A 72,089-nucleotide genomic window follows, 5' to 3' on the forward strand; every position below is an offset into this window, starting at 1 on the left:
CACACACACACACTAGGACACTCTCCCTCTCTCACACACACAGATACACACACACACACACACACAGCCACTCTCTCTCCCTCTCTCACACACACACACACACACAGCCACTCTCTCTCCCTCTCTCACACACACACACACACACACACACAGCCACTCTCTCTCCCTCTCTCACACACACACACACACTAGGACTCTCTCCCTCTCTCACACACACAGATACACACACACACACACACACACACACAGCCACTCTCTCTCCCTCTCTCACACACACACACACACACACACAGCCACTCTCTCTCCCTCTCTCACACACACACACACACACACACACACACACACAGCCACTCTCTCTCCCTCTCTCACACACACACACACACACACACACACACACACTAGGACTCTCTCCCTCTCTCACACACACAGATACACACACACACACACACACACTAGGACTCTCTCCCTCTCTCACACACACAGATACACACACACACACACACACACACACACACACACACACATATACACACACTCATACACACACACACTAGGACTCTCTCCCTCTCTCACACACACAGATACACACATAGACACACACTCATATACACACACACACACACTAGGACTCTCTCTCTCACACACACTCATACACACACACATACACGCACACACACACACACACAAGCACACTGAGGCAAGCATAGACACACACTGAGTGTGCACACACAAACACACTGAGACACATACAGTGACACTGATTCCCGCACAGGCACAGCCACACACAAACACACTGGGGTAAGCACAGGGATAGGGATTCACACACTTACATATACACTGAGACACACACACAGGTACATCTGAGACACATACGTCAATATACACATATGTTTACAAAAGTCGGTGCCTCCAGAAGGTGGCAACTGAAAAACAGAACCCTCACCATCCGGGGTATGCCCTCTTCTCATCACTCCCATCGGGGAGGAGGTACTGGGGTCTAAAGATACTCACTCAATGTTTTAGGAACAACTCCTTCCCTTCACCATCAGATTTCTGAATGGTCCATGAGCACTACCTCACCATTTTGTTCTTTTTTTCTTTGCTTATTTAGTTATTTTTATATTTCTTAATGCAACTCAGAGCATTTTTTTAATGTATTGCACTGTACTGCTGCCACAAACAACACATTTCACAACACATCAGTGATAATAAACCCGATTCTGAAGGCTCTCAAGCCAAAATGTGGACTGTTTATTCCTCTCCATGGGTACTGACTGACCTACTGAGCTCCTCCAGCATTCTGAGTGACTTGCTCAAGATTTCCAGCATCTTGTGTACAGTCATACACAAACCCAGAAAGACCCACAGGCATGCAAGTGTGGGTAGACACATACTTAAAGGATACACACATGTAAACACATAGATGCAAGCAAAACACTCAAGAGTCAACTTACATTTAAATCAGTAGTTTAATGATTCATCAGTAAGTTTGCAGAAAGTGGACGTTCGACCAGGAAAGGAGAGACTATGAATCATAGACACAAGCGATTCTTCAGATGCTGGAAATTCTGAGCAACACACTCAGAATGCTGGAGAACCTCAGCAAGTCAGGCAGTGTCTATGGAGGGGAAGAGACAAGTAATGTTTCAGGCTAAGACCCTTCATCAGGACTGAAAAGGAAGGGAGCAGAATCTAGAATAATAAGGTAGGGGGAGGGAAAGGAGTACAAGCTGGCAGGTGATAGGTGAAACCAGGTGAGGCAGAAGGTGGGTGGGTGATAGGTAGAAGAAGTGAAGGGCTAAAGTAGAAGAAATCTAATAGGAGAGGACAGTGGACCACGGAAAAACAGGAAGGCAGAGAGAAACCAGAGGGAGGTGTCAGGCAGGGGAGGAGGAGGGGTGAAAGGGTAACCAGAGTAAGGAATGGAAAAGCGAGAGGTGGGGGGGGGGGGGGGGAAGAAATTAAAGAAATTGATACTCATGCCATCGGAATGGAGGCTACCCAGACAGAATATGAGGTGTTGCTCCTCCAACTTGAGTTTGACTCATTACAGCAGTAGGGGAGGCCATGGGCAGAGATCTCAGAATGGGAACGGGAAGTCAGATTGTAGAGGGTGGCCAGCAGGAGATCCTGCCTTTTGCAGCAGAACCTTCAACTGTTTACTCCTCTCCATAGAAGCTGCCTAACTTGCTGAGTAACTCCAGCATTTCGTGTTGCAAATGCAGTGTAAAGCTACAGAGGAAGTGCGGTGAGGTAGACAATAAGGTGCAAGATGACAATGAGGGAGATTATCAGATCAAGAGTCCATTGTATCCTACTATAGGAAAGCAATGAAAAACAAGAGTACAAGGCAAGGAAGTTATGTTAAACCTTTACAGATCACTGGTTAGTGTCAAGATGGGGTACAGTGCGTGGTAGTTAGGTTAATGAACTAGCATGAAGGGGGCTGGTTGATTCAGAGATGTAAGTCGTACTAAGACAGCAGGGAAGCTTATGCAATGTATTCATCTGGAATTTTTTAAAGAAGCTCGTGTCAGTTGTGGTGACCATGAGGTCCTACTGAGTTCATTAATGAACAGCGGGGAGGGAATTCTGCCGTCTTTTACCTTGTCTGGATTATGTGCAAGTCCAGACCCATCATCTGGCAAGTTAAGGGTGGACAATAAATGCTGATTTTGCCAGTGAAGCTTGTATGAGTTTGAAAAAGACACACTGGGTCCCACACTTTTGGAAGCATGTCAGGGCCTTGGAGAGGACGTAGAGAAACTCCAGCTATCTGAAGAACATGAGTTTGCTCTTAAACAGTAGGGGTTAAGGCAAGATGGATAGTGTTCGTGATAAATAATGAAGTGTTCAAATAGATAATAAGGGAAGACTCTATACACTTGCACAAGAGTTCAATATCACTGGTAGAATAGATAGGGGAGAACCAGCAGATGTACTGTATTTAGATATGTGGGCCCCTGCAGCATCTGGTGACCCTGTGATCTCTGTCTTGGAGACCTACGTCAGAACATCTCTCAAGGGCGTGAACGCTCACAAGGTGCCTGGTAGGGCTCCGAAAGCCTGTGCCAACCAACTGGTGGGAGTGTTCAAGGACATCTTTAATCCCTCACTGCTGCTGTCGGAGATTCCCAGCTGCTTCAAAAGGGCAACAATTACACCAGTGCCTGAGAAGTGCAGGGTGAGCCCCCACAACAACTATCACCCAGTGGCACTCACATCTGCTGTGAAGTGCTTTGAGGGGTTGGTCAAGGCTAGAATCAATTCCTGCCTAAGCAAGGACCCGGACCCACTCCAATTTGCCTATTGCTGCAATCCACTGGCTTTCTACTCAGCCTTGAATCACCTGGACAAGAGTAAAATTTACATCAGGCTGCTGTTTATTGACGACAGCTTCGCGATCAACACCATCACGCCCTCAGTTCTAATCAACAAGCTACAAAACCTGGGCCTCTGTGCCTCCCTCTGCAAATGGATCCTTGACTTCCTCACTGGGAGACCACAGTCTGTGCAGATGGGAAATAACATCTCCTCCTGGCTGATAATCAACACTGGCACACGCCAAGGATGTGTGCTTAGCCCACTGCTCTACACCCATGACTGTGTGGCTAGACACAGTTCAAATACCATTTATAAATTTGCTGATGACACAACTATTGTTGGCAGAGTTTCAGCTGGTGACGAGGAGGCGTACATGAGTGAGATCAATCAGCTGGTTGAGTGGTGTTGCAATAGCAATCTTGCACTCAACCAGGAACTGATTGCGGACTTCAGAAAAGCAAAGTTAAGGACACACAGACCAGTCTTCATCAAAGGATCAGCAGTGGATAGGATGAGCAGTTTCAAGTTCCTGGGTGTCAACATCTCTGAGGATCTGTCCTGAGCCCAAAATATTAATGCAATTGCAAAGAAGGCATGACAGCAGCTATATTTCATTAGGATTTTGAGGAGAATTGGTATGTCACCAAAGACACTGGCAATTTTCTACAAATGTGCCATGGAGCGCATTCGAACTGATTGCATCAGCATTTGGTATGGAGGGACCACTGCACAGGACTGAAAAAAGCTGCAGAAAGTTGTAAACTCAGCCAGTTTCTTCATGGGCATTAGCCTCCCGAGAATCCAGGACACCTTCAAAAGTCAAGGTCTCAACAGCTTCTTCCCCTCCACCAGGAGATTTCTGAATGGACTGTGAACCTGTAAACACCACCTCAGGATTTTCCCCTCTCGTTCTGCATTATTTATTTATTTACTCAACACTTATTGTGATTTATAGTTTTTATTTAGTTTTTATGATTGTTTATTGCAACGTACTGATGCTGCAAAGCAACAAATTTCATGATGTATACCGTTGATATTAAACCTGATTCTGATTTTGATTTTCAGAAGTCTTTTGATTAAGTCCTGCTCCCAGGTCTAATGTTCTTATAGTGAGAGGGTGATCAGCAGAACAGGAGAAAAGCCAACAGAATGTTTAGTCAGTGTAAGCCCAATGTTCTCAGGTTATTGACACTGTCCAGAGGTAACAATGATTGTGTCTGTCCTTGGATTCAAATGGGCTTTGTCCACCTCCTGTCCTACAACCCTCCCAATCACTGCAATTCCCTGGGCTCTCATACGCCACCTACTCGTTCATCCTACCATCAACAGCCATGCCTTCAGCCTGAGGCTCTGTTATTCCCTCGTTAAAACCTCTGACTTCTACATCTGCCTTTCCTTCTTCAGAAATTCTTCATGAAGCTTATCCTGTTTGTGGTAGTCTAAAGAGAATTTGTCTTGTTGCACTGCAATGAAGAGCCTTCGGACGATTTAAAGGTGTTATATAAAAGCAAGTTGTTTACATAATTCATAGCTGATTTCCAAAGTTAAGTGACTTATTTATCGCCCCTGCTGGGCACAGGCTGCCAGTAACAGCTCGCTGGAGTCTTCTGACCGGCTAATCAGCCCCGTGACTCTGGTTCCCCCACACAGCTTCACAGTTCTTCTAGTCAAAGACCCTTGGGATGAGATCTTTGGAGCTTCTGTTGGCGTTTCCGTAGCTCTGAGTTTTTATGGGATGGGGTTGCTAGCCTCATGCCCAACAGCCGGGCTGGGGACCGTCCATGGGGTATTTATGGTTGAATGAACTATGGTGTTTATGGCAGATCTCTGAGTTTACCTCGTGAGAACCCCAGAGTCGAGAAGGAGTGGGTTTTAATCTCTCTGCCATCTCAAACCGGAGGTGGTAGAAGCACTTAACTCAGGCCCGGTGTGCCAGCTTTGGGCTCCTTCCCTCGATGTGTTTTGTGGGGTAACGTCTGCGCAAGAAGGGCTATGCAGAGCAGAAACAAATTCCGAACGAAATGTAAGCATGGCAGGACCACAGTGCAGAATACACTGCTGGGTGATTGAAGAGCAAAGGGACTGCAGAACGTCAGAGGAGATTAAGGTGTTGAAAATTGTCAAGAGTTCAATGCAGAAAGGGTTACTGCTTGAACTAGCAAGAGGGCTGGTAAAAAGAGGGTGCAGATTCAGATCACTGGCAAAAGAAGCAGAGTGGAGCTGGGAATGTTTTTCATGCAGTAAGTTGTTATGATCTGGAATGCTCCAGCTAAAAGAGCAAAAATAGATTCAGCTGTAACTTTCAAAAGGGAATTGGGTAAATAGTTGAAATTGAAACACAGGGCTGTGCTGTAAGTGCAGGGAAGAGGACATCGTTCTCAAAGTTCTGGCATGGAAATTCCATGTTTCTATAGGATCAAATGGACATGGGCTATTTACCCCTCAGATCCGCCCCACCATTCAGTTACCCAGTGGCCTCATGTATCCCGGGACACTGAATCTGGCCTCACAGACCCTGTAACAATAACTAATGAACTGAAATTGGCAAATGAACTCCAGTCTCAATGCGGGGAGCTGCAGGTGAGCACTCTGGGCGAAGATATTGTTCCTGATATCGTCCCCAAGCAGGCAGAGCCCCTAGGCTCATGTCCCGTTACAGGGCCCCGCTATTCACAATGAAGTCTGATGCAAGAACAATTCTTACTGTCATTTGCAAGTTACATGAAAAAAAGGAAACCAGTAGCAGAGACAAAAATGTATATACTGAGGTAAAAGTGGGAGAGAATTAAAGTCAATGGTCTATTTCCAAAATATAATAAGTGATAATTACCAACAGGATCTGGCTTCTAACGTTCAGGGCTTTGGTGAGTCGAGACAATTGTTCTCCCACATAATATTGGCGTGACACCTGTACTTTCAGGTCTATAGGTTGCTTAATGAGTAGTGCACCTGGTTGCCGGAGCTTCCATGGCTCATTTGTTTGTTCTCATGGCTGACTCCTCCTGGAGGATTGAGTTGCCGATGCTGATTGGGTTTATCCTGGGAGGGGTTCGTCGCAGGGAATGTGCAGATATACTGAAACTTGGAACGGTGAGAAAGGTAGCGCTAGACTTCAAAAGGAGTTAGACAGGCTGGCGGGATGAGTATACACATGGGAGATGAAATTCAGCACAAAAGCATTAGACAATGCATATCAGTGGGCACACTGTACAATATAAACCACACTGTGCAATTTCAAAGATGGTTAAATACTGAAGAAACCCTGTGCAGAAATGTCTGGTAACACAGGTTAACAAAACAGTTAATAGAGCGTTTTGGAGCCAGGACTTTCCAAGTCGAGGTAAAGATCATAAAACACGGAAATTTATGCTAAAACACAGCTGGACTTTGTGTCTATTCCTGGGCAGTGCGTTGCAGGAAGATCACAGGAGTGGTTCCAGGAAGCAGATCTGACAGCTATGTAGACTTGAGAAGCTAAGATAGTTCCCCTTAGAGCAGTGATGGGGTTGGCGGAGTTTTGAAAATCATGAAAGGATTAAATCATGATTATGGATGGCTGGAGAGTCAATACCAGAGATCACAGATTTAAGGAGATGGGCAAAAGAGGAGGCAGAGGCAGAATGAGGTATATTATCACTGATATATGTAGTGAAATTTGTTGTTTTGTGGCAGTAGTACCATATAATACATAAAATATCCAATAAATTATAATAAGAAATAATTTTTTAAAATAATTAAGTAGCGAAAAAGAGAGCAAAATTTAGTGAGGTTCTTTGTCCAATCAGAAATCTGATATTGAAGGGGAAGAAGCTGTTCCTGTGTGTCTTCAGGCTCTCGTACCTCCTCTCTCCGCTGGTAGAAATGAGAAGAGGGCACGTCCTGGATGGTGAGGGTCCTTAATGATGGATGCCACCTTTCTGAGGCATCACAGTTTGAAGATGTCCTGGATGGTGGGGAGGCTCGTGCTCGTGATGGAGCTGACTGAAATTACAACCGTCTGCACATTTCTTTGATACTGTGCAGTGGCCCCTTGATACCAGTTTGAATATTTTCAACAATACGTCTGTAGAAATTTGCTAGAGCCATTGGTGATTTACCAAACCTCCTCCAACTCCTACATACATATGCTGGTGTGTCCTTCTGTAATTGCATCAGCATGTTGGGCCCAGCATTCAGAGATGCAGGAACTTGAAACTGCCGACCCCTCAATAAGGACGGGTGTGTGTTGTCTCGGCATCCCCTTCCTGAAGTATCTTACGCATAATTTTATACAACTTAGATTAGAATTGGGAACTTTTCTGCCTGATAGGGTGGTGGATACAATACTAGTATTCAAAAGAGAATTTAAATATTTAAGGAAGAATGCAGGGATTTGGGGAAAGAAGGGAAGACTGTGACAATAGAGAACTGTTTTCAAAAGGATTAAGTGGCATTGATGTCCCAAATGGCCTCCGCACCCTACAATCCAGTACACTTCTCTTCCCTCACCCTCACTACAATTCCTACTGTCGTCTGTTCTGGCATAGTACTAGGTAGGTTGGAAAACACAGAAGCATGGGGAACACAAAGCCATCAAATTTAGCTGCAGGACCTCATTCAGATTAGTTTGGCTTGAGTCCTGGGTGGCAGATGGCTGGCTTCAAAGCTGCAGAACAACGAATGCAAGCAAAGCTCTGGCACCATTGAAGAGGATGAGGGATTGCCGGACGTACAGTCATGAGGAGGTGAGCAAGGGGAAGGTCACTGGTGGCGACAGGGAAAGGGGGAGGCACCCCAGAGAAACACCCAGGAACCTAGAGGAACTCTGCAGGTCAGGTAGCGCCTATGGAGGGGAATGAACAGTTGGTGTTCTGGGCCGAGATACTTCGCCGGGTCTGGAAAGGAAGGGGGAAGAAGCCAGGATAAGTCTGGGGGGAGGGGAAGGAGCACAAGCTGGCAGATGACAGAGAGGTCAGGTAAGGCGGGGAGAGGTGGATGAAGCGAGAAGCTGGGAGGTGATAGGTGGAAAAGATAAAGGGCTGGAGAAGGAGGAAGGGGAGGGGAGTGGACCATGGGAGAAAGGGATGGAAGAGGAACTACAGAGAGGGGTGATAGGCAGGTGAGCCACAGAGGAGGGGAGCCAGAATGGGGAATGGAAAAAGAGAGGGGGGGGTGAGAAAGTATCAGGTTATAAAAATCAATGTTCATCCTGTCAGTTCGGGGCTTCCCAGGTGGAATACGAGGCGCGACTCCTCCAGCCTGAGAGTAGGCTCGTCGTGGCAGTAGAGGAGGCCAAGGACTGACATGTCAGATCGGGAATGGGATAATGAAAGGAAAAACTATCCGCGTTTATGCAGCACTTTGCCTGACCTCAGGTGATGGTAGAGAGATAGTAATGGGGGGACAAAGAAATGGCAGATGAACTCATTCAATATCTTACGTCAGTCTTCACTGTGGACGACACTAGCAGAATGCCGGAAATTAGAGAGTGTCAGGGGGCAGAAGTGAGCGCTGCCGCTACGAAGGAGAAGGTGCTTGGGAAACTGAAAGGCCCGAAGGTAGATAAGTCACCTGGACCAGATGATCTACACCCCATGGTTCTGAAAGAGGTGGCTGAAGAGATTGTGGAGACATTAGTAATGATCCTTCAAGAATCATTAGATTTGGGAATGGTTCCGGAGGACTGGAAAATTGCAAATGTCACTCCACTCTTTAAGAAGGGAGAGAGGCAGAAGAAAGGAGATTATAGACCAGTCAGCCTGACTTTGGTGGTTCTTGAGGTTTTATTTATTTGTCTATCTATCTATCCCTCTATCTCTCTATTTGTTTGTATGTTTATTTATCTATTTATTTATTTGTTTGCTTAGCGCCACCCTGGCAACTCCCAAACTTGATTAACCATAATCTGATCACTGGACAATAACAAATTAACTACCCGGTACGTCCTTGGACTGTGGGAGGAAATCGGAAGACCTGGAGGAAACCCACACTTTCCACAGGGAGGACATACCGCTACACCTTACGGAACGGGACAGGAAATGAGCTCCGAACTCCGGATGCCCTGAGGTGTAATAGCGTCAGCTAACCACTATGCTACCGTGGCGCTGTGGTAGGATCTTTGAGTCCATTATTAAGACTGAGTTCTAGGATGCAGTTGATAAAATAGGCCAAAGTCAGCACGTTTTCTTTAGGGAGAAATTCTTGCCTGACAAATCTGTTGGAATTCTTTGAGGAAATAACAAGTAGGATAGATAAAGGAGAGTCAGTGGATGCTGTTTACTTTGACTTTCAGAATGCCTTTGACAAGGTGCCACACATGAGACTGCTTAACAAAATAAGAGCCCATGTTATTACAGGAAAGACAGGAGCATGGATAGAAGATGACTGGCAGAAGGTGAGGAGTGGGAATAAAGGGAGCCTTCACTGGTTGGCTGCTTGTGACTTAGTGGTGTTCCATAGGTTTTGGGACTACTTCTTTTCACATTATATGTCAATGATTTGGATGACGGAATTGATGGCTTTGTTGCTAACTTTGCAGATGATACAAAGATAGGTGGAGGGGCATATAGTGTTGAGGAAGCAGGGAGTCTGCAGAAGGGCTCAGACAGATTTGGAGAATGGGTAAAGAAATGGCAGATGGAATATAGTGTAGAGAAGTATATGGTCATGCACTTTGGTAGAAGGAAGAAAGGCAGAGACTATTTTCTAAACAGGGAGAAAATTCAAAAATCAGAGGTGCAAAGGGACTTGGGAGTCCTTTGTAGGATTCCCTAAAGGTTAACTTGCAGGTTGCATTAATGGTAAGGAAGGTAGATAAAATGTTTGGATTCACTTCAAGAGGACTAGAATATAAAAGCAATGATTTAATGCTAAGGCTTCAAAAGGCATTTGTTAGACTGCACTTGGAGTATTGTGAGCAGTTTTGACCCCCTTATCTAAGAAAGAATGTGCTGGCATTGGAGAGGGTCCAGAGGAGGTTCACGAGAATGGTTCTGGGAATGAAAGGGTTAACATATGAGGAGCTTTTTATGGCTCTGGGCCTGAATTCACTGGACTTTAGAAGAATGAGGGGGGATCTCAATGAAACCTATCAAATATTGAAAGGCCTAGATAGAATGTATGTGGAAAGGATGTTTCTTATAGTGTGGGAGTCTGGGACCAGATGGCACAGGCTCAGACAGAGGGACATCATCTGGAACGGAGATGAGGAGGAACTTTTTTTTTGCCAGAGGGTAGTGAATCTGTGGAATTCTTTGCCACAAATGGCTGTGGAGGCCAAGCAGAGGTTTATAGGTTAATCATGGCACCAAAGGTTACGGGGAGAAGACAGGACAATAGGGTTGAGAGGAATGATGAATCCGACATGATGGAATAGTGGAGGAGACTCAACGGGCTGAAAGGCCTAATTCTGCTCCTACGTCTTATGGTCTTATGCTCTTAATAGCTAACCCTTTGGGAGACTCGAGTATTCACAATCACTGGCCTCTCTCTCTGTGATCTCTTTCTCTGCACCATCCCTTTTGTGATCTCTTCTCATGATCTCTATCCTATGGGGAGAGATTGAATAGGACTAGCCTGCCCTTACTGAAGTTCAGAAGAATGAGAGGTGATCTTGTTAAAATATTCCAGATTGTGAGAGGATTACACTAGGCTGCCTCCTCTGATCGGAGATGTAGAACTGGGAGGTAAGGGTGGAGGATGGGATGGTGGAAGAGGGGATTCATAGTGTCAGGATCGAGAGCTGGATGTTTAGGAAAGAACTGAGGAATATGATTGCTCAGAGGGATCTAACTTGATGGAATTATCTACTCAAGGGCTATAGGTACTCATGTGTTCAGTAATGTCAAGGTTGAAATAAAGAGGTTTTTGGACTCCACTGACATTAAGAGATATGGAGTTTGGGTAAGAAAGCCTATTTGGGTAAGAAAGTCAAGATTTTACTGAATTTCATTCAGGCCCCAGAGGCCATTTAGCTGCCTCCTAATTTCATTTCTTCTGATTAGACCAAATGTGTTGCATTTTTAGACACTCAGCACATTCCCCAGAAACACCCAAAATAGGACATAGGAGGAGAGAGAAGCTGGATTCTGTGCCACAAGCGATTCACTGACTTTAGTCAAGGTGAGTGAATACAGTAGATGCCATATTCCACCAGTTCAGAATCAGAATCAGGTTTATTTTCACTGATACACATGTACGTTGTGGAATTTGCCGTTTTGCAGCAGCAGGACAGTGCCTAAAAATGACCATAAATTGCAATAACAGTAAATAATAAATCAATAATGCAGAAAAAGAGAAAAATAATGAGGTCAGGCTTGCGGACTGTTCAGAAATCTGACGATGGAGGGGAAGAAGCTGAAGCTAAAACATTGAGTGTGCATCTTTGGACCCACGTACCTCCTCCTTGATGGTAGTAGTGAGAAGAGGGCTTGCCCTGGATGTTGAGTTTCCTTCATGACGGGTTTGGCCTTCTTGAGGTATCGTCATTTGAAGTTGTCCGTGATGTGGGGGAGACTGGTGCCCGTGATGAAGCTGACTGAGTTTTAAGCCTGAGCAACCTTTTTTCCCAATTTTGTACATTGGCACTTCCATGCCATACAGTAATGCAACTAGTCCAAATGCTCCCTATGGTACGTCTGTGGAAATTTGCTAGAATCTTTGGCGACAAACCAAATCTCCTCAAATTCCTAATGAAATATAACTGCCTGTCATGCCTTCTTTATACGAACGCAAATCCTCCTCCCTCAGGAGGGCAGCACTTGTCGTCTCACCACTGCCATCTCAGCACACAAAGTGGAGGAACATCCAAAAAGGAAATATTTGGTTAGCAGCACAGCCGAGGAACCAAATGAGTGAAGTACAAAGTTCTCCACTGAAGAAGAAGATGCTTTCAACGCCTCTGCAAATGAAAATGTAATTGCCTTTTGGGGTGGGCTAAAATTCGATAAAGGGGAGGTTCCAGAAAGGCTAATTGCACTTAAAAGTGGAAAAAAAAATCAGCCGGGTCCAGATGGAGGCATTGATGTAGCTGAAGGAGAAGGGAGGAAATTGCAAAGGCCCTGGCTGTAACCTTTCAAGCATCTATAGATTCAGCGTCAGTGCTTCGGGACTGGAAAATTACCGATGTTACATCCTTGTTCAAAACGGAGTGTAGAGATAAACCCAGTAACTGCACACTGGTCACTTTAACCTGAGTGATGGTATAAGAATTATTATTGACATGAGTACCCGAGATACAGTGAAAAGCTTTTGTTTGCATGACCATCCAGGCAGATCCGTCCATGCATAAATTACACCAAGGTAGTAAAAAGAGGAATAACACCAGAATGCCGAATACAATGTTGGTGCTGTCGAAAAAGTGCAGTGCAGGTAAACAGAGAGAGTGCAAGGGCCACGACAGAGTAGGGTGCGAGATCAGGGGTTCACCTTTAGTGTGGGGATGGTTGCTGAAAGAACAATTGCAAGTACTTAACAGTTATTTTGGACCAATGTGGATTGATCAGTGAAAGTCAACAGTCTTTTGTGAAAGGCCAATTACGTATAACTAACTTGCCTTTCTCTTTCTCCCCTTCTTCCCATTCTCCCATGATCCACTGCCCTGCCCTACCAGATTCCTTCATCTTCAGCCCTTTACCACTTCCACCTATCAACTCAGCTTCTTACTTCGTCCTTCCTCCCTTTCTCACCCGGCCCCTTTCACCTGGTTTCATCTGTCACTTGCCAGCTTGCCCTCCTTCCCCTCCTTCCCCTCCCCTCCCTCCCTCCCTTCCCTATTCTGGCTTCTTCCCCTTTCCTTTCCAGTCCTGATGAAGGGTCTCAGCCCGAAACGTCAGATGTTTATTCCCCTTCATAGACGCGGCCACTGGGCCGTGTACGGAAAGTAGAGGCACGGTCGTGCTTTCTTGTAATGGCACTTGCACACTGGGCCACTGGGCCAGGGACAGATCCTCTGAAATGAATTTAAAACTGCTGACTCTCTCCACGTCTGATCCTCTGATGAGGACTGGCTCATGGATCTTCGGTTTCCTCCCGCTGAGGTCAATAATCAGCTCCTTGGTCTTGCTGACATTGAGCGAGCGGCTGTTGTTGTGGCCCCACTCTGCCAGATTTTCAACCTCCCTCCCAAGTGCTGACTCGCCAGCACCCTTGACTCAGCCAACGACAGTGGTGCCGTCAGCCAGTTTAAATATGGCGTTGGAGCTGTGCTAAGGATTCAGGGCCTGAATGCAGTTCCGAGGATGGTTGCATTGAAGAAGCAGAAACCTTTCCCGTTGTGGTTTACCTGCAAGCTGACACGTGGCACCTGCAGTGTGGCCCGAGTGAAGTTAATGGCATCTTGCACCGTACCGAAACCTGATCCCTGAGAGTCCGTATGCTGACTCCACCTGCTGGTCACTGATAAGGCAGAATGATGAGTTTTCTGCCCTTTTGGAACACAGTGTATTTGTGATTTACCAATGTACAGACTATGAAATGTTGTAATGTCTCCAGCTCCAGTCTGGTTTGAACCCAATAAATAGAAGTCAATACTTAGGCCACCTACTTAGCAATTAAGAAATTGATTAGGAACCTGCACAGCAATTGGCTCAAAGATGCGGCATATCTCAGTGATGACGTCCTTATTAAAGACTCCTTTCAGTAGGGTCCTTCTTATCAGACCTTCTACTCACAAACCAAAAACCTCATGACTGCACATTCCAATCTAGGTGACTGTACTGGGGTTGAGATGAATATTCAAATACTTATAGAACAATGCATTTGTCAATACAGCCGGAAAGAGACACAGTAAATGTTATTCAGGGCCATCCTGACCAAGTTCAGGACACAAGATTAGACACTTTATGGGCTGTTCCCAGGGGCATGTACGAAGGCAAACATCAAAAATGAAATCAAGATATGATTTCATCAAATGATCACCAAGATATCAAATCTGTGTGGGAAGAGTGAAGAAACTGCAAAATGAGAAGGCTCCAATGGGGGTTACATACAGTTTCCAAATAGTATCTAGGTTGTGGGTACAAACTACAACAAGATATATAAAAAAAAAGCATGTAAAAAATAATATTACAGTGGTTATAGGAGACTTAAGTACAGAGGTAGACTGGGAAAATCAGGTCAATGCTGGATCCCAAGAGAAGGAACTTGTAGAGTGCCTTTTAACTTTTAAGACAACTTTCAAGAGCAGCTTGAGATCAAGCCAACCAGGGACAAACAAGGTCATTCTGCATTTAGTGTTGTGCAATAAATCAGATTTGATTAGGGAGCTTAAGGTAAAGGACCCCTTAGGAGACAGTGATCATAATGTGATAGAATTCAGCCTGCAGTTTGAGAGGGAGAAGCTACAATCGGATGTATCGGTATTACAATTGAGTAAAGGTAACTACAGAGACATGACTGAGGAGTTAGCCAAAATTGATTGGAAGGGGACCCTAGCAGGGATAATGGTAGAGCAGCTATGGTGGGAGTTTCTGGGAGTGATTCAGAAGACAAAGGATCATCAGAATCCGAATCCTTTATTATCGCCAAGTATGTGGACACATACAGGGAATTTGATGCCGATTTCCCTGAGCTCTCGCTGTACAGAATCAAAAAGCAAACAAAACAATAGTGCAAATAATCGTGAACTATATACAATGAGGTATACCTGTGCATGTACAGGTGGACTTGGTTTATAATAGACTAAAATTCAAGTGTTCATAAGACTGATGGCATACAGAAAGAAACTGTTCTTGTACCTATTTGTCCTGGCTTACTGTGATCTAAAGCACCTACCAGAAGGAAGGAATTGGAACGGGTGACGTCCAGGGTGTGTTGGGTCTACAATGATGCTGCTTGCTCGCTTCCTGACTCTCGATGCATATAAGTCCTGGATCGAGGGCAGCTTCACACCAATAATCCTTTCCGCAGCCCTGACAGTTCTTTGGAGTCTATTCTTGTCTTGTTTGGTAGCTGATCCAAACCAGACAGTGATGGACAAACAGAGAACAGACTGGATTATTCCTGAATAGAATTGAATCAGCAGCTCCTGAGGCAGGTTGTACTTCCTGAGTTAACGCAGGAAATACAACCTCTGCTGAGCCTTTTTGATAAGAGTGTCCGCCTTGGGTGTCCACTTCAGGTCCTGGGAGATTGTGACACCCAGAAACCTGAAGGTCTCCACAGCAGACACAATACTGTTGAGTATAGTGAGTAGGGGGAGTACTGGGGGGCTCCTCCTAAAGTCCACTGTCATCTCCACAGTCTTGAGCATATTTAGCTCCAGATTGTTCTGACCACACCAGAGGGCCAGCCGTTCCACCACCCGTCTGTATGCAGACTCATCGCCATCTCGGATAAGGCCAATGACAGTTGTGTCGTCTGCAAACTCGAGAAGTTTAACAGATGGATCCTGTGAGGTGCAGTCATTAGTGTAAAGGGAGAAGAGCAGTGGGGAGAGCACACATCCCTGGGGGGCACCGGTACTGATTGTCCGGGTGCTAGAAATCATTTCATCCCAAAGAAGAAGAAACATTCTGAAGGAAGGATGGAGCAACCTTGGCAAACAAGGGGAACCGAAGGCAGCATGAAAGCAAAAGGGAGGGCATGCAAAACACAAAAACTAGTGGGAAGCTTGAGGATTGGGAAACTTTGAAAAACCAACCAGAGGCAACTAAAGAAGGATGAAATATGAAGCTGGACTAGTTAATAATATAATGAGGATACCAAAAGCTGATTCTCAGATTAATAAAGAGTAAAAGACAGGCATAAGTGGACATTAGGCCACTGGAAAATAATGCTGGAGAGGCAGCAATGCCTCCTCCAGAGAAGTACTCAGGTGAGCCCAGTACCTGCTGCTCTTTTCTTTCCCAGTGTACCCTCATTTTTGAATTACAACCAATAACATTTCCAACTGATTGAGCCAAGGTAGCCTACGTCATCACCCAACTGTCCAGTCGGGCGAGAGAATGGGGAACAGCCGTCTGGGAGACAGGCTCCCCTTCCTGCAGTAGTTTTCAGTTATTTTCTGAGGAGATGAGAAAAGTGTTTGATTGCTCCAAACATGGGAGAGAGGCTGCCCATGAAATGCTGCACATGCACCAGGGGTGCAGATCTGTCAAATTATGCCATAGAGTTCCGGGCCCTAGCCACCTCCAGCGGCTGGAACTCGGAGGCACAATACAACATCTTCCTGAATGGCCTCTCCGAAGACATCAAGGATGAGCTGGTCACCCAGGACCTTCCTGCCACCTTTGAAGCCCTGGTGGATTCGGCCATCCGTATTGATGTTCGCCTTCAGCAGCGCCGCAGAGGGAGGGGTTCCAGAGGGTCCCTGGGGGTCACGGGGTGAGTTCCAAGCTCCTCGTCAGTCTACATTGCCCTGCCATTTTCCTCCATCTACAATTCCCGTTCCAGAGCGCGAGGCTATGCATGTTGACCGTACGTGCCTGACGCCGACTGAAAGACAAAGAAGAATCAGCACCCACTCCTGTCAGTACTGTGGCCAACCAGGCCACTTCATCTCCACCTGCCCAGTAAAAGCCAAGCGCTCACCAGTAGCATGAGGAGTACTGGTGAGCGTGACCCCTGTCCGGCCTTCCTCAATGCCACTCACTCTCACAACTGCTTCTCTGGAGTGGGGCGTCCAACGCTGAGTAGTCTCCATCTTGGTCGATTCTGGTGCGGAAGGCTGTTTTATCAAATCTGGCTTGGCTGCCCAGTGGGGATTACCCACATCTGCTCTCCAGTCACCATTGGTGGCCAATGCCTTGAACGGTCAGGGACTGGCTAATATCACCCATGTCACGGCCCCAGTGAGTCTCAGTTTATCTGGCAACCGTCATGAACAGTTAACCCTTTATGTTATTGACTCTCCTCAAGCTCCCATCGTCCTGGGCCATCCCTGGTTAGTTAAACAAAACCCCCACACTGACTGGCTCAGTCGCAAGATTGTAGGCTGGAGCCCATTCTGTCACTCCCACTGCCTCCGCCATGCTCAGATCCCCTTGTCTCCAAACCCAGATCCCCCCGGAAGAATTTCTGGACCTTAGTGCCATCCCTCCTGAATACATGCACCTCAAGGCTGTGTTCAGCAAGTCCCGGGCCACTTCCCTGCCGCCTCATCGTTCATATGATTGTGCCATTGACCTCTTGCCTGGCACAGCTCCCCAAGGGACAGCCTGTATTCTCTGTCCGTATCTGAAACAGAAGCCATGTGTAAGTATATTCAAGAGTCTCTGGCTGCGGGCATCATCCGGCCATCTTCCTCCCCTGCTGGTGCTAGTTTTTCCTTTGTTGAAAAGAAGGACGGCTCCTTACGTCCATGCATTCATTACTGGGGCCTGCTTGAAGTCACTGTTAAGAACCGTTACCCTCTCCTGCTCATGACCTTGGCATTTGAACTACTGCAAGGAGCATCAGTTTTCACCAAGCTTGATCTCTGTAACACCTACCACCCTGTCCGCATCCACAAAGGGGACGAGTGGAAGACGGCCTTCAACACCACCTTAGGCCGTTATGAGTATCTGGTCATGCCATTCGGTCTCACCAATGCCCTGGGGTCTTCCAAACCCTGGTAAATGACATTCTCAAGGACGTGCTGAACCAATTTGTTTTTGTGTATGTCGACATCACTTTGATTTTTTTTCTAAGGCCCTTGCTGAACACACAGATCACATCCACAGAGTTCTCCAGCACCTTCTGGAGAACCAGCTCTTTGTGAAGGCTGAGAAATGTGAGTTTCATCGCAATACTGTTTCCTTCCTGGGGTATGTAATTTCAGCCAGTTCCATTCAGAATGACCAACAGAAGGTCAAGGCAGTGGTCGAATGGCCCGAATCCTCGACTCGTCGGGAGTTGCAACGCTTCTTGGGCTTTGCTAACTTCTATATCACCGCTTCATCAGAAATTACAGTACACTGGCTGTACCCCTCACTGCTCTTCCCTCATCGGCTGTCAGATTCTCCTGCCCCGCTGCTGCTGAAAAAGCATTCTCTGACCTGAAGGAACTTTTCACCTCTGCCCCCATCCTGATACAACCTGACCCCAACTGGCAGTTCATTGTGGAGGTGGATGTGTCTGACATTGGTGTAGGAGCTGTTCTCTCTCAGCGCCCGGCCAAGGATGAAAAGGTACCCCCCTGCGCCGCCTTCTCTCACTGCCTCACTCTCACAGAGCAGAATTACGATGTCAGAAACCGGGAGCTGCTGGCTGTGAAGCTAGCTCTGGAGGAGTGGAGGCATTGGCTGGAGGAAGCAAAGGTGCCATTCTTAGTCTGGACTGATCACAAGAATCTGGAATATATCTGTACTGCAAGCGTTTCAACTCCTGTCAAGCCTCGTTAGTCCCTGTATTTTTCAAGATTCAATTTTACTCTGTCCTTCCGCCCCAGTTCCAAGAATGGAAAGCCTGATGCCCTCTCCCGAAGATTTCCCTCCCCTGAGACCCCTGAGGTACCCGATGTCATCCTCCCTCATGCTGCACCCACGAGGCTCACAGTCTCATGGGTTCAGAGCAATGGGACATTGAATCCACCGTGCAAGCTGCTCAACAGAGTGAGGCAGCCCCCAGTCAATGCCTCGCTAAACATATTTATGTTCCCAGCTCTGTCCGCTCACCAGGTATTGCAGTGGGGTCATTCTTCCTGGTTATCCTGTCACCCTGGAACCAAGCGTACTCAGGCCTTCATCGTGCGGGGGTTCTGGTGGCCCTCCATGGGCGATGACATCCGCAACTTTGTCTCACCCTGCTCAGTCTGTGCTCAAGGCAAGAACTCTAATCGGTCACCTGCTGGTCTGTTACAACCCCTGTCTCTCCCCAAGATACCCTGGTCCCACATTGCCCTGGATTTTGTCACCAGTCTTCCCCCATCAGATGGTAACACCACCATTCTCACAGTAGTTGATCGTTTCTCCAAGACTGTACACTTCATTCCTTTACCTAAACTCCCCTCTGCCAAAGAAACAGCCAAATTACTAGTACTGCATATTTTTAAATTACATGGATTACCTGTAGATGTTGTGTCAGACAGGGGCTCTCAATTCACCACCAACTTCTGGAGGGCAGTCCGAAATCTCCTGGGTGCCCTGGTGATTCTGTCTTTAGGATTCCACCCACAGACCGATGGCCAGACCGAGCGGGCCAACCAACAGCTAGAGACAGTATCGTGGTGTCTGGTCTCCCAGAACCCCTCGGTGTGGAGTCAGCAGCTACCCTGGGCTGAGTACACTATAAACTCTCATCCGTCCTCATCCACCGGTCTGTCCCCCTTCGAGTGCTGCCTTGGCTACCAACCTCCACTGTTTCCTGAGGTTGGCGTTGCATCTGCCGTTGTCAGCGGACGTGGAGGCACACTCACTCTGCCCTTCTCTGTGCCTCTGCTAGGATCAAACATCAAGCTGACCGCTATCGCTCCAAGGCCCCACGTTACCACCAGGGACAACGTGTGTGGTTTTCAACCTGAGTCCTGCCCCTCAAGGTGGATTCCTGCAAGCTCGCCCCTCACTTCATCGGCCCCTTTCCCATTGCTAAAGTCATCAGCCCTGCTGCCGTCCGTCTCAAGCTCCCTCCACTCTCTGCTGCACTCATCCCACCTTCCATGTGTCCTGCATCAAGCCTTTCATGAGCCACCCGCTGTGTCCTGTCCCCAAACCCTCCCCTCCCCTCCCCCACAGATCATTGAAGGGTCAGAGGCCTTCACAGTATGTTGACTGCTGGACATTCATCGCTGGGGCCGTGGCCTCCAGTACCTTGTGAACTGGGAGGGCTACGGTCCTGAGGAGAGGTGCTGGGTCCCTGCCCGTAACATCCTGGACCACTCTCTCATCACGGACTTTCATCACCAGCACCAGCTTTGCCCGCCGTGATGCCAGGAGGCATCCATAGAGGGAGGGTATTGTCAGTACCTCCAGTTGAGCTGTCTTTTTGTGTATTTTCCCCCTAGCTGTCAGTCTGTGGTTTTGTATTGTCATGTGCTCATTTGTTTTCATGCCCCATGTGCTCCTGTCCCCACTCCCACTCTACTCCAGCCCCTGTATTACTGAGTACTCTGCCTCTCACCTGATTCTCATTATTACCTGTTTTGCTGCCAGTTGTGTCTCATTGTGCTCCACCTATCATCTGCCCCTCTGTTTATTGCTCAGTGTATTTCAGTCCTGTGTTTTCACCTGTTTGTTGCCAGATTGTGCCAGTGAGTTTTCCTGAGCCTTTCCAGTATTTGTATATGAACTCTGTTGGTATGTGTATCGACTCTACCTCTTTCTGATTCTGGTTTTTGGATTTCTCTGGAATTTTTGATCTCTGCCTGAACTTTGATGCTGACTTTGTTGTCCCTATGGATTTGCTACTCAGTGCGCACAGTACCTGGTCTGCAATTGGGTCCCTGCTTCAGTGTCCTGACACAGGTGTATGCTAGAAATTTCAGAGTGCTAGTTGGGTTGGGTGAGGGCAGAAGAGAGTGTAGTCACTACCATTAAGGAGAAGGTGTTTGGGAAGTTGAAAAGTCTGATGGTAGTTAAATGACCAGGACTGGACCAGACTATATCCCAGGGTTCTGAAAGAGGAAGGTGAAGAGATTGTGGAGGCATTAGTAGTGATCTTTCAAGAATCACTAGAGTCAGTAATGGTCCTAGAGGACTAGAAAATCATAAATATCATTCTGCTCTTTAAGAAGGAAGGAAGGCAAATGACAAGAAATCATAGGTTGGCAAAGTTTTAGAGTTCATTATTTCAGAAGAAGTTTCAGGGTGCAAAAAAGTGCCTGATGAAATAGATCAAAGTCAGCAGGGAGATTCTTGCCTGATAAATCCGTCAAATTCTTTGGAATCTATTGGAAGTAACAGTCAGGATAGACAAAGGAGAGTGAGCAGATGTGGTCGATTTGGATTTTCAGAAGACTGCACATGAGGCTGCTAAGCAAGACTGGAGACCATGGTATTACAGAAAAGATAGAAGATTGGCTGACTGGCAGAAGGCAAAGTGTGGAATTAAAAGGGGCCTTTTTTTTTTTGGATGGCTGCTGGTGACTAGTGGTGTTCTCAAGCGTTTAGTGTTGGATCCGCTAGGGTTTAGAAGGATTGGGGGGAGGGGTGGCGAATCTTATTGAAACCTACTGAATGTTGAAAGGCATGGATAGAGTGGATGTGAAGAAGTTGTTTCCAGTGGTTGGAGAGTGTAGAACCAGAGGGTACAGCGGTAGAATAAAAGGATGTCCTATAGAGCTGAGATGAGTTGCAATTTCTTTTGCCGGGGGTGGTGAATCTGTGGAATTCATTGCCACAGACTTCTGTGGGAGCCAAGTCACTGGGCATACGGTGGACTCTAGTTAATTGGGAAACATCAAGACCAGTACATCCTGGCCCAACTAAGTGGTTGCCCCAATTAGCTGAAGTTTCATGGAAATAATTTAAAAGGTATAATAAAGACAAACTACTGTTTAACTGAGTAACAAATTATGTACTTAATTGAAATACAGAACAAATTAGAACACTACCAGTACTACTACAGTACTATAAAATTGTGTATTAGTTCCTAATAGTTATCGATGGAGGAATTAATCCAGTGTATGCTGCTGTGATCTCTTGTTTGACTGTAAATGAACAAAATCAGTGCACCTAATGCAGATAATGAACTGCCTTCATACAATGGTATCAATGATTGCATCCTCCAAATCTTTACTTTCATTGTAACATTCAAAATGATTATTGATGCCTTCAAATTCTTCATAGTTCCTAACTTGTTGAAGTTGTGAAATCGTTTCATTTTCATTCCCGGCTGTTTCTGGCATCTCCAAGCCTGAATGCTTGAAACTGCAGTGAGCAAAACGGTCCTGAATTGTCCTATTGCTTATTTCTCGCCAATTATTAGTCCTTTTTACCAACCCTGGGAATTCTCTGGGGTCATTTTGGTAGCAGTATACATTCCACCTCAGGCCAATGTCAATCAGGCTTTAAATGATCTGAGTAATGGGATCAACATGCATGAAACAGTGCATCCTAACACCTTCACCATCATTTTGGGAGACTTTAACCAGGCCAGTCTGAAAAAAGTCACTAAGCAATCACCATCGACAGATCACTTGCAATACCAGAGGAAGCAACACACTGAATCATTACTACAGCACCATCAAGAATGCCTACCATGCTATTCCACACCCTCACTTCTGGAAGTCTGATCACCTGGCTGTACTTCTCCCTGAGTATAGGCAGAGACTGAAGACTGCAGCATGAGTAGTGAGGAACAAGAAGATATGAGCACAGGAGCACTTACAGGACTGCTTTGAATCGGTGGACTGGATTGTATTCAGGAATTTATCTTCGAATCTGGATGAGCATGCTGCAGTTGTTACTGACTTCATTAAAACCCCTGTGAATGAGTGTGTGCCTACAAAGACTTTCTGTACATTTCAAAACCAAAAGCCGTGGATGAACCAGGAGGTCTGTTGTCTGCTGAAGGCTAAATCTGTGGCATTCAAGTCTGGTGACCCAGGCCTGTACCAAAAAACCAGGTATGATTTGCGGAGGCTATTTCAAGGGTGAAGAGACAATTTTGAATGAGGTTGGAGGTGACATCTCCGACAGAGTTTGCAAGACATTACTTCCTACAAAGTGAAACCCAATAGCATGAATGGCAGCGATGTTCCACTACCAGATGAACTCAATGCCTTCTTTGCCCACTTTGAAAGGGAGAACACAACTACAGCTGTGAAGATCCCTGCTGCACCTGATGACCCTGTGATCTCTGTCTCAGAGGCCTATGTTAGACGGTCTTTAAAGAGGGTGAACCCTCTCAAGGTGGAAGGTCCTGCTGGAGTACCTGGTAAGGCTCTGAAAACCTGTGCCAACCAACTGGTGGGAGTATTCAAGGACATTTTCAACCTCTCACAGCTACGGGTGGAAGTTCCCACTTGCTTCAAAAGGGCAACAATTATACCAGTGCCTAAGAAGAATAATGTGGGCTGCCTTAATGACTATCACCCAGTAGCACTCACATTGACAGTGATGAAATGCTTTGAGAGGTTGGTCATGACTAGACTGATCTTCTGCCCCAGCAAGGACCTGAACCCATTGCAATTTGCCTATCACCACAATAGGTCAATGGCAGATGCAATCTCAATAGCTCTTCACACATCTTTAGACCACCTGGACAACACAAACATCTACGTCAGAATGCTGTTCATTGACAATAGCTCAGCATTTAACAGCATCATTCCCACAATCCTGATTGAGAAGTTACAGAACCTGGACCTCTGTATCTCCCTCTGCAATTGGATCCTTGACTTCCTAACCGGAAGACCAGAATCTGTGTGGATTGGTGATAACATACTGTATCCACCTCACTGATGATCAACACTGGCGCACCTCAGGGGTGTGTGCTTAGCCCATTGCTCTATTCTCTATATACACAATACTGTGTGGCTAGGCATAGCTCAAATACCATCTATAAATTTACTGACAATACAACCATTGTTGTTAGAATCTCAGGTGGTAACGAGAGGGTGTACAGGAGTGAGATATGCCAACTAGTGGAATGGTGCCACAGCAACAACCTGGCACTCAATGTCAGTAAGACGAAAGAGCTGATTGTGCACTTCAGGAAGGGTAAGACGAAGGAACACATATTAATCCGCATAGAGGGATCAGAAGTGGAGAGAGTGAGCAGTTTCAAGTTCCTGGATGTCAAGATCTCTGAGGATCTAACATGGTCCCAACATATCAATGTAGTTATAAAGAAGGCAAGACAGTGGGATTTAACACCATCATTCATCATTTCATTGGGAGTTTGAAGAGATTTGGCATGTCAACAAATACACTCAAAAACTTCTATAGTTGTACCGTGGAGAGCATTCTGACAGGCTGCATCACTGTCTGGTGTGGGGGGTGGGGGGCTAATGCACAGGACCGAAAGAAGCTGCAGAGGGTTGTAAATTTAATCAGCTCCATCCTGGGCACTAGCCTACAAAGTATCCAGGATATCCTCAGGGAGCGGTGTCTCAGAAAGGCAGCATCCATTATTAAGGACCTCCAGCACCCAGGGCATGCCCTTTTCTCACTGTTACCATCAGGAAGGAGATACAGAAGCCTGAAGTCACACACTCAGCGATTCAGGGACAGCTTCTTCCCCTCTGCCATCCGATTCCTGAATGGACATTGAACCCTTGGACACTACCCCATTTTTTTATACTATGTAGTATTTCTGTTTTTTGCATGTTCTTTTTAATCTATTCAATATATGTATACTGTAACTGATTTACTTATTTATTTATTATCATTCATTTTATTTTTTTTCTCTCTCTTCTAGATTATGTATTGCATTGAACTGCTGCTGCTCCGTTAACAAATTTCACGTCACATGCCGGCGAAAATAAACCTGATTCTGATTATTAGTGACTAAAATCACTGCTTTTTGAACATAAACACACACAACTGATACTATTTAAAAATTGTTCACTCCAAGAACAGTGTAGTGTCTAACAGCCACACAAGTGCACAGGACCGCTACTAGCTCCAAACTGTTCGGCAAGTCTCCCGTCCCAAATAAGCAGCATAGCGTCCCAAATAAATGAAGAGAATATGGGCTATTTTCTTGATTAGTTTTTGTTCTTTAAGAATTATAGCGGCTGCCCTGATTAACCTATAGCCCAAGTAACCAGAATCCACAGTGTTTAAAGCAGAGGTTGGTAAGTTCTTAACTGGTAAAGGGTCAAAGGTTACAGGAAAAAGCAGTAGAAAGGGGCTGATCAGCCATGGTTGAACAGTGCAGGGGACACAATAGCCCAAATGGCTTAATTCGGCTCCTCTGTCTTACGGTCATCTGCCAAAGGATCAGTTCCAGTTGATCAGTGCTCTGTCCGGACTTACTGCTGTCCTCAGCGCAAGGAGCTTTCCATATCAGATGATTCATGAGCCAAGTGTCAGAGCAGGTATGACAGAATACAGATGGAGTGACAGATGAGGAGTGATTGATAAATTCGTGGCCTACAGTAGAAGGGGTCAATTTTAGAAAACCTAGCACATTTATTTTTCAACATAGTCCCCTCCTACATATACACACTTAGTCCAGTGGTCATGGAACATATGGATCCCTTCTTTGTAGAAGTGGTCCACAGCAGGGGCGATTGATAAGTTCGTGACCTAAGGTAGAAGGAGATGAGTTATTAACTTCAAACATTCTGCATTATCACTCAAACAATTGAACTGCACGTGCATGTAACGACAGCGTCTTGGACCTCCAGGTGGTCCATAGCAGGGGTGATTGATAAGTTTGTGGCCTATGGTAGAAGGAGATGAGTTATACCGCTCTCGTTACATGCACATGCAGTTCAACTCTTTGAGTGAAAATGCAGGAAGTTTTAAGTTAATAACCCATCTCCTTCTACTGTAGGCCACGAACTTATCAATCACCCCTGCTGTGGACCACTTCTGGAGGGCCAAGATGCCAACTTCTACAAAGAAGGGATCCGTATGCTACAAGACTGCTGGACTAAGTGTGTAAATGTAGGAAAAATAAATGTGCTAGGTTTTCTAAAACTGACTCCTTCTACCTTAGGCCATGAACCTATCAATCACTCCTCGTAGTTTGTACTGAAAACGGAGGAATACCAATGTACCAAATTATGTATTTTGTAAATCTTATGAATTAATAGATTTGAAATTAAAATATCAGTCTTTTTGCCCAGTTTTACTTATCAAGGTGCACACAACAGACATTCTCCTTGAAGACAAACAAGAGAAAAGTCTGCAGATGCTGGAAATCAAAGCAACACACACAAAATGTTGGAGGAACTCAGCAGGTCAGGCAGCGTCTGTGGAAAAGAGTAAACAGTTGATGTCTGGGGCCGAGACCCTTCGTCAGAGACGAGTTGCAGGAACACAAAGACACACACTCAACTTTTTCCAAACGGCCCCTAGAAGACGCTTAGTAGAAAGTCAAGATCTCTGCTCCTCTTCCTCCTTTTACCAGCAGGTCGCTCTGTTATAGTAACTCTTTGCACTTCAGGAAGAATGGCAGTTAAAAGTATTATTTCTGGCCACAAAAGTCCAGGCAAAGTCAACTCTTGGCACACCAATCCACATCTCTTGCATCAGATGACGTGCACTTGCTGAATTGAACCGTTGCTCAGTAGAAATGGACCAGCCACTATTTGCCAGGTATGTGAAGGAGGCTCTAAAGAGTGCAGGTGGGGATGTGAAAAGGTCCTTGCCTCAGATAGATGCCAGCTCTTCCAAACTTGTTGAGCATGTAACTTTGCAACATCGCTGAGTTCTAGTTTCACTGCTCTGGTATTGCGGGCTGATGTCACTCATAACCTGCTTGCTTAGTGTGTTCCTCCATCCAAGACAGGCCCTCTTCTCATTGCTGCCATCAGAGATGAGGTGCAGGAGCCGGGACACACTCACTCAATGTTTTAGAAACAGCTTCTTCGCCGCCGCCATCTGATTTCAATGTTTTAAAGTTCAAAGTACATTTATTATCAAAGTATGTATACATTATACAACCCTGAGATTCGCCTTCTTACAGGCAGCCACGAAACAAAGAAACTCAAAAGAACCCATAAAAATTAAAGACTGACAAACACCCAATGTGCAGAGAGAGAGAGAGAAAAGAAACAAATAGTGCAAGTTATAAAAGTAAGCAAGTAACATTTGGAATGAAAGACACGAAGCCTGGTGCAGATAGAGCAGGCCACAGCCCCTGCTTCAGTTCAGCACAGAGCCGAGTAAACGTCATGGAGCCCGTCTGTTTCTGGACAGACAATGAACACTGCCTCACTATTTTTGCTCTCTTTTTGCAAGTTATTTTAATTTGTTATGTATGTACTATATATACAATAGGTTTCCTGTTATAACTTAATTTTTAATGCTTTGCACTGTGCTGCTGCCGTAACACAACAAATTTCACGACATATGTCAGTAATAATAAATCTGATTCATGTGACTGATGGTGTCATACAAGCCAGCATCTTCCCAATACAGGGCTTGGGGTGAATTGTGCCTCGAGTGTGAACCCACACAGACACAAATTGACGCCCATATGCATCAAAGTGATAACCCCATCCTCCAGCAGCCTGACTGTGAGTTTACACATCCCAATGACTCCAATACATTTCCTCTTACAGCAGCTTCTTCCTGGAAAATGATCTGCAGTTCCTGGAGATCTTGGAACAGTCTTGGCGCCTAACCATCCCACTGTAGGAGGAGCAACATTGTACTCTCTGCCCTCAATCTGATTATGACTCAGGAGAGGCACTCTCATCGCTGAGTCAACAGATCACGGGCTTCAGCTCCTGTTCTGGAGACGTGAGCTCGCTGCTCCTGGTGGAGGAAGGGTGTTGGGGAATACCAAGCTGCCTAAGGGTTGGGTGTGAAGGACCGCAGGGGTTGCTGAATTTTGGATGAGCGGGTTATATCGACGCCTCTCAGCATCACTATAGATAATCTCATTGCTGTTTATGGGAGCTTTATGTGCAAAACTTTAATGCAGCATTACTAAAGTGAGTTCAGCAGTCATGACTGTCCTTGGGAGGTTCTTAAAGCATGAAGAACTGCAAAGCCTTTTTTATGACGCTCTTTCCACTTCGGCAGCCACGGCGCAAATGTAATGATTTTTGCAATTTCCACTTTGTCGCTCATGTGACACTAACAAGGACCACAATCAAAAGGATGCAGATCAAGATGAAAAGCAGAAGAGGCAATGAGAAGAAGAAGCCTTTATTACTCAACAGATTGTTGTGATCTGGAATGCGCTGTATGAAAATTTTGGAGAAGAAGATTCAATTTCATCTTTCTAAATAAAATTGAATATAATTGAATAGGAAACATTTCCAAGGCTACAGATAATTGGGACGATTTAGATAACACTCACAAAGAGATAGGGCAAGCATAATTGTTCAAATGGCCTCTTTCTGCAATGAATGATTGTATCATTCAGTGTGAAATTCAATGCAAATATTAATTTAACCTGAATACATTCACAGTTATTAAATCTACTAAGGAGCGTCTTCAGAGAAAACAGATCCTCAGAATGAATCAGGATTCATTTGGTCCTCAGCATGTTGAAGGCACAGTGTCTTCAATATGAAAATGGGGCTTTAGTAATCTTAATAGAGTCAGAATCAGGTTAATATCACCAGCATGTCATGGAATCTGTTAACTTAGCGGCAGCAGTCCAATGCAATACATAATAATATAGAAAAAACTGAATTACAGTAAGTTTATGTATATTAAATAGTTACAGAAAATTTAAAATAGTAGTGCAAAAACAGAAGTAATTTTTAAAGAGTGAGGTAATGTTCATGGGTTCACTGTCCATTTAGAAATCGGATGGCAGAGGGAAGAAGCTGTTCCTGAATCACTGAGTGTGCGCCTTCAGGCTTCTGTACCTCCTACCTGACAGTAACAATGAGAAGAGGCCATGCCCTGGGCGATGGGGGTCCTTAATAATGGACACCACCTTCTGAGGCACCACTCCTTGAAGATTTTCCCTTGTATCTCACATCTTAGCATACATATCTGTAACTAATTTTTTCAACTTATTGTTTGCAAAGTTCTGAAGATTCGTAGTTTGCAATGGGAGTAACCTTACTGGCACTAATTTTTCATGTTTATTCTTTAACTCCCAACCTACATTGTCTACTCCCATTATAGCTTCATTCATGAAGTTAACCAGTTGGATTTATCAATAAAGGCTGATATATAAGTTGGAGAAGTGGAGATGATGAGCATTAATAATACAGGGATTATTGTTCCTCTTTTACCAGGATTGTGGTCTAAAAATAAGGGAAAAACCATGTAGTAGTGAAATGAGGAAACACTTATTCACACAGGGGATGGTGAAATTCTGGGACTCTCTTATCTTCACAGTAAAGTTCACCAGAGCCATCATCCATTTCTTCTGGAGGTCCATGGGGAGGTGATGTACAAGCCTCCAGAGAAGTGGTGGAAAAATATACCCAATAGTGCCATTTTCCTGATGACCTTCTTGATGTGTGGCTGCAAGAAGCTGTGTGCTGATTCTAATAACATGCTGAGGTTTCACCTCTGCTCAAAGTTGCCAAAGATGGTCTTGGACGTGTTAAAAGGAGATGAGTTATTAACTTCAAACTTTCTGCATTATCACTCAAAGAGTTGAACTGCGCGTGCATGTAACGAGAGCGTCATGGACCTCGAGGTGGTCCACAGCAGGGGTGATTGATAAGTTCGTGGCCTGAGGTAGAAGCTGCCAAGGATGGTCTTGGACGTGTTGTTGTAGTGTTCCATTCAGCTGCACCATAAAACATAGAACAGTACGACACAGTACACAATGTAATGCAGACCTTTTAACCTACTCCAAGATCAATTGAGCCCTTCCCTCCTACATAGCCCTCCAGTTTTTCTTTTATCCACAAGCTGCATCACCTGTGACTTGTAGAAAAGTTAGTGCAGAAAAGGTCACCAGTCCATCAGGCACTGGTGCACAGGGTGTTCTCTCAGGAGAAAAAGACAGATCCGGCCTTTTGATTATTCGCGCGGACTGCTGAAGTCATTTGGCAGCATGTCTAACCATCAGATCTTTCAACAAGGCAGTGGGATCTTGTTTGGCTGGAGAGGAGATAGTCCCTCTCCATAAGAGTCTTTATGCATAGCTGGAATCTCAATGCCACTGTGTTACCTCCAAGGTACCTATGCTGCAGGTGAGACTATCCTTCACCTACTTCTGGAACATTTGCCAAGAAGCCCTGGAAAGGGATGGAACAGTGCACAATCCAAATTTATCATCTGCAGCTGCCTCACTCAGCCCTCTACACTCCACAGGGCTCAGTACATCCACAATCTCAATTAGCACAAGAGCACTACAGGGACGTGTACTTAGCCCCTGGTCTACTCACTTTACACCTACGGCTGTGTAGCTAAGTTTCAGCTCCAACACCAGATACAAGTTTGCTGATGACACCGCTGTTGGGGGCTGTATCAATGGTGGTGATGAATCAGTATACAGGAGGGAGATTCAAAACTCGGCTGAGTGGTGTAAAAACAACAACCTCTCACTCAATGTCAATAAGACCAAGCAACTGATTATAGACCTCTATAGATGTGTGGTGGAAAATGTGCTGACTGGCTGCATTACAGCCTGGCGTGGGAACACCAATGCCTTTGAATGTAAAGTCCTACAGAAGGTAGTGGATTTGACCCAGTACATCACAGGTAAAACCCTCCCAACCATTGAGCACATCTACATGAAACACTGTTGTAGGAAGGCAGCATCCATCATCAGAGATCCTCACCACCCCGGCCATGCTCTTTTCTCACTACTGCCATCAGGTAGACAGTACAGGTGCCTCAGGACTCACACCACCAGGCTCAAAAACAGTTACTACCCCTCAGCCATCAGGCTCCTGAATGAAAGGGGATAACTACACTCATTTAAGAACTATTTTATCTTTTTTCATGCTTGTTACTTATTGCTATTTATTTATATCTGCATTTGCACAGTCTGTTGTCCACTGATCCTGTTTACAGTTACTGTTCCATAGATTTGCTAAGTGTTCTTGCAGAGAAAGAATCTCAGGGTTGTATGTGCTGACATATACTGAATGTACTCTGATAATAAATTTTACTTTGACTTTGTATCCACAGAGACTAACATCAACTGCTCATGCACTCAGTCCCTTTGGCCTGCCCCAAATCTGCTGATCTTCCAGTGTGAGCTGTTGTCCACAAATGAGTGTTGCACACTGTCCCATTCTGACACACCGACGGAAGCAGAGAAGCTCGGTTCAGCTACTGCAAAGGCCAAACAGTATAGGATCACGGACTCATGGAGTCATGGAGCACCACAGTACAGAAACAGGCCATTTGGCCCATCCTGCCTGTGCTGGACCATTATTCTGCCTATTCCCAGGTCCTCCCAATGCTGCACACCAGAGGGGTTTTGCCCTCTGTAATAATGTAGAACGTCTGGGTCTGGAAAACTGGTGTAATATTGTTGTAGAGTAGCCATTGCAAGCCCAGGTACTGATATCCTTGAAACAGTGAATGAAGGGAAAGCAATGTCGTAATAAGGTTACGGCATAGTTGATGAATAAGATGTAACTCTGTCAAAGAAAATGAAGGTTAGTTTGAGTCAAGGAATGGATCCGGAAGAATCTGACTGAAAGACAGAACAAATGTGAAGGTTAAATGAGAATCCCGATCAGTAGCCCCAGAACCTTGACATCATTGTCCCAACGTACAGGCATGTTTCATCTTGCTACTCTGCTGTATTCAGATTCAGGGAAAGTCCCTGGGGAGAAAACTGAGTGATGTTTTGATGATCTATGTAATAACTTTCTCAGGTTGAGAGGGCATGTTATGTTGGCTGAGCTCAAGAGCAAGTAATCTTTATTCAGAATGTGACCTACTCTCAGCATCCTGCAAACCTAATGTGATTGACTCTCACTCCCAATGTCCTCACTCCCAAAGCACCTCACTCCCCATGTCCCTCACTCCCAATGCCCCTCACTCTTGAAGCTTCTTCTCTTCGGTTGTCCATCAAAATCCGATGACGACGTCCACTCCTTTAATGGTGAGATCTTTGACGACTGTACAGTCCTATCCCGGACCCACAAGCTCTGTTGCAGGTGGGACATGTATATGTAGTAGTGGTGGCATTAGTGGCAACCATGGCTGCATTTCTCCTGGCTCTCTTCTGGTCGTTCTTTCCATCTCCAGAATACGAACCCTGACCCTACACAGCTGTCACCAAGTGGTACGCTCAGCAGCAACCTCCTCCAAGTCCTCGGGTCTGATCTTGTACTTCCTTAAAGCATTCTTCATCTGATCCTTAAAGCGCTTCTTCGGCCCTCCAGCTGAGGTTGACCATGATGTAGCTGGCTGTATAACAGTCTGCAGGGTAGCCGACATGGGGGCATCCTTATCATGTGCCCCAGCCACTGCAGCTGACGCTGGGTGATCATGGCCTCAATACTCCTGCAGTCGGTCTTTGCAAGTATTTCAGTGTGAGGCACCCGCTCACGCCAGGTAATTCCCAGGATGCGCTGGAGACAGTTTATGTGGAAGCTTATTCCCAAAGCACCTCACTCCCAATGTCCCTCACTCCCAAAGCACCTCACTCCCCATGTCCCTCATGCCCCATATCCCTCACTCCCAATGTCCCTCACTCCCAAAGCACCTCATTCCCAATGTCCCTCAATCCCAATGCCCCTCACTCCCAATGTCCCTCACTCCCCATGTCCCTCACTCCCAAAGCACCTCAATCCCAATGTCCCTCACTCCCCATGTCCCTCACTCCCAAAGCACCTCACTCCCAATGTCCCTCACACCCCATGTCCCTCACTCCCAATGTCCCTCAATCCCAATGTCCTCAATCCCAATGTCCCTCATTCCCCATGTCCCTCACTCCCAAAGCACCTCACTCCCCATGTCCCTCACTCCCAATGTCCTCAATCCCAATGTCCCTCACTCCCCATGTCCCAAAGCACCTCACTCCCCATGTCCCTCACTCCCAATGTCCTCAATCCCAATGTCCCTCACTCCCCATGTCCCTCACTCCCAATGTCCTCAATCCCAATGTCCCTCACTCCCCATGTCCCAAAGCACCTCACTCCCCATGTCCCTCACTCACAATGTCCCTCAGTTTTTTGTGTAATTGTTTTTCAGGAGTCTGTAACTCTGTGGGACTCATTCCTCAGTATGTGGTACTGTGAGGTTAAGCTCAACTCCAAAACCATATTTATGTTTGCTGACGACACCATTGTCATTGGCCGAATCAAAGGTGTGAGGAATCAACATATAGGAGGAAGACTGGAAATCTGGCCGAGTGTTGCCACAACAACAGCCTCTCACTCAATGTACCAAGGAGCTGATTATTGACTTCAGGAGGAGGAAACTGGAGTTTGATCAGCCAATTGTCATCAGGAGATCAGAGATGGAGAGGGTCAGCAAATTAAAATTCCTTAGTGTTATAATTTCAGAGAATCTGTTCTGGGTCCAGCACAGAAGTGCAATTATGAAGAAGGCACAGCAGCACCTCGATTTCCTTAGAGGTTTGTGAAGATTTGGCATGACGCCTAAAACTTTGACAAACTTCTATAGATGTGTGGTGGAGAATATGTCGACTGGCTGCATCACAGCCTGGTATGGGAACACCAATGTCCTTGAATGGAATATCCAACAAAAAGTAGTGGATACATTCCAGTCCATCACTGGTAAAGCCCTCCCCACCATGAAGCATATCGACACAGAGTGCTGTTGCAGTAAAGTGACATCCATCATCAGGGACCCCCACCACCCAGGGCATGCTGTCTTCTCGCTGCTGCCATTGGGAAGAAGGTACAGGAGCCTCAGGACTCACACCACGAGGTTCAGGAACACTTTTTACCCCTCAACCTTCAGGCTCTTGAACCAGAGGCAATAACTTCACTCAACTTCTCTGGCCTCACCACCGAATTGTTCCCACAACCTATGGACTCACTTTCAAAGACTCTTCATCTCATGTTCTCGATACTTATTGCTTATTTATTTATTGTCATTACTTCATTTTTTTTCTCTTTTGTAATTTCAGTTTTCTGTCATTTGCCCATTGGTTGTTTGTCTGTCCGGTTGGGTGCGGTCTTTCACTGACTCTATTGTGATTCTCGTATTACTGAATATGCCTGCAAGAAAACAAATCTCAGGGTTGTTTCTGGTGACATACATGTGCCTTGATAATATATTTACTTTGAACTTTAGGTCACTATATTCTTATACAATGAGAAAGCCACTGAGCCATTGAAACTATTGAATTCCCATCCATCCCACTCTCCTTCCCATTGAGTCTATAGCATTCCCGTCGGTCCCACTCTTCTTCCCATTGAGTCTATAGCATTCCCATCCATCCCACTCTCCTTCCCATTGAGTCTATAGCATTCCCGTCGGTCCCACTCTTCTTCCCATTGAGTCTATAGCATTCCCATCCATCCCACTCTCCTTCCCATTGAGTCTATAGCATTCCCATCTGTCCCACTCTCCTTCCCATTGAGTCTATAGCATTCCCATCGGTCCCACTCTCCTTCCTATTAAGTCTATAGCATTCCCATCTGTCCCACTCTCCTTCCCATTGAGTCTATAGCATTCCCAACCGTCCCTCTCTCCTTCCCATTGAGTCTATTGCATTCCATCGGTCCCACTCTCCTTCCCATTGAATCTATAGCATTCCCATCCATCCCACTCTCCTTCCCATTGAGTCTATGGCATTCCCATCCATCCCACTCTCCTTCCCATTCAATCTATAGCATTCCATCCCTCCCACTCTCCTTCCCATTGAGTCTATAGCATTCCCATCAGTCCCACTCTCCTTCCCATTGATTCTATAGCATTCCCATCCATCCCACTCTCCTTCCCATTGAGTCTATGGCATTCCCATTGGTCCCACTCTCCTTCCCATTTCCCAGTAACCCATTCACTCTCACATACCCACCAGCTCCTCCTGATGTCCCTGGATGGCTGGGAGTAGTTCACAGTGGCCAGATAACCTACCAGCACAGTTCTGGAGCGTGTGAGGAAACCAAGCAACCTGTAGGAAGGAAGATCACAGGGAGAATCAAAATGAGGTTTAATATCACCAGCATATGTGATGAAATGTGTTAACTTTGTCGCGGTAGTACAACGCAATACATAATATAGAAAAGAACTATGAATTATGGTCAATATATACATTAAACAGTTAAATAAGCAGTGCAAAGGCAGAAATAAAAAGTAATGAGGCATTCGGAAGTCAGATGGCAGAGGGGAAGAAGCTGTTCCTGAATCACCTTCAGACTTCTGTATCTCCATCCTGATGGTAACAATGAGAAGAGGGCACGTTCTGGGTGATGGGGGTCCTTAATGATGGACGCTGCCTTTTGGAGACACCACTCCTTGAAGATGTCTTGGATACTACAGAGACCAGTACCCATGATGGAGCTGACTAATTTTACAACTCTCTGCCGCTTACCTCGATCCCGAGCAGAAGCCCACCCCCTCCATACCAGCCAGTTAGAATGCTGTCCGCGGTACATCAGTACAACGTGCAAACTCCACAGAGGCAGCAACTGAAGTGGAGATCAGCCCAGGTTGCCCGAGTTGTGTCAGAGCAGCACAAACGTCGGATGATGCAGTACACCAGTTTTAACCCAAAACAAGTCTGTTCTGGAATGGAAGCTCAGATGTTTTGAGTTATCACACGTTCAGCATCACAATGGCATTGCTGGAGTTAAAGAGTGGTTACCTGACTCACTGATGGAGGTGTCAGGAAAAACGAGAATATCAAGAGGTTGGGCAAACGGGGAGCGTGGGGTCTGCACAGGCTTCATCTGACCTCAATCAATTATTCGAGAGGACGCCACCAATTTCCATGGCATCTGGTCAAAGCTTGCCTGCCCGTCATTTGAATGAGAATGTGCAAAAATTCGATTAAGGGCAAGAAAAGAGCCGCATATCATTCTGCCCGGTGCAAAATAAAGGCGTGCATTTATAAACCTCCATTCACTGCCAACCGGGCACCCCAAGTATTGCACAGCCAACGAGGACCATCTAAAGCACAATGTAATGTGGCGGAATGCAGCGCCCAATTATGCACAGGCAAAATGCAGTTGGATAAAAGACTAATGATATTTCTTCCCTGATCCCCTAAGGCAATCAAACATATCCCAGGAGTAAGCAGTAACTGGTAATGCATCAGCACACACAAACAGCTACCCTCTCTCCCAGTACCATCCTCCCTCAGCAAGTTTTAAAGGGCAATGATGTATGTGTACTTCAAATGCAGAGGCAGGCACAGAAACACAACCACTCTTTTTTTCAGCCTTTACCACGTCCGCCCTTCGTTCCCATTTAACTCCTCATATTTTTAACACTGCAGCCGCTCTCGCTGTTTTAGTTTTACTTGCTTCCTCTTCCCGCTCCCGACCTCGCACAATCTTCCTCCATTGGGGGGGGGGCGGAGACAGAGAGGAAGAAATCCACTGGGAATGCGATAATTAAAACTAGAGAGGGAAGGAAGAGGCGGACAGAGAGAGAGAGAGAGACAAAGCAGCCCGGGCTGAAAGTGAGGGATCAGAGGAGAGAGGGAGAGGGAGGGAGCTGTGGGCAGAGAAAGCCTTGCAGACAGAAAGATATGTCGAGAGGGAAATGGGCAGAGAGCCAAACGCAACAACGGGCGTGGTGATGGTGGGAGGAGGCACTGAGAAACGCAGTGATCGGTCGACAGAGATAACCTGACAAGGGGAAAAAGTTTATGGGGGGGGAGAAAGGCTGGCAGAAGAAAGGTGCAGGGTGATGGCGACAATAATGAAAATTTACATAAAAGGGGACTCGGGTGAGTTGGGATGGATGTCCGGAGACAGACTCGCGTGGTAAAGACTGTCTCGAAGACTTTGCAGTTTTAAAGTTCCCTCATTTTAAAGAAGCCAAGCTCCCTCCGCTGGATCGACCCCAGTGAATGTCCCCCTCCATTATCCCAGAATGCGTCCGCTTGGTGTGCGGAATGCTCGGGGCGGAACGGAATACCTGTGTCGGTAGCAAGCGTCGAATCAGTAGAAATCTGTTTCGCTTCGTGAACTGCAAGGATCAGGCAAATCATTGAAAGTTTGCAAGAGCAAAGTAGTTTTTAGAAAATGGGAGCCAGCGGCTTCAGTGGATCAATAGCGACCCCTTCTGTAGGAAGGGCGGTTCGTGTGGAAATGTACTGCGGGTACCGGGCTCCCAAATCCTTCGGCGCAGTAACTTGGTTAAAGATTAACAGTTACCCCTGAGAAGCTGGGCCAGCTGTGGCTCAGTGGATAACTCACTGGGTTTAGTTAGTTGACAAGCTAGTTGGGATTAACTCCCTGGAGCTGGATTCGAGCCGGTTGTCTAGAGGTTGGAAGCTGGGCTCGGACTCCCTGACACTGAGGGAGTGCTGCACTGTCAGAGGTGATGTCTTGAAAATCAGACCTGGGCTCTCTCAGATGTGAAAGGTGCAGATGCGGAGAAGGACGAGGGAGTTCGCCCCCCAGCCACTAGCCCCGTTCGACCAGTACATGAAAAAAATGACCAGGCCTGAAAACAGGGAGTACTAGAAACGCTCAGCAGTCGGGCAGCGTCTGGAGATCCTGCACTGGCCCCGGGGGGGGGGGGGGGGGGGGGTAGAGAGATAACAAGCTAAAGCAGCAGAGAAGATACAGGATGCTGGATAAAAGAACGGGATTATCTGTGATAGGTCATTTTTCTCAGCGTTCAGATCTTGCTATGTACATGTAGATCACTCATGATGTATGTTACATCAGGGACTGCACTTAAAATAATCAATAATATTGGTTGAAAAGCCCCTCGAAAGATGAAAGATAATTTAGAAATGGGATCTTCAGTGAGGTGGGGAGGGTTGATGTTAATCTCTGGTGTGTTTTGTAAAACAGCATAAACCCAACAATCCTGACAAAGAGTCTTGACCTGAACGTTCAACTCTTTTTTCCCCTCAGGCTGCCTGACCTGCTGAGTTGCGGCAGCATTTACTGAGTGTTACTCTGCAGTACAAACCCTCTGCCAGATGTCACATGGCCACGTTGGGCAGAGATCAGGAAAAGCAGGCTGCCAACCAAAATACCAGTCTAGTTGAATAAAGGTTCAGCTAAAATATAAAATGCTGTCACTATCTCATGGAGAGAGATGTGGCTAAAATTCTTGGGTGTAATTCTGAACTGTTGGGTTTCTCAGGCTCCAAGGCACCCACAGTTAAAGCCCACTGGCCCAGAGGCTTGGAACTCTGGGCAACACTCTCCTGAGACAGGCGATCAAAGGCTTTCTTCTCTTGAGCAGCGCTGACGTCCAGCAAGCTCTGGGGAAAGTCTGGAGGACTGGCAAAGTTATCAAGCCCAATCTGCAGGCGGCAGTGAAAACCTGGTCAGCGATACCATGGCAACGCGGGAGGAGCGGAAGGGCAACAAAGGGGAGCAGCAGGCTTGACCTGACCCACCAACACAGTGTATTGGAGGGGTCGTGACTGTCACGTGACAGCGCTGCCCATTTACCTGGTCGAAAGGCACGCCACCTGCCAGTCAAGGTTTGACCCCCTCCTCGCCCATCAATGCACACCTAACTATTGGCCCCTTTAATTAGCCTTGTACTTGACCTTGGGCAATTGACCTTTGTAATCAGCTTAACCCCGCTGGCACCGAGCCATTGACTGCCCTGTGAGTCACCTGGGCTGGGCTCACCGGCCCTGCCGCACTATAAAGGAAGCCACGTGGGCTTGACCCTCTCTTTTTTGCTACCTCCGAGGGACCACCCTGCTGTTGGTGAGTTGTGCATTGAATAGGGTTAGGGGTGTGGGTATCGTCCCTAATATCATAAGAGCCGTGCCCGCACAGAGTCAAGGGGTGTCAGGTATTGTATTGACTTTTCCCTTGGTGGTATGTGCATGCGCGTACTTTGTTCCCACGTGATTTTATTAATTGTCCGCGTGTGTTTTATTGCTGATCCGACTACTGTAAATTGTGTGTGCGTGTTGCTTCTTTTGCCATTTTCGCACGTTTGCTTTCTGTAAATAAAATCCTTTACTACCAAGACTGTGTCCAGAGTCCTTGCCTTTGAGACCTATCGAATCTGTTTCCTCACTTACAACACACAGCCACACGTGACAAGGGGAGCAGACAATACACGGAGGCAGCGTCCTGAACATCAGGTCAGGGGTTGGAGCCGTGATGACAGCTGACAGCCGAAGGAGGGGGTGCTGCCTCCTGTACCCCAGAGGGGTGGGGGTGGAGGGGGGGACATGCTCTATCCGTGGTGGAGAAAATTACCACGTGCTCCAATTTCAACAACTGCAGGGTCACATGTAGGAGATTGCAGCTTATGGGGGCCCTTGGGCGGATAGTTGCAAAGGCCAGCGTGTTCACCAGGTCTGTTACCGGTGAGGTCAGGCACAACGAAAGGACCAAGAAGTTGTTCCTGTGCAGGGGAGTTGTTGGATGCACTGATGTGGGGTCTAGACTGGTCTGGAATATTCAGTGCTCCAGTCCATTGACGTTCTGGTCGGCAGTTACAGGAAGGTCCTTCGTAGGTCAGTGCAAGACAGCCAGAAACCACTGCAACATGCCAACCTCCCTAAAGCATCAAATAGAGTCATGCAATGCAGAAACAGGCTCTTTGGCCCATCACATCCCATACTGAGTAAGCTTCCTTTGTTCGCTGATTCAAGCAATAAGGGAGACTGAAGCCTTGAGGTGAATGCGGAGGGTGAGTGCCAGCTGCCTGTCTTTTGATCGCTCTGCTACGGAGAGGGAAAGGTCTGCCACTATCCAGGTTTTCTACATTTTGGGTGCGGACTTGGACTGTAGACTTTAATCCTGTCCTATAGGTTTTTTTTATATTCTGTGTTTTTCCCCCGTTCTTTCTTGTTTTTTTGTGTGGGGGAGGGGGATTTGGGAGTTGATGTGCCTGTTCCATTTTGTTCGGTTTTCTGTGCATGGTGCGGGGGGGGGGGGGACAGTGGGGGGGGGTATAGTGGGGGTGGGGGCCAATGATCATGCTGCCTTTCCTTCTTGGTTTCATGGCTACCTGGAGAAGAAGAATTTCAAGTTGTGCCTTTTGATAATAAATGAACCTTTGACTATCAAGCACCCATCCATTTCCCTAACTTCTGGTAAATTCTCCTCATTCTCTCCTTCTCTCTTTTTCCATCCCCCATTCTGGCCACCCTCTTACCCCTTTTCTTCTCCTCACCTACCCATCACCTCCCACTGGTTTCCCTCCCCCTTCTCTTTCTTCCATGGTCTACTGTTCTCTCCTATCAGATTCCTTCTTCAGCGCTTTACCTCTTCCGCCCATCACCTCCCAGCATCTTACTTCATTCCCCCTCCCCCAGCCACCCACCTTCTGCTCCCCCAACCTGGTCTCACCAATCACCTGCCAGCTAGTACTCCTTTTGCGCCCCACTCACCCACCTTCTTATTCTGGCTTCTGCCCCTATCCTTTCCAGTCCAGAAGAAGGGCTTTGGCCCAAAACGTTGAGTGTTTATTCACCTCCACAGAAGCTGCCTGACTTGCTGAGTTCTTCCAGCATTTTATGTGTGTTGGCCACCTGTACTAATAGCATTTACCAGCACTTGGTTTGTAGCTTTCTATACCTTGGCAATTCCACGCCCTCCGCCCAGGTACTTCGTAAATGTTATGAGACATCCTGCCCCCACCACTCACCCAGAGAGTGCATTCCATATTCCGGTTTCCAAGGAGACCTGGGGATGGTCAGCTAAGGTCAAAGGGCACCCAGTGCAAACATGGCTGGTGACGCCAGTAAGGATGTGCCGGGACATGACGGTAAGACCCATCTGTGCACCAAAGTTACTGAGTAACCATTGATCACAGGTTTCTGGCAAGGCCTCCGCTATCAGCCGGCGTGGTTACCAAGAGCGAAGGTGATGGCATCCCATGGGACTGCACCATGCCACACAAAATTCACTGACCTCTGACCAGGAAGAGGAGGGGTTGACAACCTGGACAAAGCTGGAGATACACGGGACTACTTGGTTGCACTCCTACCTCTACTGCGTACCCAGATGAGAACCTCTCAGTGTGTCACCACGTGCCACCATTAACATGCTTTAGTGTTACTCTAAACTTAGATTGCACAGGATTTACCCTTCTGTCTCACCAATGTGTGATAGATGCCAAGGGACGGAAGCCACATTATCACACACCTTTTGGTTTTGCCCATCACTGACTGGATTTTGGTCTAAAATATTCGACTGGTACTCAAAGGCCTTATAAAAGATCCTTCCCCTTGGAAGCTGGTCTCGCTATATTTGGCTGCTCACAATCTATTATTTGTTTCCCTGCAGCCATACAACAGTCTCTGATGCTGGGGATGATTGTTGCCAAAAGATTTATCTTGAGGGAATGGAAATCACCTTCTCCCCCTTCCTTTCGGAGATGGATGGCTGATATGATCTCAGTCATACAGATGGAGAAACTTAGGTTCTTGAGAACCAATTCAATTAAAAATTTGTCGGCTATCTGGGATCCATTTCTTGCCTACCTGGACGAGGCCGGGGGTGGATGAGCAATTTCCCCCCAGCTGATTTCTCATGGCCCTCATTTGAGATCTAACATTTAGTATTTTTGAGTACTTTGTACAATAGGCATCCCTGTAATATTATGTCTTTTTTTTCGGTTATTTCTTTTTTACACATGTCTGAGCTGGTATGTTTTTGTTGATTTTATTTTTTTTTTGAAAATTAAAAAAAAGGAAAAAAACATGCCTTAGCGTGCGAGGACTCGTGGTGCAATGGAGGCACGCCTGACTCCAGACCAGAAGGCCGTGCATTCAAATCACGCCGGGGTCACAAAGGTTGTGTTGGACTTTGCGATCGCAGTGTTTGCAGCGGGGTCCGTTCAGAGCTTCCTTCCTTCCCCTTTGGTGTCCTCAGCTTCCGCAAATAATCGGCAGACAGGATTTCCCATCTCTGGGCGCCACGGTAGCGTAACGGTTAGAACGGCGATACTCCAACCCAGGGTGTTGGAGTTCAGAGTTCAAAACCGGCGTCCTCTGTGAGGAGTCTGTACGTCCTCCCCGTGGAACGCGAGGGTTTCCTCCGGGTGCTCCAGTTTCCCCCCACAGTCCAAAGACGTGCCAGGCAGGTTGATTGGTCATTGAAGATTGCCCCGAGAATAGGCTGGGGTCGGGGGTCGCTGGCTGGCACAGCTTGAAGGGCCAAAAGGACCTAAATAAATAAATAAATCCAGGTGAAGGATCTTCACCCAAAACACAGTTTGAGCATTTTCCTCCACAGACGCTGACTGGCCCACTGAGTTCCTCCTGCAGCTAGTTTTTACTCCAGACTCCGGCAGCTGCAGTCTCTTGTGTCTGTATAAACACGTCATGTATAACCCCCACCCCCTCCCCACTACCATCAATTCACGCACTAAAATGCTGATTGCCATTCCATTAGCAGAATTACTGTGCATCAGGAAGTAATGTCTAAGGAATTCTCTTGAAGTAAAACGTTCGTGTGTATACACTCCAAATCTTTACTTTATCCATTTCTGTTTGATTTCCCATTGACATGTCCACTCTACTGCTTGATGAGGCCAAAATCAGGTTGGAGGAGCAACACCTCATAACCTACAATCTGATGGCATAAAATCGATTTCTCTAACTTCCGGTAATTTCTCTCCCCTCCCTCCTCTTTTTTTTTCCATTCCCTGTTCTTGTTCCCCTCTCACTCTTTCTCTTCTCCTCACCTCCCCGTCACCTCCCTCTGGTTTCCCTCCTCATCTCTCTCCTCACCTCCCTCTGGTTCCCCTCCTCATCTCTCTCCTCACCTCCCCCATCACCTCCCTCTGGTTCCCCTCCTCATCTCTGACTTCTCCCCACCTCCCCCATCACCTCCCTCTGATTTCCCTCCTCATCTCTCTCCTCACCTCCCCATCACCTCCCTCTGGTTCCCCTCCTCATGTCCTTTCTCGGCCCACTGAAGCACAACTGTTTTGTGGAGAAGGTTTGATGTAATTGCTGCACTCTTCTGAGGGAGGGGTGTCCTCGTCTGCTCCCGCTCCACGCCCTCAAGGATGAGTGAACAGCTCGGGATTTTAATGCAATGAATGTGAACAGACTTGAGGTTTTCATTTTGAGTAGAATGATGTTTCATCCCCATGATTCTGGACGAAGTAAAATTCCCTGAGACTCCCACCTGCCTCTTGCTCAAGACCATACATTCAGGTATGCTGCTTAATATTGGGGCTCCCTTTCCAGAGGTGTCGGTGACTGTGGACGGAGGGGCCCTTGTCATTTGGTGGTTTATTGTGGGGAAGGGTTAGGGACCTTCCCATGAGATTAATGGATTATGCTGACAGATGGATGGGGACGTAGCCTCAAGATTCGGGGGAGTACATTCAGGACAGAGATGAGGAGGAACTACTTTTCCCAGAGAGTGGTGAATCTGTGCAATTCTGTGCCCAATGGAGCAGTGGAGGCTGCCTCAGTAAGTAAATGTAAGACAAGGTTGGATAGATTTTTGCATAGTGGGGGAATTAAGGGTTATGGGGAAAAGGCAGCAGGGGTGGAGATGAGTCCATAGTCAGATAAGCCATCATCTTATTGAATGGCGGAGCAGGCTTGACGGGCCAGATGGCCGACTCCTGCTCCTATTTCTTATGTTTCTTATGATGTTGGATGAGTTTTGCTGATTTATTATCAACATTTCTTCATTGTGATTATAAGGGGGAGGTGAAATGTTGCATAAAGACAAAGGTGAATGATAATGGTGGCTAGACCATTGTAGATGATTGTGCCTACTCAGCAAGAAATGCTAGGTCATACATACGGAGAACGTTGAGTTACACATTTGTTAAAAGATCTGATGAATCTGCAAGCGAATGTGTCACAGTGTTTACATTTCATGATCTGGGTGAGGTCATTTAACCACATGTTGCATTGTGTCAGTGAAAGAAAGAATCACGCTCCCAACTTGTGTAGCCATCTCCTGCTATCTTTCCTTAATCTTACCTGCCATTCAGGTATAGGTGCAAATAGAACTTGCTAAGAACATGCAGTCTCCACTTTCTTGTCCTATTTCACCAGACAATCCCAACTCCAGATTTCATACCTCTAGGTAATGCTGGAACTGAGCTGACAGACTTGTATCATGACCGAACTTCATCGTCACATGCAGCCAACACAGATATGTTCATGTGCTGGCGGAATTAAAACCGCTCTGGCAAACGTGCTTGCTAAAATTTGGGTTTCTGCCCACCTCTGATATCCCCCACTCATTAGACCACTCAAATTCATTGGCCTGATTGTCGTGGGAACCAGGACAGCCACTAGTCTCAGTAAGTATTCCAAACGCTGACAACTAGTGATGGAAACTGGCAGTAAGAACAGGCAGCCGGTGACGATTGAACGGCCAAATAAGTTGTCTGGAGCAGATTAAGTAAATAGGGAACCTGAGGAAAGGAGACCCTTTTCTACTGTGTAATTAGTCATAGAATCAGATCCTTCAGCCCGTCAACTCCATACCAAACCTCAAGCACCATTTATATTAATTATATTTTATTCTTCCTATATTTCCATCAGCTACAACCTCACATTCTACTGCTCACCTCACACTAGGGGCAGCTTGCAATGGCCAAGTAACTTGCCAAAGTTTTTGGAATGTGAGAGGAAAGAGGAAATCCACTCAGTCACACGAGAACGTGCAGACAGCGCCAGCAGTTTGGACTGAGCCATGGATATTGGAACTGTACAACAGCAGTTCCTCTAGTTTTGCATGTGCCACCCAAACAACCTTTCCAGTTCGAGTTTAATTGTCATTCAACCATACGTGAATACCCATTGATACAGCCACATGAAACAGCATTACTTCAGGGCCAAGGGGTGAAAGACAGTACTAACGTACACAGCTCAAGGGGCATATGGCAAAAATATATAGCCCAAGACCCTGAGTCCATGAATGTTACAGCAGTCTGCAGTCAAGTGCAGTATGACTTGCCTTCTGCTGAGTGAACACTGGGGGGCAGCACTGACTCCAGCTTGGATGCTGCACCACATCACCTCCGGCACTCCAGTGGAGCACACTGACTCCAACTCCTCTCTCCTGGGCGGCTTAAACAGGCAACAGCGAGGCTTGAGGCCCAGTTCAACCGAGGCCACGCAGCTTCCCCCACATCCTCCCCTGCCGTCCACCAATAAATCAGTGAATCATGCTTGCAGCATTTCACATCAACAGTGTCCAACAGGGTCTCCGATCACAAGAAAAGTGACCAAGATGATAATTTGTTGTTAGATTGCACACTGTCTTTGTACACTGCAGACATCCCACCTCTCCCGGAAGTTCCGGGAGTCTCCCGCATATTGATAGTGGCTCCCTGATGCCCGCAAATTATATACAATATCCTGGAAATCAATTTTTTTTTAGAGCGAGCAAGCGACAGAGCACAAGAGAGCATGAGCGCCATGGCAGAGTGTTCCAAAAAAAAGAAAATATAAAACATACGTCACCCCAGACTACACTAAAGTGTACCCCTAATAGGGGTCAAAAATAATGATAGTGTTGCTCGCTGCACTGTTTGCAACAGTGACTTTTCTATTGCCCATGGTGGGTTAAGACTGTAAAAGTCATGTTGAGGTGAGTTTAACAGGTGTCATTCATGCATTAGCATAGCTAACATTATTTAAACTAGCTGGCTAGCTGCTAAGGAGCTTCTCTATTGCAGACGTCCCACCTCTCCCGGAAGTTCTGGGAGTCTCCCGCAGATTGATGGAGCTACCTCCCTGAAATGAGTTTTTGCAGGGCGGGATGTCTGACACCTCCAAAGCTTCTCTGGCGCGGGCAGCAGCACGATCTGCACCAAGTTCAGCTCCTACAGTTCCACCAATGAGCAACTTGCTGATGGGGTACACCTGTAAATTCTTAATGTCCAGCAGGGTCTTGTGATCATAAAAAAAATACATTTAAAAAAGACAGTAAAACCTTTGGTTGGCCCTGTAGAAGCTGTTGCAATCAAGCGGCCACCATCGTACTGGAAACTTCAGTTTGTATCAGAACTGGCCAGTTCCTATGAATGATTATCAATCTGTAAGTTAATTCAGTTTCTCCCTTCCCTTGGGGGAGCAGGCTAGATGGGTGGAATGCTGTTCCTAATTATGGTCTAGACTCTAAAAGCAACTTGAACTGATGAGATCTTCCAGCATTTTCTTCTTATACCGGTTTGGATTAACACTTAGGTTTGGCATTTTTAGTTGCATTCTTATTTCCTCCTCGTAATGGATGTTTCCAGGCTGGCCTCAGCAGGAAATTAAAGATAAGGCACAAGAGGAAGTGATACAGGTGCGTACAACTAAAACATTTAAAATACATTTGGACGGGTAAATGTAGAGGAAAGGTTTAGCAGAAGATTATTAAACGCTGGGAAAACCTCAGATAAACAACTCGGTGAGCATGGACAAGTTGGGCCAAAGGGCTTTTTCTCCGTGCCGAATAACTGTCCGACTGTATACAGGGCGGAACAAAGAAACTCGGAACCTTCACGCGCAGTTGGCGGAAGTATGTTCGCCCGGTGGAATGAGCCGGTGCGCATCTAGCGGCGAAGGTGAGTGAACCTGGTCCCGAATGACCGGGAAGTTGGCGGGCGGAGGCTCCTGGTCATCGGTGTTGTAGTCCTGGTTAGCACTGATGACCGGTAGAGGTTCCCTGGTTATCGTTGGTGACTGGTAGAGGGGTCGTGGTTATTGTGGGTGACCGGTGAAGGAGTTCTGGTAATCGTTGGTGATCGGTAGAAGGGTTGTGGTTATCGCTGGTGGAGGGCAGAGAAATGCGCCGAAATTGAGTGGGGTGCTGCATTGTTCGAATCTGACAGGGTGTTACTCAGTTTCTGAAAACAACCATTGAGAGGAAGAGAATCGACAATTATGTTGAATACTTTAAGCAGAGGGAGGGAATCTGAATTAACGTTCTTCCCCAGACCTGAACCGTGGACTGGGATAATAAGCTTCTGACTTGTGAGGTCAGAGTTGCAGGTATAATTGAGTAAACCTCCATAGTATGCTTGTTGCTGGCATAGATTCCCTTACTCCCAAATTTCCTTAGACGTGTCCAATTAAAAACACTCTCGTTATGTCCCAAACATTTGTTTAAAGCACTTGCATGCCTGTCTGTTGTTACAGAATCAGCCTGAAGTTCAAAAAAAGGGAGAAAGGAAGATTTGTGTGTATCAAGTAGTCTCCTGAATCTCCGGAAGTATTTTCTAGCCTAATTAAGTACTTTTGAAATGTAATTACTCTTGTAATGTAGGAAGGAAGTACACACGGCAAGCTACCCAAATCAATTTGTTAGTCAGCTGCTGACAGAAAGTAAAAGCTGCAAGCTACTGCTAGAAAACCCAGATCTGTGATATGCCTAGATTTTTGCACTGTTTTGCAGGTTGTCTTTGCGATGCTGTTTCAGTGGAGGTTCTATGTAACCTAATCATATTTTATAGTTGAAGGGAGATATTGTGAGAGTGTCTGTTCTCCTTCAAAGGGGTGATCTGTGCCCTCCTGTTTGCTCCGAGGCATGAATTACTAACAGTGAATACCACCAGTGTTTTCCACAGTTCTCCAAGATAATCAAATCAACAGTGATATCCTCTCCCAGGCCAACATCCTCAAATCTGAAACCTAATTCCATTCAGCTGGTTCAAATGACAGGCTTGCATGCCCACAGACTCCCAAAACAAACACTGCGTTCCAAGCTCTGTCATGTAAAGATTACTGGGAAGAAGTGTATTATAAACAAACAAACGATTGCGCGCCCCCCCCCCCAGGAGTATTTGGGATGCAGAAGCCCAGTATAACTGGCAGAAGGAGCACACCACCAACCAAGCTATTTGTCACTGGCAGAATTTCTGGGTCCCACATTTAGTTATCAGCCACTTTAGAACAGCACAAAAGTAGTGAGTCATCCTCAATCCTGAAGGAGTGTCGAAACAGTGCAACTATGGGCATGTTGAAGGAGAATTTTAAACTGGGTTGTATTCCTCCCCAAACACTTTTTCAAACAAGAAATGAAAAATGGTTAATTTATACAGCGTCTTTGCCATTCATTTAGTTCACGATGCGTCTGATCTTTAGCCTAGGTATTTTCCTGTTCAGTCTCTCTATTTACTGTTTCTCTGCACTATAGCAACCCAGAGCTGATGGTAACTGAGATTAACAACCTTCTGAGGAAAAAAAAATTCTCATTGTTGAACAGTTGACACCCAATCCTGAGATTTTGTGACCATGCCCCACCCCTATCAAAGACTGGTCTTTTAGAGAATTGACCTACTGATCTTTATTCAGTCAGATCTCAAGTGCTTTCTTCAATTTCCTCACCTAAATGGGCAAGATTTTGTAATAACTTTTTTTTGTTACTTCCAAATTTACCTTCTGAGGGAAGTGTGTATTTTGATGAACAAGGCACCGTGTCAGAATGTGGAACAATTGGAACTACACCATGTGTATATTTGAATTCTCCTCCTTTATTTGTTTTCTTTCTTTCTTAGGTCTTGACCTTGTTTCCCACTGCTGCAATGCAGATGATGACCTTTACATCAGCTTCTACTAACAGATAGAATTGGAAACCATGCCCTACTTGCACGGATTTCGACGAATTATCTTCGAGTATCAGCCTCTAGTCGATCAAATTCTTAGGGTTGTAGGGTTGCAGGAACCAACTGGAGAGGCTGGTGAGGAAAATCCAACCAGGTGAGTTAATGGAATTAGAATTTCTCACATCCATCTCACAACATGAGGGAGTAAAAATTTTTATGTTGCGATTCCATCACTACGTAGAAGCAATGAGGAAGGGAAATGTGGGAGGGCATTGTCCAAACACTAGATTATATACATAATTATTTTGTGTATTTGTGTACAGTCAGATATGCAATCAGATCAATGTGTATTGATAAATCTAATGGCCTGGTGATAGGCACATACAGTCTATGTTGTGGGGTGTAGAGAGGTTTCCTGAACACAGCAGATAGCTTCATAGTCTTGTTGCAGGCATCTATTTTATAAATATTGGAGAATTTGTTAAAGTTCTCTCAGCATATCTTAAGTTCTGACTGTTGCTTGGTTAGGCTCCACGGTCTCAAGGTGAATCATTAAGCTGAGCCCCTTTCTGCCATCACAGGAGGATGCAAATGATCCATGGCCCTATTTTGGGAGGGGTAAAAAGGGGGAATTCTCTCCAGGGTCCAACACTTACCATCATTAGCATCACTAAGAAGTTTACTTACATGATCTCGTTACTGGTTGTGGGACTTTTTGATAATATACACTATTGACAGCGCATTTCTTAAACAACAACAGTCTTCCCTTCATTACTTGTAAACTGCAAAGGAGTCCTCTGAGCTCTTTGTGAGAATTCTAGGACTATGATTACCATTATATTTGTCGGTACGTGCATGAGGGATTTCAGACTAATGTGAGTAAATGTACTTACCAACGGATCAGACTTCTGATGGAATCACACAAGGGGCTGACTGGTGCCTCCTGTTTCCCAAACAGGTGTTGAATTGAGTGTTGGTATTGAACATGAGAAGTCCATAGTCCACAATATTTTTTTTTCTGATTTTCCTCTGCGCGAGATTTATCCAGACTTCCATTTGGTTAAGATTTTTGTGATCGGGTTACAGCGAGGTTCCTGTGACTGCAACGGACGCAGTGGCACTGCAGGGGCTGCTGGAGAGAGAGGCACAATCGCCCTTCTACGTGGAAGCTATCAGCTATGCTTTGTTTAAAGTGGCTGAGGCAGGTCTGACCACCGCAGCTGAGAAACTGCTGACGCATGGAGCTGACCTCAACTTCGAAGGTTAGTCTACATCCTGAGAGCGGGATGTATTTCATATATATTTATGCTGTTCGCCTCGTGGTTGAGCTCCCATTTCCAAGCACTTGTCGTGTACAGTTTCTCATTTATTAGTGACAATTCTGTATGTATGGCTTTTGGTTGTGATCTCCCTAAGTGGAAACAATTTCCTTATGTCCACCTGTCAAGCGTGTTTACTTCTGATGATGTACCGTGCTAATCACAAATACAGTAATCTGTGCATTTTGAAGCCTAGACTGGTTAGCTCTCAGCATTGGGATTCCTGGTGTGAGAGCACCTGTTTCCGTACTTTAACCAGTAGAAGGTGATCTTTGATGCTTTTCTCTCATAGCCTGTACTGTGGCAATGAACTCTGACCCGGTGGGTTAGAGATTTCTGTGGCCGGCATGAAGTGAAATCAGAAGTAAAGAGTGGGTTATGCTGACTGATTCTGGCAGACCTTAGTTTCACGATGGAGTGGTGTCGTGTGTTTTCAATAGATCCCGTGACGTATTACTCAGCGTTGCACATAGCAGTCCTGCGCAACCAGCCTGACACGGTAGAACTGCTGGTCCGGCATGGAGCAGACATCAACAAGAGAGACCGGGTAAGCGAGAGACACTTAGTCTGAACTTCCAAACCGTCTCATTGCTGAGTCTATCATCTCTCTCATTCGCTGGCTTACACTGACCTTTGTTTTACTTCCTCAGCTTAAAATCGTTATCAATCTTTTCAAATCCCCTCCAGGGCCTCTCCTTTTCCTGTGTCTGTAGCCCTAAAACTGCTGAAGATTCTTCACTCCTTCAGTTCTGACCTCTTAGACATCCCTGATTTCCTTCTAATTCCATTAGCAATTGTCCTGTCAGCTGCCAATAAGGAGATTTTTTCAATAAACTTGCCTGTTTCTCTCTCCTCTGAGCTGCTTGTTAAAGCTATCTTTGTCCACGTTTTATTTCTGACAGTGGTAATAACTCCATGCATGACTTCGTATCAAATACAGTTAAATCCATGTCCATGGATTACCACAGGGCATTTTGTCACACTGACAACAATATGTAAAGACAAGTTGTTAGTTCAGTGAACAGTACATTTCAATGGTAAATCAGAATGTTAAACTTCATGGCTCTCTTGTCAGATTCAAAACCAGCCATTTGCTTTGGTCCAGTTCACAAACACTCAGCTGGGTCTCAACTCAAAATGTCCGCTCTTAATTTCCCACCACAAAATGCGGCCTGACACCCCGAGTTCCTCCAGCAAATTCTTCCTGCTCCAGATTTCAGCATCTACACTCATGTGCCTCATGGTTTATCTGTTTCAATATCACTATCCTGTTCCTCCTGCACATTTTTACCTTTTTGTCAAGAAATTTATCTGCTCCTTCTTAAAAATGTTTTATGATTTGACCTCCACACCTTCTGTAATTGATAATAATTAAATGGAATTATTTGTATTTCCCCAGATCATGGGCTAAAGTTGGTGGGGAGGAGGAGGTTGATGAATACCTGTTACCCAGGATAATGTTCCCTTTTTGACATGAGTTAAATCCATTGCACAGACGTTGACCATAACTTTGGCTAGTGCTCGAGCAGGAGCTCAGGTAGAACAGAGTTCCTTTGCTTTTGGATTAAGCAAATTGTCTGTGAATATTCTCTCAGGTTAATGCCACGTTACTATTTGGTAAAAAGTATTTAACCCAAGCTGTCACCTTTCTATTGGGATCCTTGCCATTTGCAAAGCAGTGGACAGGTTTTGCAATGTTATAACAGTGAATATGCGTTGGTAGTTATTAGCTGTGAAGTGTTTAGGGATATCTGAGGGGTGAGAAGGTGCTGTACAGATGTGGGTCCTAACAGTCTCTTTTCCCCCGGTGCAGGTTCACAGCAGCAGCCCACTAGACCTTGCCAGTGAAGAATTAGAACGTTTGCCTTGCCTGCGGCGGCTTCTGGATCTCGGTGCCGATATAAATGGAGTTGACAGGACTGGTCAGCCGCCTTCTCTTGACTTGTTTATTTTAGAGGCTTTCATTTGCCCCAAAATGATGTGTTCTATGTGTCTGTCTTCTCTCTGTCAGGAAAATCAGCCTTGCTGCATGCTCTGGCCAGCAGTGATGGAGTACAGGTACACAACATCGACAACATCAAGCTGCTCCTTGAGAGGGGTATGATAAGTTTTACTGCTTCCCCTGATTTCCGAGATGTAAGCTGTACTAGTGAGTCCGTGTTGTGGATACTCTCGCTCCGCATCCTAGAGTCAGAGACTCTCAGGATCTTTTCGCTTCCCTTCCCCTTGTGCCAACAGTAGGTTCAGGGCACCGATGTTGTTAAAGCATTAGTGCTATTGTCACATTTGAGATCATTTAGATAAAAGATATCGGATCAGAATTAAACAGTTTGGCCCATTGAGTCTGCTCCATTAAATCACGGCTGATTTTATTTTAATCTCCTTACCAATCAAGAACCTATCAATCTCTGCCTATTAATGGAAACATGCTCTCCATATCCATTCCATCAGGCCTTTCAAAACAATGAAATTCTCCACTCATCCTTCTGAAACCCATTCAGTACAGAACCAGAGATGTCAAACGTTCTTCATGTGTTCCACGATGACATGGCCTCCACAGCCTTCTGTTACAATAATTCCACAGATTCATTATACTCAGGTTGAAGAAATTCCTCTTCATCTCTGTTCTAACGGGATGCCCCTTTATTCTGAGACTGTTCCCTTACTGCAGGGATTTTTTATGCCACGGCCTCCTACCATTAACCGAGTGCTCCATGGGCCCCAGGTTGGAAACCTCTGACTTAGATCCTAGACTCTCCTATTAATGGAAACATTCTCTCCATCAGGCCTTTCAATACAATGAGATTCTCCCCTCGTCCCTCTGAAATCCATTCAGTCCAGAGCCAGGGACGTAAAACGTTCCTTGTGTGTTAAGCTGTTTACTTCTGGGAGCCTCCTCTGAACACTCTCCATAGCCAGCACATCTTTCCTTAGATAGGGGCCCAAAATTGTATTCCAAATGAAGTCTGGCCAACGTATTTTAAAGCTTCAGCAGTTCATCCTTCATTTTATATTCCAGTCCTCTCCAAATGAGTACAGCTGCAATCGCTTTCTTTACTACAGACTCAACCTGCAAGTTAACCTTCAAGGAATCCTGTGCACTAAGACTCCCAAGTCCCTTTGCACCTCTGATTTCTGAATTTTCTCCCCATATCGGAAATATCTGCACCTTTATTCCTCCTGCATAACCACACACGTCCCAACACTATTCCATCTGCCACTTTTTTGCCCCCACTTCAAACCTGTCCAATCCAGATTTGGGATGTCTAGGTTATAAAATACACTCACTGAATTCTAAACTTTCCGAAGATGGAACCAGAGAAGGGGTTGCTCAGAACTACTTGGAGCAGTGTTTTTGAGATTTATTTTCTGCATGGGCTCATAATCCCAGATAATGTACTTTGGGATTCCTGAGTGATGGGATATGTCTACTCCCGGACCCCTAGGGTTCCATTTTATTGCTGTGGTTTAGAACTGGAGTCTTCAGCCTTTCCTTAATGGCATGTGGTGTGAATGCATTCAGCTGAAAATGGGCATCTATGATGATGGGAACCTCGGGAGGAAAACAAAATGGATCATCACTCACATTTCTTTGATACGGGTGCTAGGGAAAGGCCTGTAACATCAAGAAGGGTGCCACCCACCCTACTCATGGACTGTTTGTCCCACTCCCATCAGGGTGGAGGCTACAAAGCATTCACACCTGAACCACCAGACTCAAAAACAGTTACTTTCCCCAAGCAGTAAGGCTGATCGACACCTCCACCCACCAACCCACCCTTCTACACCCCCACCATCACTACTTTATCATTTTCTGTAAGAGTTATCTCCTGTGTCTAGTGTCACTTTATGGACATACAAACAATCTGTGTATATAAGTTATCATAGGTATTTATATTTAGTGTTTTTTTTCTTATTGTTTCCTTTATTTTAGTGTGTTTCTTTTTTGTGCTGAATCAGATCCGAAGTAACAGTTATTTCATTCTCCTTTACAGTTGTGTACCAGAAATGACATTAAACAATCTTGGTTCTAGATACTCATAGTCATAAAGTAGCAGGACCAGGCCATTTGGCCCATCTAATCCATGCTGAATGATTATTCTGTCTAGCCCCATTGATCTGCTCCTGGACCATAGCCCTCCCACCCATGTGCTTACCCAAACGTCTATGAAAAATTGAAATTGAACCTGCATCCACCACTTCCACACTCTCGCCACCCTCTGAGCAAAGAAGTTACTCAGTGAAGAACTCGTATGCTGGTTTCTGCTTTTGCTGATGATGGGCTGTTTTTGGAACTTTTTCTTTAAACAGTCTAAATGTCCATAATCGTTTATGACTGCAGGGCGTTGATTAAGTTCATTGGTTGAAGGATAACCTAGTGTTATTTGTTTTATTTTGAAGTGTTGTGACTGTTATAGAAAGTGTAACAACGAATTAAGTGCCACAGTGAGTTCCAACAAACGTGTGGAATGGGAAGTGTTGGGGAATTTACCGGCAAAGTGTAGGATAAGGCTTGCAGTTAGCCAGGGAATATTTGGAGTGAGGTTTTACAGAGAAATAAATTTAAGAATATGTATTAATCTTGATGAGGTGGGATAATTTCTTCACAGTCAAGCTGAGAAAAATCCAGTGCACCCAAGGCTACCCAGATATTTCAGAACAAAAACCTGCCCATTCTATTCAGGCTCGTGCTTTATTGAAGTGGCTGAGACACTGGCAAAGGGAAGCCACTCAGCTCCTCAAGACTGTTCTGGCTTTTAGTTAGATCATGGCTGACCTCATTTACCCACCCCGCCAACATCACTTGATACACTTACCTATTGATCGCAGTAATGGAAGCTTTAATTGCTCCTCTATAGCCATATGCTTTCAGCTTTACACTATTGAATGCTTGAAAATGCTTCGAAGTTTCACCTCTGAATGCCCTAGTGTTGATCATATATTGTCATTCCTCATTTCCCCCAAGCAAAATGGTTTCTTAATAACTTTTTAGGATTAACATTTTATGTTTGATCATTTCTCAGTAGTGGAATACAAGCTCTCTGTGCACTTTTTCTGTTATTTTATATCTCTTTTTCAAGTATTACTATTCATTCTGGTGAATTTGTGCTCCATCTCCTGTCAAAGCCAATGTATTCCTAATGTACAACGGCAGCACTGTAAAGAATGCCAGAGAGTGTCTGAAAAGTTTTTGTACAACTTAAGGGTGACATTCTTCCTTTGTATGCCAATCCCCTTTTAAGGTAAAAGCGAACAGTTCATTAGATGATCGTCAGACAGCTTTGACCAAGTGATACTTAAATTTATCTCGTAACTAGGATCACCAAAATGTTAGATGCTCATTATCACATTGATGTTTGTGGGAATTTACACTGTGTAAGTTAGATTACTTCATTGCAACAGGCATGACGCAAGTATTTTATTGTCCTGTAAAATGGTTTGAGATGTTCTGAACACGAGATTCTGCAGGTACTGGAAAGCTTGAGCAACATGTACAAAATGCTGGAGAAACTCAGGGAGTCAGACAGCATCTATGGAAGGGAATAAACAGTCGATGTTTCAAGCCAAGTCTGCCCCCTTCCTTTGCAGTGCTGATGAGGAGGCTCAAAACATCGACTGTTTGTACCCATCTGTAGGTGCTGCCTGATTTGGTGAGTTCCTCCAGCGTCTTGTGTGTGTTGCTAGGGATGTCCTGAGCTACTGAAGATTCCAGTATGTCTGTATCTTTTTTTAATAATCAAAACGTCAAACTTAAAGTCATGTGTTTGCCTCTCAGGTGCAGATGTGAAAGCAAACATGATAGATGGCGACAACGTCTTCACATTCATTGTATTTCTTCTGGGTGAGACAGAAGGTAGAGACCAGACCGAGACTGAAACCCTCAGGCACTTCTGCTTGCATGCCACTCAGCTGCTGCTCGCCCATTCTGCTCAACCCGACGCGTGTCAACCTGAAGATTCCCTCATCTACACCTGCATTAATCAGTTTGAAGTCCATCTCCCAATCATACAAGTTCTCCTGGACTCGGGGGCTTCCAACCATTGCCCTGACCACGGCCCTTCCTGCTGGTCCGGATTCACACTTCTCTTTGAGAGACTGCGTACGCTGTTAAACGGACCTGAGACCGGAATCACACACCAAGAAGCCTTGCGCCGAGCAGGTGTGGCCTTGGACCTAATGCTGGGCAATGCAACGCGTCCCTGGCTGCCTTTAGGCTGGGAAATCAAACCGACAGCTTACTCCATCTACACAGACCAAGTACTGGCGTTGTCCAGGCCCCTGAAACTACTGGAGTTTTCTCCAGCCTCACTGAAGCATCTGTGCAGGGTGGACATCCGACGACTTCTGAGGCCCGTGCCTTTGGATCATAAGGTGAAAGCCCTGCCACTGCCAGACCGGTTGAAGTGGTTTTTGTTGATAGAAAATAGTAAGAGTGAGGATGAAGTCATGCAATAGTAAAGGCAGAGGGCAACTTAGCAGTGATTTAAGACTAGTCATTGTCTGGGGCAGAGATCTGGATTTCTGCTGCTGGTCTGAGGTTGACTGTCAGAACCCAACAGTATTTGACGACTTGAACAGTATTGAGGTATGAGACCACAAACAGGCTCATGGAGAAAGAGTCTCTGCTGACATTGTTACACAATCTGTACAGATAGACTAGTGAAGTCCAGACATGAATGATAATTTCTGTACCATAGCTTAGGTCAACCAGTTTGAAGACTTTAATATTTCTGCAGCAATGAATTCAACTCTCAACTGGTAATTGTAAGATTTCTATGCTTGATCTAAGATCCCAAACTTATACAAGAGATTAGATGCTACATGTGAAATTCTATACTTAACCGAAAAAAACTACATTGGGTTATTCCCAAGAGTATGCATTCCATTGTCTTCCAATTGAAATAGGGAATGTGTGGGCAGGTGAAATATCCGGTACCAAAAAGGTTGAACTCTTATCTGCACAGTTGGACTAGGTTGGTGCTCAGTGTCGGGACAGAGGGGTCAACAAAAATAGTCGGAGTTTTGCTCTTTGGTTGAGATATTAAACTGAGAATTGCATTGGCTCTTTCATTGCTCCTTCACCCATTCCAAGCATTGTGTGTCTTTGTGTCTGTCCTGAGTAACATTCAACCAACCACAAAAATAAGTCAACATCTTTGGTGTTTATGAGCTCTTGTTGTACATAAAATGCCTGTGTTTTCCAACATGATTACAGGTTTCTGAACTGCAAAACCCATGTTAATGTACATGGCACTTTGCTTTTATACAGCATTCACCACATCTGTCACGCAGTGGCAATTCTTACAGGAGTTAAATCATCAGCGCTGTGGCTGGTTTACCTCTGCCATTCTGCGGGTAGTGTTGAGATTAGACAGGCAAGGGGTAGTACCTGCCTCTTTCACTCTTTATTCTGAAATTAGATCGTTGTATGTTGTGAAGCCTATAGGGAGATCAGTTTTCGATAAGTACAAAGAATCAAACAACCTTGCTTGTGGAGGACAGGGAACGTATTACACATGTCCCATATGAAAACAGGAATTTGTTTAAATTCATATGTTGTGTGTTGTTTTGACCTGAGATTTTCAGTGTTTTTGATGCACGTTGAGTGATGGAAGGGAGCAGATGCTAAATGTTGAGGCTCTCAAACCTGTGGTGAGGGAGCAGTTTGCTTCAAGGCATAGGGTAATAAGTTATCCTTTGCTGTCAACCTTGGCTGAGGTGAGGAATGGGGGACTGTAAACGTTGGAGGAGCTGTTTGCTCAGATCAGCCAAGTCCTGATGGTTTTGGCCCATTGCTAAGTGCATTTAAGGTTTAAGGGTACTGAGTAGTGCTTTGGGTGATGGATAGTCCAGATGGGTGTATTGCCAACCCCATTGGCAGAAAGAGCTAGGTGACAAAAATAGTAGGGTGTCTTACAGACAGGTCAGTGCTCACATTTCAAGGTACCATATGAGAGATGGTATCTCCTACCCACCAGATATTGACTCTCAGCTGGGATTACTAACTTCAAGTCCTCAAACAAACAGTGTATATCTTTTGATTTCAATAACATTTCTTTACTTTATTGGAAGCAGATATTGCTTTGGTAAAAAATTGATTTTTAATTATCCTTTGTAGCTGTGTGAAAATAGACCCGCTCCTGTGTTTTGACCTTTGACCCCTTTCTCAAAATTTAGTTTCTTTCATAAACTGTATGTAAATGTACAATAATTCAGAAACACAAATTGCAGCCAGAATTGTTTTAATAAATATATTTCTGATTATGCATAGTGTGAACTCTTGGAAAAGACCTAAAGCATAGATTGGAACCTCTAAAACTTTGCTTGAGGATTCTCGGCCTGCTTGCAGTATAACCATTCCTCATGAGTACTTTTTCAGATGTTTCACACTTAAGTTTTGCTTAAGACATAAATTTGAACTTTGGAGCCGATCATTCTGCATCACTGAATCATGGACGACTAGAAGGCCAACATGTTTTGGATCGACCACACGGCCTTTCTCACTAGGTTAATGGTCTTGCAGTTGCAGATGATATCTGTCTCTTCTATCCTGGGGAATGGCCATAGGGCATAGAACACTGAATTATCAAGGTATAATGTGCCTTCTCTGCTAAGAGTGATGATCATGTTGCCCTTGCTGCACTCTCAAGATTCTAAGCAAGTTCAAAGATGGTGATAAGAACAATCCTCATCACTATCCAGACTAAACATCCTGGTGTCATCAGACCAGTTCCAGTAATAAGGCATTTTGCCAAATCATATTGATCCCTTTTCCTTCAGGAACATTTTGGGACAGTTGGTGTCAAAGGGATTTGTGCTTCTCCCAGTGTTCTGCAAGCATCAAAACACTCATCTCAGTAGGCCAATTGCCTGTGGAAAGAAAAGTACAACTTTAATTCAAGATATTGATTGATTCGCAAAACTAAAGCCTGAATTAAAAGGTTGAGAATGCAGTGCAACACTTAAATGAAAGATTGTGCTGATCGATGAACTGATAAATGGAGACATAAATGTGGGATGTTGTTGGAGAATAATCTAAAGAGTGAAGAATGTTTCGATGTAAGGATATGTTAAGGCCTACTATTAATTACCATGGAATTAGTCACAGTATTTAAGAGTGAATTAGGTGAAAACAGCAGGTACCACAGGAAGAGACTGCTTCAGTAGAATGCTGGCTAGGCCTAGTGGACTAAAATTTCAAAGCCCCGCTGTGTAGTCTCCATGTCTGAGCATCCCTCTGACAGTTGCTAGCAAGAGGAAGGTTTGAATGCTGGCAGGAGAAATATCTTGCTCCCTTTCTCTTCCTACCCTCCATCCCTTCTCCTTTTGTACTATCCCTACAGACCAGCTGAAAACTGCTGGTTTTTGAAAATTTTTAAATACGGATTAAGAGGAAGAGCAAACACTGTTCTGCATTTTCCCCAGTTGCAGAGTCAGTGGTTAGCTGAGGATGGAAGTAGATGCCTGTGGCAAGGCATAGATATCAGGCTCCATGTCCAGTGGATGTTACACTTTCTTAGAATTCTGTCTTCTCTTGGGAACCATATTAATTCAGTACTGCAGTCGTTATTCAGCGCTTCATTAGTTTTTATGCATTAAGCTCAGTGCCCAGAGCTCTTTGATGCTCTCTGTTTCTCTCATTCTCTTCCCTTTAACCCACTCCATCTATTCAGAAATTCTGTTCCCTTCTCCCTGTGGCTGCAATCTTCTGTCAAGTGAAGTGACCTAGCTTCATCAGCCTGTACTCCTATGCATTGGACTATCACTAGCATCTGGAGGTCCGTCAGCCACGTGGCATTAGAATGCCGGGGTAGATACTACTGTTCGCCTTGTTCTCAGGCACCACCAACCCAGCCCATATTGTCCTTACCACTTTCATGACAACTTTTGAGGAACTATGAGGTGAGTATGATATGATTATCACTGAGGTGTCCTGCAACTCTCAAAGGAAAATACTCTTTGTTGTACGTCTGAGTCCTACAGCAGAGAAGAAACAAGAAAATCTTCAGATGTTGGAAACCCAAGCAACTCTCTCAAAATGCTGGAGGAAATGAGCAGGCCAGGCAGCATCTATGGGAAAAAAAGTACAGTTGATGTTTCAGGCCCAAACCTTTCCACAGGACTGCCCTACCAAAGGGCTTTGGCCTGAAACACCAGATTCTGCAGATGCTGGAAATCTTTCTTTTTTTTTCTTTATTAATCTTTCTATTGATTTAAAAGGAACATAAATACAAACAAGAGAATTATCTCAAATGTATATATCAATAACAATACAGATTAAGATAGACATCAAATTATACATATTGTTAACTAGTATAAAATATATAATTTTAAAAAAAGGAAAACAGCAATTCTTTTATCAGTTCATGGAGAGGAAAGAAAAAACTTTGAATTTTAAATGAAGGGGAAAAAAAACCCACCACACTATATAAAAAACACGAAAAAAAAGGGACTGGGCAGTCCATTTTGAGGATACGACACAAAAAAATAAAGACTTTCTGATCAAATCTAAAACTTCAGGAAAAAAAATTGGAAGAGTAATAAATTAAATGAAAATATTGAATAAAAGGTTGCCAGATTTGGGAAATCTTGAGCAACACATAAAACGCTGGAGGAACTCAACAAGTCGGGCAGCATCTGTGGAGGGGAACAAACAGTTGACATCGTGGACTGAGGACTTTCATCAGGACTTGCTTGTTTTTCGGTCCTGTATTTTTCAACAAGCCACTAGGATGTACTGAGGTTAGAATTGCTTTTTTTTTTGTGGTTAATTTCTCTCACCTTTGCGAAGAAATTTACTCACAAGTTGAACTTGGCTATAATAATTTGGGCTTCATTCAGTGATGCACTGAATATAGATGAAGTTGCATTACTACCACTGTGGAAATAAACTTTGCAGATTGGAGATGGACTAGTTGTCCGTGCAATTCATCTCCTCTCCCAGATGGATCTTAATCAATGGCCAGCTATTATTGCCACCATGTAGCTTCTAACAAAGGCAGCTTGTATTATTTCTGACACCAGTTTTCCTTCATAGAAAGTTCTGTGTTGGACACCTTTTCTCATCTGTTTACTTGTTTCTCCAATACTCTCCCAGCTTCCCACGTATCTTAAAGTGTTAGCTTAACCAATATACCTGCCTGTTTTCTCACTTGCATCACATCCTGTTCACTCACTGCCTATGATCCTGTTTGGCAATAAATTAAAATTTACATTCTTATGTATTCATCTTTCCGTAACATGGCCTGCACTGCTCCCTGTTACTATTGATGGTGTGGATGTGGTGAGGATCACCAAGTACCTGAGGGTGCACCTGGATGACAGACTTGAGTGGAGCACCAGCACAGAGGCTATGTACAAGAAGGGCCAGATTTGCCTCTACTTCCTGAGTTCCTTTGGAGTATGCAGGCCTCTCCTTCACATGTTCTACCAGTCCGTTGTCACCAGTACAATTTTCTATCTGGTGGTGTGCTGAGACAATGACATCAACACGGGTGATGCCGACAGGCTCAATAAACTGATTAGAAAGCCTGGCTCTGTTATAGGAGTCAAACTAGACACAGTGCAGGCTGCGGTACAACAAAGTACCTTACGAAAAATCCTGGCAATTCTGGGCAATGTTTCTCACCCTCTGCATGCCGCCTTGGTTGAACAAAGGAGCACTTTTAGTGATAGACTAAGACAACTGTGCCACTCCAAAGAGCATTATATGAGGTCATTCTTACCCTCGGCCATTAGGCTCTATGATGAGTTAACGTCAGGCTGGGGAAGTGATGACCCCCACCCCTCCTGTTAGACTGTTTGTGGCAACATATTTTTTATTCTTTCTACTTCTCTTCTAATATTTATATCTGTGCACTTGTAATGCTACTGTGACACTAATTTCCTTTGGGATAAATGAAGTATCTATCTATCTATCTATCTACCTAACATCTTCCTGCCTATCAGTAACTTCTTGAGCCAGGCAATTGACTATATTTCTCTCCCTCTGTATTTCCGGAGCTATGTAATATCAGATTGCATTGCACCACTATCAATAGTCATTTCTTAAAATCTCTCTCACACAAAATGGTCCTAAAACCTCGCTGTTTGGTCACTTGTATGTTTAATATGATCTAGTATGTGGCTTGGTATTAATTTTTGTCTATTGGCTACTTGTAACTTGACCACTATGCTACCATGCCCTGTTAGTTCCATTTGTTTGGTCTATAACTGGGCATGCAAGTATCTAATCTGATGAGGGGTATGTTTTCTTTCATGTTATCTAATACCAAGCAATGGGTACTAAGCTGAACCAGTGCCACAATTAGTGACTTGTACTGGGCGATCAAGTTTGGAACACACGGAGTTATAAGTGTGCGAACATTGTCAGAGGCAAACAAAAAAGGAGAAAGCAACAAGGGTTCCAATTTCAGATGTCAATTTTTTTTTGAAGAGTGATAGGTCAGGATCTACCTATCCAATGTGGAAATAAGTTTTCAGGGTCAGAATCCTTCTACTTCGTCAAATTAACCTGAGTGAATCTTTGCAGAAACATCTCCTAAGTATCGATACTGAAGATGCAACCACAGAAAACATGCTCTTAATTAGTGGGAATGTTATTCTGGTATCCCTGACTTTTGAGTAGAACCTGTCATTTTCACTACTTGTATCTACAATCATGGTGTACAGTCTTGGCTTGGTTAATGTAATGGAGGTAGAACCAAAGGGTTTACTCTCTGAGTTAAGAGTGGTGGAGAAGTGGGGGGGGGGGGAATGAGGAATGAGCAACTCAAACTCAATGTGCTGTGACGTGTAAATAAATAATACAGGATTACTCCACAGGTAAACTTCTATCTAAGTGCTTAAAGTACAATACATCAAGGAGGAAGAGCATTGAAGATGTGCCTCAAGAAATCTGGATTTGGAAGCTTGTATTTGTGGGGAAAGAAGCCAAAGAGCTTTGGTTGATAATTTATCAGCACACATTAGCTACCTTCTGGAGTTTATCCAAGCATCTGGACGTGGACCAGCAACCTTCATATGGGACTTCTACCAACTCACGCATCTCGAGCGTGTTTTCCTGCAAAAGCTAACACCTGAACTGCTGAATGGAAAGCTAAGACAGGTATCCAAAGTTACTCGAGTTTGCTGAAGAGGTTTTAGAGATGCACCTTTAAGGTAAGAGACAGAGGTTTGAAATGAAGGTGTCAGACCTTAAGATCCAGATGATACTAAGATAGGTGGCGTTGTGGATAATGAAGTAGTTTTTCAAAGCTTGCAGAGATTTGGGCCAGTTAGAAGAGTGGGCTGAAAGATGGCAGATGGAGTTTAATACTGATAAGTGTGAAGTACTACATTTTGGTAGGACTAATCAAAATAGGACATACATGGTAAATGGTAGGGCATTGAGGAATGCAGTAGAACAGAGGATCTAGGAATAATGATGCATAGTTCCCTGAAGGTGGAATCTCATGTGGATAGGGTGGTGAAGAAAGCTTTTAGTATGCTGGCCTTTATAAATCAGAACATTGAGTACAGGAGTTGGGATGTAATGTTAAAATTGTACAAGGCATTGGTAAGGCCAAATTTGGAGTATTGTGTACAGTTCTGGTCACCAAATTATAGGAAAGATGTCAACAAAATAGAGAGAGTACAGAGGATATATACCAGAATGTTACCTGGGTTTCAGCACCTAAGTTATAGAGAAAGGTTGAACAAGTTAGGTCTTTATTCCTTGGAGCGTAGAAGGTTGGGGGGGGGGGCTTGATAGAGGTATTTAAAATTATGAGGGGGATTGATAGAGTTGACATGGATAGGCTTTTTCCATTGAGAGTAGGGGAGATTCAAACAAGAGGACATGAGTTGAGAGTTAAGGGGCAAAAGTTTTTTACTTTACTTCTTTACTTAGAGAATGGTAGCTGTGTGGAACGAGCTTCCAGTAGAAGTGGTAGAGGCAAGTTCGATTTTGTCATTTAAAAAAAATTGGATTGGTATATGGACAGGAAAGGAATGGAGGGTTATGGGCTGAGTGCAGGTAGATGGGACTAGGTGAGAGTAAGTGTTCGGCACGGACAAGAAGGGCCGAGATGGCCTGTTTCCGTGCTGTATTTGTTATATGATTATATGATCCGAGGCACCTGAAGGTGTGGTTGTCATTGGTGGGGCAAAGGAAATGACGTGCGCAGAAAATGGAGATACAAATTGATGTAGTTAGGAGCCATCAAACAGGCAGGGCCCAGGTACCAGGGGTGAAGGGCAGGATGATACATGATACGTCCAAAAAGTTCACAGGGGGAGCTCTGATCCACGGCCTTAAGGAAGAGGACAGTTCAGTAGCATCCTTGCAGAGGGACATACTGAGGATATGCTGTTCCTTCTGTGGTGGTCTGCTTGACAGAAGTGCTTCAGTCTGCACAGTTTCACACAGTGCCCTGTGTTAGATGACAGTAAGCGGGAGAGTCTGGGCGGCCACTGACACTCGAGGAATGAGTAGAAGAGCGCGGCGGTTAGCGCGATGTGTTTACAGCTCAAGTTGTCAGAGTTCAATTCCGTCTGTAAGGAGTGTGTACGTTCTCCCTTTGACCACATGGGTTTCTTCCGTGTGATCCGGTTTCCTCGCACAGTCCAAAGGCGTGCTGATTAGTAGGTTAGCTTGTCGTTCTAAGTTGTCCTGTGATTAGGCTGGGTTAAATAGGTGGGTTCCTGGGCGGCAGAGTTCTTTGGGCCGGAAGGACCTGTTCTGCGCTGTTTTTCTCAAAAAGAGCAAAAAAAAAAATGTTGAGGTAGTGTCCATGGGTTCATTGTCCATTCAGAAATCTGATGGTGGAGGTGAAGAAATTGTTCCTAAAAGGTTGAGCGTGTGTTTTCAGGCTCCTGTGTGCCTCTTCTCTCTGTGTGCTTTGGTGGTGGGGGATCCCGCCTTTTCCAGGCACCGCGCTTTGAAGATGTCCTCGATGTCGGGGAAGGCTAGTGCCCAAAATAGTTCCTAACCCTCCGCAGCTTTTTCCGATCCTGTGCGGTAGCCCTCCCATACCACACGATAACGTAAGCTGTTAGAATGCTCTCCACTACACACCGGTAGAAATGTGTTCTGTTGGACTGGGTGGGCCCGGAGCTGCTTCTAGCTGGCAACATGAAAGACTACGAGAAACGGCATCGTCACCCTCATCTGCGGGGAGAAGTGGGAGAGGGATGACCTCCGGCTTTGGAGACCCAGCTAGCTGTTGAATGTAGATTACAAGATCCGGGCAGCACAGGTTCAGGTTAGCTCTAGGACAGGTGATCCACTCGACCAAACCCGTGCAGGAAAATCTTTGACAGCTTTGTGCTGCTCGAGGATACAGTACCATTATCCACGTGTAGAACGGGGACGTGGGTGCTCGAACCAGGAGAAAGCTTTCTACAGGATGGTCGTGGTCTCCAAGATGGTGTTTGGGCAGGGAATCATAAATTGGATTTAACTGCAGTACACAGGCAGCTATAGCGCAGTCCAAATCCATCAGACAGTTTCGCCATCGAGTGTGGTCAGGCAGGGCTGCCCACTCTCCCGGTCTTGTTTGTGTGCTGTACAGAACCCTTTGTGTAAGCCATCAGGCAGAACACTGGGGCTTGGGGAGGGCCTGGTTATCAGGTGTGAGGTGCCCTTTGGCCTGCTGTACTCGGCTCATTCCCCGCTCCGGCAGCTTGGAAATCACCCGGACCATCTACCGGTTCATCTGGGGAGTCAAGATGGAGCGAGTCGACGGGTCACGACGCGCAGATACCGGAGAACGTACACAGTGTCGCCCTCACCCTGATGACTACATTCCTGAGTCATGGCTGTTTGTGGGCCCTAAGAACACAGGTAGCAAATGCTTCTACGTGCTGAGCAAGGTTCTATCTGGCCCCGTTAGTCAGCTTGATGTTGTCGCACTGCTGCTTCGTGGAAAACATATTCCAGACCATCACCTTTGACCACAAGTCCATCAGGCAGGGGTCAGCACGGAACGTCCCGCAGACTCTGTAGGAGAAGGACTCAATGGATACCGCGAGGTGGTTCTCCGAGTGCCCTGTAGCCAGATCTCACTAACAGGCTGGCGGTGAGAGGGGCCCTCCCAGTCAGATTCTTCCCGCGGTATGCCCGGGACGTCCCTCCCACCGCGGGCTGAATACTGGGGACGAGACCTCCTAGCGGGCTGCGGGTTTGCGGTTCATCCTGAGCAGACGCGTGGCAGATGACTCCTTCACCTCCGGGTTGTTCCCAGAGATGCACAGACGTGCATCAAATGCTGCCAGAAGGTCATAAAATCGGTGAAAGACGCCCCTTGGTCTGCCCGGAACCTGCTGGTCTGTCAGCACATGGAGATGCCCCTGCTGGCGACTGCTGCACTCCAAGCTGCAGGGGTACTTGCTGAAGGACGCGCTGGAGTTTGGTGCAACGAACGCAAGAGCTGTGCGGGAAGACCACCGGAAAGGGTTCTACGGGAGGGGGGGGGTCGGGTTGGCTGAGGAAGCCCCTCAATTATCGCAGTAGTGTACCTCCAGGAGGGCGAAATGAGTAACAACACTGAATCGAAATCACTAGCATAGGGTATGTCGCAATTTTTGCGGCAACAAGTGCGATTGGTTTTAAGAAGTTACTTAAAAGTTTAAAATGTAATATTGGAAATGCTTTGCACGGCTTATTATTGTAAATATTTCTAATGCGAATAAAGTTTATTTTAGTTAAATAATTATGTCTTTTAAAACCAGGAAAGCCTCAGATTTGGTATCTGGAAATTGCTGGTTTAGCTATTCTCCGTTACGTAATGATTTTCAGCAGTATTGGTCAAAGGAAAAATAATCTTCTAAGGTTTCTTTTTCATTTTTATCGATGATCCATGCACCCACAGCCAATGTCACTTAAGAGAGGTGTAATGGCCACTTCTCGCTGGTCACTTAATAGAATAAGAAATTGGATGACCTCTTATTAATTGGTTTTGATATTTGCAGTGCATAATGGTTTTACACTAAAAACGTACTTTGGGACGTCATGTAAGGCTCTCTGTTCTGAGTTGCCATTTTGAGGGCCTCCCTGGAGAGGACAATTGAAATTGTAGAACGTACAGGGAGGTCTAGGACCTGGTGGCACAGCCTCAGAATAGAAGGACGTCCATTTAGAACAGAGATGATGAGGAGGAATTTCTTCAGCCAAAAAGTGGAATTCATTGCCAGAGACAGTTATTGAGGCCAAGTCGCGTTTAAAGTAGAGGTTGGAAGGTTCTTGATTATTAAGACAGCAAAGATTGTGGGGAGAAGGTAGGAGAATGGGGTTGCCCCTTACTTAAGCCCATCAGCCCTACTGGGGCATAGACTGCCGATGGCAGCTCACCAGAGCCTTGGTCCTGGGCCAGTCTTTCAAATTGACCCGAGTGTAGCCCGTCTTTGAAGACCCTTCCTCTCCCAGGAATAAGGTCTTCCCTGGGCATTGCTGTAGGGTCGGCTTTGACAGGATGGGGTTGCTAGCCCCGTGCCTTGCCCTGCCCTGCCCTGCCCTGCCCTGCCCTCCTCCTTTCACAGTCTGGCTTGGGACCGGTCCATGGCCGAGTTGGAGTGGGGTTGAGAGGGTAATAAATCGGCCAGGATGGAATGGCGGAGCAGATGCAATGGACCAAATGGCCGAATTCTGCTCCAATGTCTATAGTCTAATAAACCTTCCGAGTCTTCAGTTATCACCAAGTGATCTCTCAAAATAATCCTAAATTAATTCCATATCCCCTCAACTCATTCCACTCACTCACTCACCAGAGGCGATTTACAGTGTCCATTTAACCCTGATATATGCCAGGGACGTAGTAGAACTTGTAAACTCCACACACATCTCTAGAGGTCAGGATGAAACCTGGGTGGTTGGAGCCACCAGTGAGCAGCTCTGTCAGCTGTACCCCCGTGGTGCCCGAAAATAAATGAAAACCTGACATTGAAATCCAATAACAAATAATAATGAAGCCGGCGCTGGTGAGATCAGTGAAAGGTCGGAAGCTAACAAGTGGAGAAGTAATGGTGAAAGAAATGAAGCAGTTTTCAAACGGGATTGTTAAAGCAAAGCAACAGACGGAATCTGTAGCCACCAGTGAACTGGAACTTGTCAACTGGAATAGTCTGACAGTTTCTCAGCTGCGGCCCGGAGATAAGCAAGGAAGAGTCCTCTGCAATTCCAAAGTTATGTTGGTTAAGCTCCCTGACACACTCCTCAAAGAGTGGGGAGTACGTTCACATAACAGGACTTTCATCCAATCGGAGCTGAGTTTCGCCGGCCCGATATTTTTGAAAGCTTTAAAGAATTGCTTTATGTTGAGTATTCCAACCATTCCACAGGAGGGACTATGAATGTTCAATTCAGGTCATCGTGCCCAGGAGGGAAGCAGGACCCTGTAAAAGGAGGAGGGGTGGAGTTTTTGAAGGGAAGGAAAATAGATTAGAAAGAAGAATGAATGCGAGGAAAGTATTGAGATAAGGCCTCTCTGAGATAGGTTTCCCCTCTCAGCCAGGACATTTGTCTTAATCCACTGACCTATTGCTGGTGTGACCACAGACAGACAGAGGTTTCCACTTACTAGGAATGCATTAATAAAATCCAGGCCATCATTCCAATTCGGCTGAAAGAGAGGCCAAAGATGAGATTTAAACTAGAAGTCTTCCTGCCAAATTCTTCCCGGTGTACAAGTTCTCAACACCACTATTTCTCCCGAGGTTCTTGACCAATGTCCATTCTCAAATACCACACAAAACAATATTTGTGAATTGAATTGAGTTGAATTGACTTTATTACTTATATACTTCATATACATGAGGAGTAAAAAATCTTTACGTTACGTCTTCGTCTAAATGTGCAATTTATAGTAATTTGTTATAAATAGCATGTACAACAGGACAGTCAATGTAACACAGAAATACAATTGTATCAGCATGAATTAGTCAGTCTGATGGCCTGGTGGAAGAAGCTGTCCCGGTTCCTGTTGCTCCTGGTTTTTATGCTGCGGTACCGTTTCCCGGATGGTAGCAGCTGGAACGCTTTGTGGTTGGGGTGACTCAGGTCCCCAGTGATACTTCGGACCCCTCCTACACAGCTGTCTTTGTAAATGTCCTGCCCTTTGTAATTTGACCACAAACAAGAGAATATCTGCAGTTGCTGGAAATCCGAGCAACACACACACACACACACACACACACAATGCTGGAGGAACTCAGCAGGCCAGGCAGCATCTATGGAAAAAAGTACGGTCGACGTTTCGGGCCGAGAAACACATTATTGGCTAGTATAAGCGCATTGCAAGGTGCTGACCAAATCTAGTGTGTGTCACTTTAAACTTAAGGAATGGCCACAACTCGTACAGAACTTGGTTACTGTATGTCTCCGCAACCAGCAGTGACATCATATGGACGCGTCGCCATTAGCAACTGAGGCGGGTACGCGATTGCGTCACGGGGCGGGGAGAACGGCGCTCCGGTCCGCGTGGAGTGGCTGTTAGCTCAGAGTGAAGGACTCGGGAGCCTGCGGCCTTCGGCGGCGCCTCGGCACTGGGTCTGGCGGGGCCGGCGGCGAGCTGTCGGTGCGAGAGCGTCGCGGGGTCCCGACTGTCAGAGGCTGGAAGCCAGAAGGTTCTGGAAGCAGCCGTGGAGCGGGGTAGGTTGTCCCTTCCCTCCCACCCCGATCCCTGGCTCTTGCCACACGGGCCTCTCGTCTCCCCACCCATGCTGGTACCCCTTGTCCTTCTCCCGTCCCTGCTGCGGGCCTTTGCTTCTCTTTAACGTGACCAGATCGGTGACTCGGGGAGAGTGACAGACCTTGAGTCTCAGCACCCTTCCCTGTGAGAAGCGGGTCACACTGCCGAGGTGAGAGCTCTCCCAATATAGCCGTGGAATTTACTGGGCTCCAGTTTCGCCATTTGTGTCGACCCACATTTGTTGAAGCACGCAGACTATTCTGGGAATTGACGTGTCCAGATTCACTAGTGACTGCAGATTCTGTTTAACCCATCATCCTGTGAATTATTTCTGGCGATACAAAAAAAAAACTGCATTCGCTTTATCGTGTTCCAGTTGAGGTTATAATTTTACAATCTCTGATTAACCTTCCTAACGCCCCACAGGGAAGTCGTTTACTGTCTGATGGACATGCAGCGGCCCTGCAATGCACAGATTTGGTTTTGGTTTGATTTCCTTCATGCCTTATGCTGAAAATAGAATCAAATACCTGAATGGACGGTGGATATTTTCACTTCACGTGTGTTTTCTCCCTGTAGCAGCTCCTTTAAAAATAATAAACACTGCTCTGGCAACAATTTCTGGCAGAGAATTTAAACTGAAAATTTAGCATAAAACATTTTTGTGAATGTTCGTTCTCTTGTGGTTTTTAACTGTTTATGATCGCATTGGATGACCATAAATCCAATTAAATCCTGGTACCAGTTGCACATTGGACACTATGATTAGAAGATCCATTATATAAGATTGTCCTAATTGTAACAAGTCCTAATGAAGGATCTTGGCCCTAAACATCGCCTGTTTATTCTTCTCCATAGATGTTGCTTGACCTGCTGAGTTCCTCCAGCATTTCATGTGTGTTGCTCAAGATTTCCAGCATCTGCAGAATCTCTTGTGCTTTGGATTTTCAGAAGGCCTTTGAAAAGGTGCCTTGCATGAGGCTGCCAAGCAAGATAGGAACCCATGTTATTGCAAGAAAGATACTAGCATGGATAAAAGATGGGAATAAAGAGGCCCTTTTCTGACTGGCTGCGGTTGACTTGTGGGGTCGGTGTTGTGCTTTTCACACTGTACGTTGATAACTTGGATGACAGAAATGATGGCTTTGTGGCCAAGTTTGCTGATGATTTTTTTAAAAAGGTGGTGTTGATGAAGCAGGGATTCTGCAGAAAGACTTGGACAGATTAGGAGAATGGGCAAAGAAGCTATTGATGGAATAGGGAAGTGTATGGCCATGCACTTTTTTAGAAGGAATAAATATGTACACTTTTCTAAATGGGGGGGGGGAATTCAGGAATCGGAGGTGCAAAGGGAGTTGAGAGCCCCAGTGCAGGATTCCCTAAAGGTTAATTTGCATGTTGAATCGGCAGTAAGGAAAAGTACATTTAGTTTGAGAGGACAAGAATATAATGCTGAGGCTTATAAGTTGTTGGTCAGACCTCACTTGGAATATAGTGAGCACAAAGCATTTTTTGGGACTGCATTTAGAGTATTGTGCGTAGTTTTGGATGGATGTACTGGCATCGGAGAGGGTCTAGTGGAGGTTTTGCAAGAATGATTCTGGGAATGAAATGGTTAACATATAAGGAGTGTTTGCTGGCTCTGGGTCTGTACTTGCTGAAGAATGAAGGGGAGCTTTCATTGAAACATACCAAATATTGAAAGTACTGGATAGAGTGAATATGAAGAGGATGTTTTCAATAGTGGGATATGGAAGGGTGTTCTTTGGAACAGAGATGAGTAATTTCTTTAGCCCGAGGATGGTAAGTTTGTGGAATTCATTGCCACAGACAGCTGTGGAGGCCATGACATTGGGTATATTTAAAGTGGGGATTGATAGGTTCTTGATTAGTAACCTTTCACATCCTTACAGGGAGAAGGCAGGAGAATGGGATTGACAGGGAAAATAAAACAGCCATGATCGAATAGCGGAATAGACTTGATGGGTCTAATAGCCTAATTCTCCTCTGTCATATAGTTTGTTCTGTTAAAATATTCAGGTTTGAACAATATTCTGTTGCTTATATCAATCATTGCCATCTCTCCCCTCGAGGGTCTGTTTTTACCTATTTTACACCCCTCTTCATCTCTGCCTTCTTTAGGTTGGGTACAAAACCATATTTTGCAAAAAATCAGATGAATTGATAATTAAAAGCTTATCAGCTGTTAGAATGACACTTTGGCATTAGGATTGCCAAGCTGTATTTGCACCTGCAATCTTTATTTTCAGTTCCAACTTGGAAGTAAGGGGAAACAGAATGGGAAATACTGGGAGTACTCATCAAGTCAGGCAGCAGTTGTAAAGAATGAAACAGTTAATGTTTTGGGTCCATTATAATTGGAAAAATGAGAAAGCGAGTATGTTTTTAAGTTCCAGAGATGGGGAACATTGAAGCAAACAAAAGGGAATGTGTGATTCTGTGATATGGTACAGACAGAGGTTGTCCAGGTGACATAATTGCTTTTGATACTGCCTAAGAAATAGAAATTCATTCTCGTTAATCATAACAATTAACAGCAGATGAATGACGGTAGAAGAGAGAGTAATACACTGAAGCTCTGAGGTACAGATCAGCCAGCAACTGTGGAGAGAGCAAAAATGAGTTAATGTTACTAGTGGATGATCTTGCATCAGAAACTGCCTGTCTGCTTTGTTCCTTCCTCACCAGGTGCTCAAACTGCCCTTGCAATTCCGCCATACCATCGCTTTATGTTCCTGTCTCATTTTGACCTGTCTTTGTCCTCT

At 45.4% G+C, this 72,089-nt stretch overlaps 2 protein-coding genes and 1 long non-coding RNA gene across 9 annotated transcripts in view; 2 read left to right on the forward strand and 1 right to left on the reverse strand.

Annotated features, from left to right (window-relative positions):
- Nucleotides 1-33,749: 33,749 nt before the first annotated feature.
- Nucleotides 33,750-36,425, reverse strand: LOC140186106 (uncharacterized). 2 transcript variants are annotated; one of them, XR_011882785.1, is made up of 3 exons: nucleotides 36,083-36,425; nucleotides 34,707-34,806; nucleotides 33,750-33,907 (listed from the first exon to the last, which is right to left on the reverse strand). It is a non-coding gene; the product is annotated as an uncharacterized lncRNA (long non-coding RNA). The 2 variants fall into 2 exon arrangements; XR_011882784.1 differs by having other exon boundaries at nucleotides 36,029-36,425.
- Nucleotides 36,426-46,295: 9,870 nt separating this feature from the next.
- Nucleotides 46,296-57,901, forward strand: asb6 (ankyrin repeat and SOCS box containing 6). Of its 5 annotated transcripts, none has more exons than XM_072240405.1 (7): nucleotides 46,296-46,337; nucleotides 48,270-48,471; nucleotides 49,404-49,579; nucleotides 50,077-50,183; nucleotides 51,450-51,558; nucleotides 51,648-51,734; nucleotides 55,413-57,901. In XM_072240405.1, exons 2-7 carry the CDS (start codon nucleotides 48,350-48,352, stop codon nucleotides 56,090-56,092), a joined length of 1,281 nt encoding a protein of 426 aa, XP_072096506.1. In that variant the 5' UTR covers nucleotides 46,296-46,337; nucleotides 48,270-48,349; the 3' UTR covers nucleotides 56,093-57,901. The 5 variants fall into 5 exon arrangements, with proteins under 5 accessions (XP_072096506.1, XP_072096505.1, XP_072096510.1 ...); XM_072240404.1 differs by lacking the exon at nucleotides 46,296-46,337 and adding an exon at nucleotides 46,353-46,503; XM_072240407.1 differs by lacking the exon at nucleotides 46,296-46,337 and adding an exon at nucleotides 46,532-46,764.
- Nucleotides 57,902-69,061: 11,160 nt separating this feature from the next.
- ntmt1 (N-terminal Xaa-Pro-Lys N-methyltransferase 1) overlaps nucleotides 69,062-72,089 on the forward strand; it is a 17,553-nt gene continuing 14,525 nt past the window's right edge. For both annotated transcript variants that reach the window (XM_072240411.1, XM_072240410.1), the window contains exon 1: nucleotides 69,062-69,263. The gene's annotated coding sequence lies outside the window, so the exon portion shown is untranslated. The remainder of the gene's footprint in view (nucleotides 69,264-72,089) is intronic.

This window comes from Mobula birostris, chromosome 22 (genome assembly GCF_030028105.1).
Source record: "Mobula birostris isolate sMobBir1 chromosome 22, sMobBir1.hap1, whole genome shotgun sequence".
NCBI classification, from domain to species: domain Eukaryota; kingdom Metazoa; phylum Chordata; class Chondrichthyes; order Myliobatiformes; family Myliobatidae; genus Mobula; species Mobula birostris.

Coding starts and splice junctions, on each gene's coding strand:
- asb6 (XM_072240405.1), top strand. CDS start 48,350: ATGCCCTACTTGCACGGATTTCGACGAATTATCTTCGAGTATCAGCCT. Junction 48,472..49,403: donor GGTGAGGAAAATCCAACCAG/GTGAGTTAATGG, acceptor ATCGGGTTACAG/CGAGGTTCCTGTGACTGCAA. Junction 50,184..51,449: donor ACATCAACAAGAGAGACCGG/GTAAGCGAGAGA, acceptor CCCCCGGTGCAG/GTTCACAGCAGCAGCCCACT.